At 37.1% G+C, this 61,419-nt stretch overlaps 1 protein-coding gene across 1 annotated transcript; it reads right to left on the minus strand.

The window, feature by feature from the left end:
• Window positions 1–29,098: 29,098 nt before the first annotated feature.
• Window positions 29,099–60,737, minus strand: LOC129923792 (uncharacterized). The gene is made up of 10 exons (XM_056016504.1): window positions 60,693–60,737; window positions 52,740–53,156; window positions 44,701–44,869; window positions 44,243–44,351; window positions 43,162–43,264; window positions 41,064–41,261; window positions 39,012–39,086; window positions 37,687–37,978; window positions 36,710–36,902; window positions 29,099–35,017 (listed from the first exon to the last, which is right to left on the minus strand). Exons 2-10 carry the CDS (start codon window positions 52,849–52,851, stop codon window positions 34,736–34,738), a joined length of 1,533 nt encoding a protein of 510 aa, XP_055872479.1. The 5' UTR covers window positions 52,852–53,156; window positions 60,693–60,737; the 3' UTR covers window positions 29,099–34,735.
• Window positions 60,738–61,419: the final 682 nt, after the last annotated feature.

Raw genomic sequence — 61,419 nt, forward strand, 5'->3', positions numbered from 1 at the left:
GAAGCCCCAAATATGATAGAGAAAATATTTGGATTTGTTGGGATTTTAAATCAAAGCTACCTGCGCACAATAAAGATAGCTCGGGGGAATCGATCGTGAATTGGCAAGAAGATTTCAAGACTGCAGTGCTATTGTACAAGATTGAGATATTTTCAATATGTTTTTTACTGTGGATTGAGAGGTAGAGAAACCAGACTAGCAGCTTGAAATAATTGAATTGCTATCTAATAATCATCTGAAACATGTCTAAATGTGCGGAACTAGATGTCTGCAGTGGCTTGTCGAAAGTTTTCCAAATGTAATATCTCAGGCTTAATGTTATGTAAAGATAAGAAAATTTTATTGGTTTAATCAAATGGAAATTCAGTTTGACTACAACTGACCATCTCAACGTAACTACTGTAACAATAACAATATAGATGCAAATACAAACAACATTCACACACGAAACACATACACACTCACAACCAGTGCTTTATGAATTGGACTTCTATGTACTTCTCGATGACGACAAATGACCTTGTAACACTCTGACCGAAAGTGGGATAAAGGAGTTTGTAAATCTTTCTGTTTTAGTCCTAATGGAAAGGAGACGACCACTTCGTTCAGATCTGATGTAACAGTGGTTTAATGGGTGCAGGATATCTTTAAGAATCGTGAGTGTTTTGGAAAGGCATCTTTCATGAAAAAGTTCTTCAAGAGATGGTAGTTGTGTTCAAGTGATATACGACGCTTTTTTAATTAGTTTATTTAGTCTTTGTGTTCACTCCATTTCAGTTTGTTGTTGATGGCTGTACCTAGGTATTTATATTCTTGCACTTGCTCAAAGGTTTGGTTGTTTATCTGCAAGATGGTCTTTATGTTTCCTAAAATCTATTATCATTTCTTTAGTTTTCTGAACATTTAAAATTAGAAAGTTATCTAAAATGTTGACATCATAATATATTTATGAAAAGCTAAGAACAAGCGATGTCAGAAGTAGATTGAAGGATAAACTACTCAGGTAACTTTCAATAATAAATCTGTATGAATCTGAACCAAACTCAAAAGAGCTATCATCTAAACACTTGTATCTTCATACATCGCTTTAGTTACATTTGTACATCATTAAATCTGATACTTAATTTCTGTATTGTCTACATAACTAGAAAATTAACGCCCACCAAAAGTTTTACTTGAATTGCTTGTCCCGCTCCCCAAATAGTTTGCCCATTCCTGGCATAATGCCTAACAATAGAAGTCTGATTTAGACATTTGATATCATGCACTACTGATCATTATCTGACCTCCTTGACATAAACGAAAATGAAAGGGAAAGCACTTGATATTTATTATGAATACCAACTGGATGATACGAGTTACTCTCTGAACCAAATCAATTTTAGAAGAAACTTTTACTTCTTGCCTGCCCCCTCCCAGCTTTTTTTTTTTGTCCTCTTACTTTCTTTCTTTCAATCATCTTCTATTCCAAACCAAGACTTTATCTTCTTGTTAAAAAAAGAAACAGCTTTAAAGATGAAAAAGAGTTGCAAAGTTAACTGAACATATAATCATCAGAAATAAGTTCCCCATAATGTTCAGTTTTTATATTAGGGATACCCCCTTTGTAACCATCTCTATAATCAATTTTTTTTTATGCTACAAGAGCGGTATATGCAAGAAAAATTATTCAGAATCTTTCTCCAGATGTAGAATAAAATAAATTGTTATATTTCGTCATGGGCTGTAATTAGTGTGAAAATTCCAACTGCACATTTTTGTTTCTTTGTAATGTTTGTGTATAATTTCATAACTAGAGGAGATAAAGAAATAGTAAACAATGTATTCTTATATATTTCTAATTATTGGTAGAATTTAACAATGGGAAAAGCAATGTCAATGTGTGTCGACTTTTAGAACTTGTTGTCAATTAAAAATAAAGCTACATTTACTTGTAACTATATTTTCAATTAACAACGGACGTTAGCTTTTGTGTAACAGCATTCAGAGCCATTTCAACCACACATATGTTATAGTACATACTCACTGTTCACGAAATAGCCGATCCTGTAATGTTATACTCTAAAAGCCACAAATAATGACTTTATAGGACAAGATATATTTACTGTTACTTTATTCAATTTATATAGTATACAAATATATTATATTACTTTATTACTTTAACACCTGATGATAGTGATTTTTTGTGTTTTCAATTGATGTTTGCACTACTTTGATTCACAGTGTATACAAATCTTTAAATTTTATAAATCATAATATAGTTAAGTACAGTTTTACAAAATGTCAGAAAGCATGCTAAGAAATACGACATTGATCACACCTGTTCAGCCTTTAATAATAGACATGTCTAAGGCGAAATATATTTTATTTATCAACCAGACATTGCTGTGTTCATTGTTTTGTTTCTTTGAACTGGGAAGTGACTTGTTAAGTATTATAGTGTTTATCAAACAAGGTCTTCACAGCTCCACTAATATCAGCCTCGTGGCGCTGTCCTTGTTTGACTTTATTAAATGTTTCTTTTACCTCTGCATGAACCTCTCAGTGTTAAACGTCGTGTTTAGCCTCTATCACGTGTTCCCTGTTTTTGACGCCTACTATTTGGTCGCTGCCTGGCCGACAACTTTGACAGTGAGAATCACACTTTTCATCACTGCGTTCGTAACCATAGAGAGATATCTGAGTGTCTCGGCCCCGCTTATTGTGAAGAAATTGATTACGCACCAGAGAACTATAGCCATACTTATAGCCATAGTTATTTTAAATACTTGTAGTGTCATTCCGATCTATCTTTCTTCGACACTGGAATTAAAGTACTACCCAAAGTTAAACGTGTCACTGTACAGTGTCATCCTCGCAAGCAACAGACAAGAATTAGAAGACATCAGCTTCGGAATCCACGCCATCCTTCAGCTTCTCAGCTTATGCCTCATCACTCTGTTCAACTTTCTTCTCATTGTTCAGCTCAAGCGCCAATCCAACTGGAGGCTTAATAAAGCTTCAGCCATTGTACTTAAGAAGAACATCCTAGCCAACAGAGACGCCATAGCCAAGAAAATGATCATCACTTTGGCAGCCCTTTCTTCTATCTGTCACTTACCTTCCGTAACGATCGGTATAACAGTTGATTTCGTTAAAGAGTTCAGGATCTACGGGGCCTATGGGCCACTGATCAACATCTTCTTTTCGTTTTGTTTCTTACTTGGAAGTATCAACTCCGCTTCAAAGTTTTTTATTTTCTACACCATGAGTTCTAAATTTAGAGTGACATTGAAAAAACTTTTTTAAAAAACGTACCTAGTACCCTTGAGCTAAATTTTACTGTACTGTCATTTTATCAATATCAATTTATTTTATTGATGTATTTACTTTTATGAATTTGGTGAGTAGCTTATATTATTTTTATACATAAATATTATGAATTTTTAAAATGTACTACCTATTTTATTAGCACAAAATTATTTTAGTTTTTTTTAAATTTCACTGTTAATAAATGTGTAAGAAACATCGTCAGAATGCTGACGCAGATCGATTGCGTGAAAAATTACATGCACTATTTTAAAATAAATTTTTCACAAAGCTTATTTCAACTTACTCAGGCTTTCTGTCTATCTAGTAAAAAGTTTGTACACGTTATTTCTCCCACACCCAATCTCGGATCAAGCTGAAGTTTTGTTAAAATTATTTCTTTTACATCACATAACAAGAATCCATTTAAAAAATAACAATTTAGTTAATTAACATTTGGTAATTAATTGAATTTTTTGGTATATCCAACAAGGGAAATATATTGTAATTGACTGATGTGTTGGTATAATTTGAATTAGTCCCCTTCATACTTTGTAGAGAGAAAAGTTTGAAAAAAACTACTGATAACAATAAATTCTTTTATTTTGATACGCAGCCCAGGCACAGTGGTTAGTGTATTGGGGCTTGATGAGGCTTGAGGAGGCTTTAACCCCTCAGTTCGAATTCAGTTCGTTGAACTTTTTTGTTTACAATTGCATTTCAAAAAGAAGACACGGTAATATTAAATCGGACAACCCCTTCATTCTACCCCCCCCCCCAACCGATTTCCCCAACTGGTCCAGACAAGGGATAGGATGATAGCGTATTGAGTAGACTAAAATCATGAAATGGCTAAGCATATTTATAATCGCACTATTTTTTATTGTTATTCTAGATGTATTACAAATCTAATTACATAATTGATCCTAACTAATTGATAATTGAATTTTCATTTGAAAATGATTTTTTAAAACTTTGTGAAATGGTAGAATTATTGAAAAAATATGCTGCTTCGGGTAGTGAATAGTTCTTTCAATAAGTTTCTTATTAATATAAATGTCTTATTGGCATCTTTCTGTGGTCAGTGGTTTTACATAGTCAGTACACGATCTAGCAATTTAACCAACTTGATGATTTTACTTCTGGTTCCTCATCTGGGCTTATAAAGTAGAAAAAAAAAGTAAAGTTCCCCTTTCAGATCATGCGGTCTTAGGGAAGATGATGTCAAGGTCATCTGTTTCTTTGTCCAGCCGCTTTTATTTTCCCCAGCTAAAGTCAGCTACCCACTCGAGTTGGTTGGACTTAGGGATGCCCTAAAAATCACGAAATTCACCATTCTAGTCTTCCCCGAGATTTAAACCTGGTTTGGAAGCTAAGCGCTTAACCACTCAGCCACCTCATCCCAGGGTAAGGTATAGTTGTACTTAATGTTGTCTTTTTGTTGTTGTTGTCTTCATTACGTTGAACGGCCATTACTTTTGCCCTTTGTTTTCTTGTAGATATTCTATGGGCTATGCAACCGTCAGTTATTGAGCCATAATGGGCCAGACTAATGGCTGAGCAGTAATCAATGATGGACCAGTGGACAACCAGCCTAGGGATAGAGTCTGAGTGTTGGTCTTTAAGTGGTATAACCGATGTTATAAGAACACAAGGTGTGGAGTATTTATTATGGGATATTTATTACTAATATTTCATGTCTACTCGTATTTTCAAGTCTTCGATTCCGAACATTAAGGTTTGGGTGAAGTGTTTGACATGACTACGCATACCTATTTGCAAACTGAATGTTAGTTTTGTGTGGCCTGTCTGACCGTCGTTCACGTTTATATCTCAGAAACGAGAAGAGAAAATGAAAATCGGACATCATGATATTTTAAATCATTCAAAGTTCTGGTGAAATGGCCTAGTCTACTATTCATGATCATAACATTGACCAAGGTCTAGTAATTTTAAGATTAAACGTGTAAATTCATTCGAGTTCTAGTCTAGATATAGTAGATTCTATATCTAGTTCTAGATCTAGATCTAGACTTAGATCTAGATATAGACTTAGATCTAACTCTAGATCTAGACTTAGATCTACTTCTAGACATAGACTTAGATCTTGAACTTAGATTTAGATCTAAAACTAGGTCTTGATCTAGCTAGATCTATGTCTAGTTTGTATGACAAATAACAATGGAGATAATGATTTTTATTTGCGAGGGGAAAGTCTTGCTTGTCAAGTCATTTGTACACAATTGTAGCTTAAAGTAAGTCAAGAATTTTTTTTTCGTGTTGCCAATTTATCTAATTGTGTAAGAAGAATAGGCCTAAATCTTTTTTAGTTTCTCTTTATTACACGTAACATGTTATTAATTTTGAATGTATAGATAAGGTTAATAATTATTATTTTAAAAAATATAAGTATACGCTAAATGAATATATGGGGATGCTGTGGCTGAGGAGTAAAGCACTTGGAAACGGAAGTCCCGTGTTCGAATCCTGGTGAAGACTCTAGGTGGACCACTTCGGGGGCCGATTTTGAGTTTGTGTTTCCACACAAACTGTCTTTGTAACCTTGCCTTTTCTAGTTTCTGAGATCTAACGGGACGGACAGACGAACGAAAGGACGGATGGACAGACAGACCATACAAAACAAATAGCGGCTATTTTCCTTTTATGGGCTGCTAAAATTCAGACAAACTTTCAAATATTTATTGAATAAATAAAGCAAAATATTACATGAAAGTTTCGTATCTGAGTAGCCCTACACGATACACGATGAAGAAGAAAAAAGCTCCTCATCAATACCATGAATTTCCGGTCCCGTTGTCATTTTCAGGTTGAGAACCATAGTAGATCTACTTCCACTACGCACTTCCATGCCAGCATGTTGGTATCAACAACCTGACCTGCGTCCTCTTACAGGGGCTTGGCTTGGATATTTGTTACACGATGCGGCCGGTCATAGAGATGCCCTTAAAAAATAAGAGATAAATAACGTTGTTTTATATATATATATATTTTTCTAATTATCGATAGAGTTTTTGCAATGGATAACGTCAGACGGAATAATAACAGAAGACTTACAAAGTAACAAATAAATAAAATTTTAGCTTTCATTTCATATACTGTAGTTCGTGTATGTGTGTGTTTATGTATAAGCAACGTTTAATGTTGACTGAAAAGCTCTGAGAAAAAGAAACTTAAGACATACAGGGGTGACGTTTTTTGCCCCTAGCCACTTGATGCCCCGTGCGGTCCGCACCACCCGCACATTGCCAGCTACGCATCTGAACAGTTAATAAGAGGAGACCAGGCACCTTCAAAACGAAAAAAAAAAAAGTACGTTGATACTTACAAGATGATTTAGTTAGTCGTGGGAACATTCCTCTAGGTCAGTGATTCCCAAAGTGGTCTATATAGACCCCCAGGGGTCTACGAGGACTTCCAGGGGGTCTACGGAGGTGAAAAAAAAAATTGGGGGTCTATGAACTGTGAATGGGGGTCTACGATAAGGGATCTCATTTAAGCATGTCTAAACTATTTTATTTTTTAAATTTACTTTTAATTTGCTTAATTTTTTCTATATGAAAGTAATATTGTACATGGCAGAGTCTAAAAAGGACTGTAGAGGGTCCAGTGTTGGTTAATAGAAATTTGGCTTCATTTCGTCCTTGTGAAACAAGCAATTGCATTTGTGCTTTTTATGCAATAAAGTTTAAAGTTATGTCGCTATGAAACCATTATATCTGGAACATCATTTGAGACTACGCCAGCATGATAAAATATATTGAGATTTAAAATAGACTACGTTTTAACAATTTAAGTTCAGAAAAGAGCCACTGTAGAAAATTTTTTTTGCTTAAACATCATAAAAGAGAAGAGGTTTGTGAACATTTTACAGCACTTTACTTTATCAAACTCTTGAAAATTGCACACTATAGGCAAAAATATAGTTTGCCAGCCATTGAAACCTGTTTTACACAATCCTATATCTGATGTCATAAACAAAATTCCTCTAAGTAACACTACAGTTCCAAGATGTAATAGTAATTTCTAAGTAACTTCTAAAATTTAAAAAAAGCTGGACTAGTTAACCTTACCCTATAAAATAGTGTTATTACTATCATATTTTTCGTTATGTTATGAATCAAGAAATCTACAAAGAACTTTTTGATCAATAGCTCCGTCACACTGAAGTATGATAGTTGCCATAATGTTTATGTTTATGTGTGACAATATTTTGAGTTCTTGGGTGCTAATGTTCCAATTTTAAAACAAAACAAAAAAAAAAAAGCGGGAATCGGACATGTCTATGTAACAGACTTGTTTCATAAATTTCATGAGGTTAATTTGTAGCTACAATGTGATAACCTAAATTTTGTCTAAACAAAGTCATAATCTCAGTGTTTCTTGTGAGGATTAAATGAATGTAGCAATGCATTGTACTGTAGGACGTTTCTTATTTTCCAAATTTAGTCAAACATCATCTAGTCGAGAAGATATAACGTTAATCCTAAATTGAAGCTCAATAGGAACATTTTAGTATCAATCGTTTCCACCAATAGATTGTTTTTTTTATTTGTCAATTCATGTAATGCATATTAACCTTTTTTTTTGCTTCATTTTAATTTGAATAATCCTCAATGTATATAGATCTATATCCCATATCATGCCATATGGCCTTGAATCTGCAAGAAAAACACATTTGAAATTAATGAATTTAAAAAAAAATTCCGGGGGTCTACCGAAAACTGGAAAGCATGGCAAGGGGTCTATGAGACAAAAAAGTTTGGGAACCACTGCTCTAGTTGCTTATAAATGTAAACGATCCTCTATAAAGAGCTGATATTTTATATGATTATTGGTATTTAATTAGTATTTTTGTTGTGAAATAAAAATAGTATATTTTTATTTTTTACTAATTATTTTTGTTTAACACAACTTTCATGCTAATAGCTCAGTACGCTATGGTCCAATCACTTTTATGGACCAGTGGGTTAGGGGCTATTTCGGAGAAGGTTTTCATGCTTCCTTTTCAAAGCTTTTTTTTTTCAAGTTGCATGAGTTTGAATTCGACCTCAATGTCTCTAGCCTCTATTATGGAAGGCCAACATGCTAGCCACTGAACTATACAAGATGTAATAAGAATAGAAGGTTTATAGACTACTAGCGAGGCGATTTCTGTCTTTTGAGTCTCAACTTGATCAAGTTTTGTGAAATCATGCTTCGTTGTCTCTAGAGACAACACTTTTGTGGCTAAAAAGCAGAAATATAGTGCTCCGCCTTCCAGTTGATTATGTCAGCAATTCTAGTTAACAAGAGGAGGTGGTCGGTCGTTCTTAGAGACCGTTAGGCTGTAGGCAGAATGGAGCGTCTCAAAGATCACGTGTGTCCAGCGTCAGGGTATCTTTGTATCTTTTCTGAAAGCTCCAATCACCATAGACAACCGTCTGGATAAGGCCCAAAGCGCTTTTGGTTGCTTCCAAATGAGAGTAGGGCAGAATAGATCTCTTCACCTACCAATGTCTCGAACGCTTCCATCAGACGTGCCTTCGCTCCGTAATGAATATATACTTACCAGACTTCCTTACAAATAGCCATCTTGGGCTGGAGGGCTTGGTAGTGTGTCGAAGGACTATTTACCATTTGCCAGCTGGGTCAGGTTAAACACCTACCAAGGATGGGGTTTGACCGCAATCCAAATTCGATTTTATTATTTGGCGAGTTTAAAAGAAGATTTATTAAAAGAGGTGCTCCCAGGAAGCGCTATAAAGACCAACTCAGGAACGATCTTGCCCTCACTAGCAAAGGAGAAAGTAGAAAGAGAATCTGAAGAGCTGGCAGAAATATCGAGAGACACGCATTTAAGACCGAAAGAAAAGCTCTGTGTTTGTGGTGATACGTCGTCTGTTCCAGACGTTTTTAGACAGTCTGCCATAGGATGCACTGGCTTGGCGATACGCAGGTCGATTCCATTATCGATATTTCCGTTTCTGGAGAGTGTGCTACCAAGATATGTGAATCTGTCCACTGCATTTATATCATGTCCATTTATCTCGATGCTTGGATCCGAGTAGGCTTTCCCAGGAGCAGGTAAATATAAGACTTCAGTCTTTTTTGTGTTAATGGTAAGGCCAAAGTTTGAGCATGCTCTTGAGAAGTCACTGACGATGCTCTGCAGATCATTTTCAGAGCAGGCATTCAGTCGTCAGCAAATAGAAGTCCCTGATTACTGCTGATTTTATTTTTGACTTTGCTTTGGGTCGCCTCGGGTTTAATAGGCCACCATGAAATATGTATGTTATATTTATCCCAATGTTGTCCTTATTTGTGAATGCATCTGTCAGCATAGCAGAGAACATGATACTGAACAGTGTAGGTGCTAGGACACAGTCTTGTTTTACCCCGTTTGATACTTCGAAGGGCTCTGATGGTTCTCCACTTTCTTGGATACGAGCCTTCATGCCATCATGAAATAGTCTCACCATGGTTATGAATTTTTGCGGGCAACCATACTTTGACATAGTCCTTCTCTGCTAACAGTGTCGAATGCCTTAGGTCGACATATATAGAGAAGAGAAATACTGCACTCCTTCTTAATCTTCGCATTCATAGACAATACCTTTTATTACTATAATGATAAATATGTTAATAAACATAAAAACAATTTTAAAATCTACCCCATACTGTTATACAACAACTAATAACCTACAGACATTTTTAAAAATGTATTAAAAATTAGCAAAGTTAAAAGTATGAGCAAAGAAGATTTGCATAAACATGTTCCAATTGTACAGTCAAAATTTATAAATATTATAAAATACCAATCAAATATAAATGGAAAGAACTTTATGAAGAATTTAAAGCAATGAAATGGTTACCATTGAAGTTGATTGAAGTCCTGGAATATATTGGTAGAATTAATCAATCCACCTCTTGCTCAAATTCAGTTGTTGTACAGCGAGTCTGTTCTAATTGTACCAATGTCAGTGACTAGCAGCGAGCGATCATTTTTTGTTTTAAATGAAGTTGTTCAAAGTTTCACCATGTCACAAGGAAGACTAGCACAGCGAGCACTGAAAGCAATGAGGAACTGGATTCAATTTCTTGTTTTACTTCAACGCATTAAACAATAAGTTAATAGTTTTGTTTTTGTTGTTTTTTCTCTGTAGGAACTTATTGTAAAAGTGTGTTTTTATTTGAGATTTATACAGCGAAAACTTGTATTGAGAATATGTTATCAATAAATGTTCATCTGTTTACATATGCAGCTTTACATACTGTATCTAGATACAATAATAAGAAACTTAATCTAGAAACAAAACATAGGGACGCATTTTTTGTTTTCGCACACAGGGGACCACAACCCTCGCGGCGGCCCTGGACAGCACTCTAAAGTTTCACTACAGCAAACACACAGTCATGCACCATGACAACGTCCCGCTATGTCCACCGTAACGAAGCGTGGCCGAGCGATCAAAGGTGATCGCCTCATGCGTCAGTCTCTCTCTTGACGTGAGTTCAAATCCTTACGTCGACTAACCATTTTTACACACATTCTTTTTTTAAATGAACAAGACCAGAGTGTTAACAGAAGTGAAAAGGGGGGGGGGGGGCTAGTCACCCCCCAGTCTCCTCCACCCCATCCCCCATGACCTACTTTATAGTGTCAGATACGTTCCATACAGTAAATCCATACACAAAAATAAAGTGACAAAAAAAAACGTAACATGTATGCAAAGGCAACACCCACAGCCACACAAGTGGTTTATCAAGTAAACAACGCTGATTATTTCACTCAATGGTAAACATTATCTCCCTCACCCCTTTCTTCTCAACTTTGTCTATTTTATGCTCTTATTCCTCCCCCCCCCCCTCTATTTTTTTCCATTCTTGTTTTTAAAAAAATAAATATCTCGTTATTTAAAAGTTCTAGAGGTAATTTTATGTAGACCAACAAATGATTATCGGAAGTAGATTTATCCTAATGAGATGTCCCAGAGCTTTGATTCTCTCCCTGTAATATTGACTGCACTGTTGTATGTTTTTGTTGTTGTTGTTTTTAAATGTCAACCGCGCAAAATGAAAGACCTTATTCTGTTTAATAACGTACACATACTGTCAGAGTTTATCATCGCTCTACAAGTTGCAAATTAAAAGTTTTTTCTTTCTTAATGCGAGTCATATGATATTTACTGAGGCTCCGTATAATCTTCTAAACTATAAGTATACGTCTAGATTTCTGTTAGCGATCTATAGGCAACGCGCGTTTCTGTTCTGGTGTCAGCCAATGTAGACTACTTGTAATGAAAGAATATACAAGCTATGAGAACTAGCAAAGAATTAGTTCTAACATGAATCACATATCTTAATGTTACAAAAAACAAAACTTGAGAACTCTATACACAAAATAAATCTTTATTTCCTATATAGCATTATACTAATTTTTTGTACGTACTGTGTGTAAACACTTCACGATAACGGAATTTTCATGTTGTTAATGTTACAATTTTATTCAAGATTAATAATATAATACTCAGGGAATAGGTATTACATTTAAAACTAAATTTTAAAAAAAAATTCTAATCAAAGTACCGTTAAAAAATGCCAGAAAGAATAATTATAAATACTACGATAGCATCAATCAAATCTGAGTTAATAGACAGTTCAAAGGTCAAATATTTTTTATTTATTAATCACACAGTGTTATCGTCCTTACTGTGTTTCTTTGAACTTGGCGGTGACATGGTGAGCGTTCTAGTGTTTATCAAGCAAGGACTCCATAGCTCCATCAATGTCAGCTTTGTGGCGCTGTCCCTCGTTGACTTTGTCAAGTGTTTGTTTTACATCTGGATGAACATCTCAGTGCTAAACGTCGTGTTCGACCTCTTTCACGTTTTTCCTGTCCTCGACGCCTACTATTTGACCGCTGCCTGGCCGATAGCGCTGACAGAGAGAGTCTCTCTCTTCATCACAGCTTACTTAACGATAGAAAGATATCTGAGCGTAGCGGCGCCGCTTCACGTGAAGAAATTGATCACTTACAAGAAAACCACAGCCGTATTGATAGTCATAGTGATCTCCAATGTTTCGACAGTCATTCCAATCTACATTTCTTCCTCTTTAGACTGGAGATTCTGGCCACAATTTAACGCGACGCTCTATAGTGTTTACCTTAAAAGCAACAGAGAAGAATTGGAAGACATCAGCTTCGCGTTTCATGCCCTCCTAGAGCTATTCAGCTTATGTCTCATCATTCTGTTTAATTTTCTCCTCATTCTGCAGCTCAAGCGACAGTCCAGCTGGAGACTTAGCAAATCTTCATCCATTGTTCTTAAAAAAAACATCTTTGTCAACAAAGACGCCAAAGCCAAGAAAATGGTCATCACTTTAGCTGCCCTCACATCTGTCTGTCACTTACCCGCTGTGACGGCCTCCATGACGACTGACTTTGTCAGAGAGTATAGGATCTACGGGGCCTATGGGCCTCTTGTAAATGTTATATTTTCATTTACTTTTCTGTTTGGAAGCATAAGCTCTGCCGCAAAAATCGTTATCTTCTATACCACGAGCTCCACTTTTAGGGTGACATTACATAAACTTTGTTGTTTGAAAAACATTTCCCCAAAATAAAATGTATTTGTCATTTTCAAATTTATTATTTCGTGCATAACCATACTCACACTATTAAATTATTTTTTTTTTTTGCTTTTATTTGACCAATTTCTTGAACTCCAGGATTACCAGGTGGGCCCTGCAGCTACCCTTATAGACGTTTCTCGTGTGAAAGGAGATGAACATATTTTGACAAACCTGTGCTTCAGAATATTGTGGCTATTATCCAGAATTCGTTGATGTTTTAATATAATTATGATGCATGTAATTTGTATATGTATAGTCTGGCACTTATTGCTTATTGCTGGCACTTATAATTCACTTTGTCTGTCTGTTTGGTACAAATCAGAACACGTGATTTCTTCCAGTTTCCTTTCTCAGAGTTGAAACTTTGCACAATTTTTCATTGTTACTAATTATAAGGCTTGTCTTCGAGTCCGAAGATTAGTGAGGAATGCAGTATTTCCCATGGCTGCGCAGTCCCAGCTGTAACTTACATATTTTGCCACATCCAGGGCAAGCATAACCATTGTCCGCAAGCGGTTGATTTAGATTTTCTTTTCGCCGTCTACGTTTGTCCTCGGCAGAAGATTTTCTTTTGGTCTCAAATGTGTATCCCGTGGCCTTCGTGAGTGACCTCCAGCTGTCTCGTTCTTAGGCTGCATGCAACCAGGTGCCCTCTTCTATGTCAGCCAAGGAAAGTTACGCCTACGCTGGTCTTTGAAGCGTTTCCGTGGGGCGCCTCTGTTACGTCACGTCGACCACCTTTTAGCTCACCAAAAAAGACTGCCTTTGGCATACGTTCGCCTCCCATACGGGATACGTGTCCTGCGCCGCGTAACTGTCGGACCAAAAGAAGTCCCTCTATACTGTCCATACCGGCGTTCGCAGAGGACATCGCTGTTTGTAGTGCGGTCTTGCCACCGTATGTCCATGATGGAGCGCAAGCATCTTTGGTAGAAGCGCTCAAGAAGTCTTAGATGTTTCCTGTATAGTGTCCATGTCTCAGAGCCATACAGAAGGGTTAGTTGTTACTAACAAAACTCAATAAGTTGAAAGAAAAACCAAAATTAGTTAATTCATTAATTTCGTTTACTGGCGAAAAGAGAAACTGTATCTTATAAGAAAACTTACAATATTGATAGATAATGGCTGTAGATAAGTAGATAAGATTTGTTTTTATAAGTTATATATATATATATATATATATATATATATATATATATATATATATATATATATATATATATATATATATATACTGCTTGTTATGTGATATGAGAGATGGCTGAGACGGATTTTAAGAGTCAGATACACAGACCGGATCTCAAACAAGGAAATCCTTTGCCGAACTGGGAGTCGAACACTTAGTGAGGTTGTGACTGAGCGTCGCATGAGGTTTGCGGGACATGTTCTACGTCAAAATGAATTACGCACACCAAGAGTTGCGATAACATGGAAGCCAAAACGAGGAAAGCGCAAACAGGGACGTCCTCGTATTACCTGGCGACACACCTTCATGGAGGACCTCAGAACAGTGGACACCAGATGGGAAGAGGCTTCAGACATTGCCAGTGACAGATCATTATGGAGACAGCTTGCCGCCCAATGCGCCGAACGGCGCGGGAGGACCTAAGTCTAAGTCTAAGTCTAAGTTATGTGATATTATTATGAATGTACTGTGTTGAGAGATTAGTATCGCCTTTCATAACATGTCTTAGTGTGACACCAATCGTCATAGAAGGCCTAAACACTGACCTGGAACGTTGCAAACTGTGGGCAGTGGAGACCACTTGCTCGTTGCCACGTCGTACAGAGCTGTGAGGTGGCAACGAGCTAGTGGTCTCCAGCGACCACAGATTGTGACGTTACAAGTCAGTGTTGATGCCTACTAGTCTATAACGATTGGTCTTGCTAACGGACTAAACTTTATTTTTCTTTGCGCTGTTAGTTTTGAGTTGAGTTGTTCGCTTCGGCCGAGTGCCCCGATTGCATGTTCACTGATTGTTTGCACTGATTTCTTCAGTGTTATCTGTTAGTTGTTATTTGGACTACTGGGCTTGTCCTCTCAAGATCCACTAAGGGAGAGAGAGAGAGGGGGAACGTGCACAATGGAAGCATTTTTCAATGTTTGTTTTGCACACTTATTGACACATTGGGCACCTGAAGTCTTTGTTGACACGACAAATCGTTCACAGACTATTCGTTCACCGACAAATTGTTCACGACAAATCGCTCACCGACAAATCGTTCGCCAGTCACTCATTCATCCTTTATATCGTTCACCGAAAGCTGGTTTACCGCCCGACTACTTCTTCGCCAAAACCGACTTTTGGTTTACGAAAAATGGTTCACTCGACAAATGGTTCACTGACAATTGGTTCACCGACTAATCGTTCACTGGACAGTAAGATATTGTAAATATTCTTGTTTCCATCCACCAACAAAATCAGATCGCAGTCAGAACGGTCTGTTATCTTGTGTTTACTTTATAGTTTCATAAGTTCAAATGTTTTCAATAAAGTTTTTATGTTTCATTAAATCCATCTTTAGTGTATTATAACTGTTCTTTTTTTGTGTGTTTCACTTGTCATTTATTGTGTTCTGTCATGTCGACTGAACGGCAGAGTGAAAGTCGAGTGTTGGGGAGGGGGGGGTGGACCAGGGCAATGATAGAACGTGACTGTTTTCTACTATACAAGAATAATAGCATCGAAACCAGGGGTGGGCTGTCTATATTGGATTACGAGAAAATGCCTGGTGGGCCTTGGGACCGCCGTTAAATGGGCCACTTTGAATGACAGTGAGTCAGTAAATCTATTATATATTTTTAAAAGCCCTCATTCACTAATTCTCCCACTTGCCAAGCCTTAAAAAATCTGGGCTAAAAGGTAAAGTGATCTAGAATTCACAGTCCGGCAGTGTTTGGGAGGGCGTTTTCAAGTGGACCGCTCCATTTAAATGTAGTATATAACCCAAAGACCAAAAAAATATCACAGTAAATGAGACTATTAAGGCCGAGAGTTGTGGGGGAGGAGTGAGAGATTAAAATGCTAATCGAATTGAATGGCCGATCCAATTTAATCTAATAGATACTGGCCAAAGGAATGCATGATGAGCTTCTATAAGACATTGATTTGTAAACAATGTATCATCGACCAGTTTGTTGATGTACTCGGTAGTAAGACATTTTTTTATGTCGTTTCCTTTTCAAGTGTTATATTTTACTCCTTTAGTCATTTCAGAGCATTTCAAAATCATGTAATACAGTTAAATCAAATAATCATATAATAATACAAAACTATTCGGACTAATTAAGATTGCGAATGCACTGTATTTATTTATTGAGGTCCCCCAAAGCCTATTAGCCTATTTTCCCGTAGATATAAAATAGGTTACGTCCACATTGAGCTCATGTTTTTGATGCTCTATCCAACTTGACATGTTATGACGACAGCTACGAATAAATAACTATCTTATGGCACACAAGTTAAGGGCCGAGTTTGGCTCTTAGCACACACCCCCGCCCCACCACCGTCTGATACCCATGTATATATTATGATTGAAATAGGATATGTAAGGATATGAAACTGAAGTTCTCTGCTCCAAAGTGGTTTTAAAAAAGAACATAGCCGCTTGTATTTACTTTGTATAAATTGAGAATGAGGTTTGTACAAATTAGTTAATTGACCTTCCACATAAACTAGTCTGTATTTAACTTTGGATTAATATCCACTAGTAAGTGATGTGGATAAGTTTCAAAACTCATATAAAAAAGAACATTTTACAATCTCTATTGACTACATTTGATTTTTAAAATATTGCATATTGGAAACACTCAACGTTATAACATGCAAAGCAATTTCTAGACATTTGCAATTTTACATCAAGCATTTGTTTTATTTATGTTACTATTCATCTTTACCTGTCCCTTATTCTATTGGACCGTTGGGACATCCCACAAGACCGTTCTTCTCTGCCTTTGATAGAATCTCTTTCGGTAACATTCCCGTCCATTCTTTTATATTGTCTTCCATCGCTTCATCTTCTTTTTCCTTGTACTGTTCCCTGAAGGAAGGTTTTTGCGCGCCCTAAGAGCCCTTTTAATTTAACGTCCTTGACATTGCTCAAAATCGAAAACTGTATCTCCAATAGTAAAGTAAAAATTTGACACAGACATTTACATTTTTACATATAGCGACATCTACATTTAAATCACATGTGTGGACATAGAGGCAAATGGCGCCAAAAAAGTATGCTACAATCTTAGTTGACTAACCAATGAGAATGAAAACTCTGAATCCTCTGCTGCTATACTCAAATATGGGAAAGGCTTCGGAAGTCAGCCCCGAGGATATGGTGATCCTTAAAGAACCTGCAGCTTACATTGCTACATGAAAGAACCTGCTGCTGATACCAAAATGTATCGGATACTCGCAGATCCTTTGGACACATGGGCTTCGTGAAGAGGGACATTCTGTTATTTTTCCACTATGTCCATTGATCCTATGAGCGTCGTAACTTGCGTTAAATATCTCAGGTATAAAACGATAAATCGAACTAGATCTAATTCGAGTTATTCACAATCATCGCAAGAAAGGTTTCCGCAGCATAGAGCTAGCCACGAAGGTTCTTCTTAGTAGTCATGTTAACTTTTATCACATATCATTCTGCCATACTTTCACACAACACAATATGAAACACGTTCTGTATTGGCCTAGCACAGTGATGCCCAAACTACGGCCCCCGGGCGATGTCCGGTCCGCGACGTGGTACCATCCGGCCCGCCGCAACGTCGGCACTAAGTGTGGAAATCTACCTTCCAAACAGAAAAAGTTAAAAAAATGTATCTTTACCTACGTTTGGGCCCTCACATTTCTCTGATGGATTGGTATCATGATCTTTAACATTTGTGTGTTTATGAACATGATAATAGGCCAACATATTTATTTTATAAAGAAAGTGTAGCTGTTTGATAAAACAACAACATAAAAAAGGCATTATAAAATTAATATGGTGGCATTCTGGGTTCGAGACGCGAATAAAAATTGTTAAACTATGCTTAGATATTAGAGGATCCATGGAAATATTTATCAAAAAGAGACCACAACGTGAGCCTGTGTTGCTCAGATTTAAGTAGAGAGATAATGATAGTTTCAGAATAATTTCATTTCATTTTATAACTTTTCGTTCTTGTGGCCCGCGAGACGAGTGTAGGAAATTATAAAGGCCCGCGGGCCGAATTAGGTTGGGCATCACTGGCCTAGCATAATAAAGTTGTACACATCATAAACGTACTCCACACTTTGTAGAACAGGACAAAAAGTTTTAGATTACTGTCGAATAGAAATATCACTCCAAGAAACTTATACACACTTAGTTTCCCCTTTCAAACCTTGCGATCTATAGGGGTCCATGTGTTTCTTTGAGCAGGGTGTCATGTGGCTAGCACAACGACCAACCTCCTTTACTTTCCCCAACGAAAATCGTGTAGGCCTACTCATTAGAGTTGGGTGGACTCAGGAGTGCCCTAAAAATCCCAAAATTCAAAATCCCATTTCACCGAGATTGGAACACAGGACCCCAGGTTCGGAAACCAAACGATTAACCGCTCAGCCACTGTATGACTTCGCTACACGCAAGGCTCGTAAAGTTCCTGGGATAACTCTATCCGCAGAAATAAGAGAGTGATCTTTCCTTTACTTCTTCTTCTCGTCCAAACTCTTTAAAAAAAAAAAAGCAAAGCTTATCTAAGGGAAAAATATTTCGCACTCACAACTATTTCTTGAAATAATCTGTGACTACTGAAGGATTGATTTCCCTTGTTGGTATCAGACAAATTGACTAATTGTGTTTTTTTTTTTTTTAATTGATTCATGTTTTGTGTACAAACCTTTTACCAGACAGACAGAGTGAGTTGATATAAGCTTTGTAAAAAGCAAGCATTTAATGAAATGAAGTAGCAACAGCGCCAAGAGGCTGATATTAATAGAGCTATGCAGCCTTGCTTTATGACGACTGTGATACTAACAATGGTACGCCCAATCTCAAATACACACAACACTGACGCCAATACTGAGAGGTTGACGAATAAAATGTACCTTGCTTTTAACATGTGTCGAATATCAAAGCTATAACAGTTACTATTCAAGCTACATTCCTTGATATACCTTTTGTCATCTGTACAATGCTTAAATTGGAGCTGCATGGAATGGGTTTGAGTCAGCCAGTAAAAACCTGTTACTTAGTAGCAGGGGCGGACTGGCTATATGGGCTAATGCCCAGTGGGCCGGTACTCAAATGGGCAGGTAGGGCCACCGAAAGGGTCCCAATGACATTTATGAAAGTTTACATTTTTCTTTTAACATTCTCTTCTAAAAGTGACCACCTTGAGCGTCGTGTTTAAAAAAAATCCTTAACAGACTCGTCAATGTAATACTGATTTAATTTTAACAAATTTTCCAAATTAATAGTCTACATTCGCAGACAGCGGTACTTGTAGGCTTCATCCTTTTAGGGCCTACACACTTAGCGATTAAAAACCAAAATAAGGCCTATATTTCTTATAAAGATATAGAATCCACTATATGCAGTGTATAGTTATCGATAGATTATCAAACTTAACATGATTGTAAGTACAGGTAGGCCTATAATTGGATGTTCATCATATGATATACAATGTATGGGCTGGATTGTATAGAATTGACCGGGCCGATTTCGACACAGAGTCCGCCCATGCTTGGAAGAGCTCAAGTCATAGATGATTAACAAGCATGACTAGACCTAGGGATACACGTAGAACGTAATCATTTTCTTTTTTGAAGTAACGTCTGTATTTTATAAGATAAGATATATTTGATAAAATATTCAGAATCTTGCAATGTTAATAATAATAATATAGCAAACGTCTTTAAGTTTACAAATTAAAGATGAGTGCAGACCCAACTGTGACCTATATATGTTGTCACATTTAACGCTGACAAATCCGTTTCCTTCGGCAGTAGCATTCATTTGGTGTCAGTTTGAAAACCGTTAGACAACGTGATCAAACTTTTATCTTGAAAGAAAAAGGGATCGGATTTAGTTTTGTAAAATTATAGTTAAGATTCTTTCTAAAGTGACAAGATTATTTTTTGTACTTATAGTTTAATTATTTGTCACAATGACAACAAAAATTCTTTTTGAGAAAATAGTTTTTACCAACTATTTTGAATCTTGACTAAAATATCTAAATACTCTTACGATAAAGTGCTTACATAGTTTAAACCAATCTTTTATCTTTGTATGATATGCATTATAGTACTAATTGAAGATAATAATGTAGATTATTATTATTATTTTAGAAATAAATTAATTTTCACTCACTGGCACTGCCAGAGTCGAGCTTCGTTAAAGGGAAACAAAATTTATTGTAGTCTCTTAACAGTGTCCACTGAGAAATTTTCTGGTGAAGTGGCAGCTCTGCAGCAGTACTGCTTTCAGACAGGCAACAAGAATATTCTTAGGAATGTTAAGGGCCTGGAAGGTAACACTGCGAGGTCAATTTTCACTATCCCCTCAGTTGATATTACAACTTCCATAACCGCCTAATCTCCAAGCTTAGGTTCCCATATTCTTTTTTTTTTTTCATTTAGGTTTTCCTTATACTATGGGATAGTGGTACGGCGATGTCAATGATGGTAGCGTTTTGTTGTTGTGTTTTTTTTGTCAATAAACAGTAGATCAGGGCGATTATTATAACTATTACTATTTATTATTATTATATTATTGTATTCTATAAAAACTTTCCAATTCTCTGCCCCTGCCACGATCGAGAGTCATGAAAACGAAAACAGACTTCCCTGTAGCCCCCCCGCCCTCCCCCCCCCACACACACACACACAAGAGTGTCCAGTAAGAATTGTTTCTGATGATATGACAAGTCTGCCACCCTCTGAAAGATAATGAGAATCTTCCTAGGAATGTTCAGGGTCACAAAGTCGTCTGCGAGGTCAGTTATCACCTTCCAGTTGGCTGATATCACAATTGGAATTCTTGAAATTTTAGTTAGTCTTACGTCTCGTACTCTCCAAGCTAAGGTTTGTGTATATTTTCTTGTGATCATGTGTGTTTAGTATTATCATTGTTGAGTTGATGATGAAGACACTTATTAGGGCTACCTCTGCCAGTTTGTTTCCTTTAGGTGAATACAACCAGTCAAAAATAAGAGCATTAGAAAGAATGGAATTGTATTTTTTAAGTAGTGTTAAAGTAGCGTTAATTTAAAAAAAAAAAAGATGTTTTTGGACAACTCAGTGAACATAGAATACAAAATCATAGAGTTGATTACCGAGAGTAGATATCAACAGGGTAATAACCAAATTAAACAGTGGTGGGAGATTCAGTGTCGATAATTAAATCTTAGCTTACAGTATATATAGCTTTCATGTTTCGGTACTCTCAATTTTGAAATGTAATGGCCATAGTTTGTTTAAATTCTTTGTATTTGGGGAATGTGGTAAGTATTTAATGAGATGATTTAAAATAAAACAAAGGGGGTGGGGCGGGTGAAAATAAAAAGTTTAGATGGGGGGTAGGAGGGGGGGGGAGAGACCTATGTTTATTTCTACTGACAACAATCAATAATCTCCTGCTTGAGGAGAGTTACTCCTTTTGTCTTGTGTTTTTCCTCTATCAATCTTGAGTGTTCTCCCTTTCATTAGCCTTATTTATCAGGGACCTAATTGATGTTTCTGTATATATTTCTGGGGAAAGTGGGACACTTTGCCTTAACCTTTGTTGTTACTTTGATGCATGGACTCATTATTAAGTTAAAATGCTGTGCACATTGTCATCTTAAGCTACCCCTCCCACTTTCTTTGTCTTTTTTTTAAAACTATTTCTCAAAGCCCTCCATCCATTTCGACCCAAGAAAAAAAACACACAAAAGTGAGATTTACGTGTTTGGGATCAATAGATGCTGAGAGATTTCAATTAAGATTGACCCAGTGATGACCTGAAATTAGCCACTACTAAGATGTACACCAAGCCCTCACGTTTGTTAAGTGACTTTAATGTCTGCATACTACTATCGGCGTGCACCCCATCATTGAGAGAACAAAACAAAACGCAATGAATTTAATGTAAACTTAAACAAATGATCACAAGAAAACTATTGAACACAAATGTAATGTACACTAAATTACAGTCTCCTACCCACCTCACCCCCCCCCCTTTTTTTTTGGGGGGGGGGATGTTCCAGTGTCATTAAGTATGACATCCGCATAGTAAGGTAATCCAGACATTTCGGAAATCAAAGATGTTTTCAATGTTGGACATATTCTCTCAAAGACCATCATTAGTTTCAAAGCTATGCATTAAAATTGTTTGAATTTGCTTTTAATGTGTGTCACGTGCAATAATTAGTCGGATATTTTAGCTTTCATTTTCTTAGTAAATAACAGACAAGATCCAATATCCCCACAAGAGCTGAACATTTTAGTTTCACTCTTATGTTTAATAACCTAAAATAAATGTGTCTTCTGTAAGTTGACTCTAGATTGAGTTGAATCTACACTGAGTAGAATATAGATTGAGTTGACTATAGATTGAGTCCTCTAGATTGAGTCCTCTAGATTGAGTCCTCTAGATTGAGTTGGCTGGGGCCCATGTGGTAACTGATTCTATGAACTTGATATTTCAGTCCAAACAGACAGTAATGAAGTACTGAATTCTTAAAACCATTATTGACAGAATAGACATTTTTGTGCAATTTTACACGAGATCTTTAAATCCAAACTTCAAGTAACCCTTGAGTTGGCATACACTAATAAAACAAATCTTTGGTTTCTGTAGTACGAGATTAGGTGATGATAAATAGGAAAGAGAACTAGAGAAGAAGCGCTTGTATCAATAATAATAATAACAAGAAGAAGAAGAATCTATATTATCCGTGAGGAAATGTTATATAATTTTGCTTAACAAGAAAATAACAATACATGATTAGAGCAAACATTCGTACAACATTACATACGATAATTACAACAGTAAGTTCCATAGTGTTCAAAGATTTGATTGCCAAAGGAACAAACGAGTTTTTCTGTCTATTACTTTATAGCTGCGTTCATTCTGCAAGCTTCAGGAGTTTCTTCTTCACTTTGACCTAGTTCTGTGAAGATGAGCGAAAGCGTATTTCCAAATAAGACTTCAGCACCGCCAGTGCAAGCGTTATTACTGGATATCAGTCAAGCAGTCTACATTTTATTTATGAACCAAACAGTGTTATCGTCCATGTTGGGGTTTTGTGAGCTCGGTAGTAACATAGTCAGTATTACAGTGTTCATAAGACAAGGCATGCACAGCTCTATCAATATCAGCTTCGTGGTGCTCTCTCTTGTGGATTTGATCAAATGTCTGTTTATACTCTGGGTCAGCCTCTCCGTGTTGAATGTAGTGTTTGGCTTCTACTTCCCTGTCTTTGACGTCTACTCGGTCATCTCGGCCTGGCCGATTGGGATGATTGAGCGCATCGGCCTCTTCATCACCGCCTTCGTAACGATAGAGAGATACTTGAGCGTCGCTGCGCCGCTGAATGTGAAGAAGATAATCACGAGTCGAAGAGCTTTGGCCATACTGATTGCTATTATCGTCCTGCACGTTTTAACGATCATTCCGCTGTATTTATCTGTGACACTGGGCTGGAGGTTCTACCCAGGGATGAATGTCTCTCTGTACAGTGTGTTTTACAAAAGCAACAAGCAGGAAATGGAAGAGGTCGCGTTCACCATGTACGCCATCTTCCAATTCATCAGCATATGCCTCATCATTCTCTTCAACTTCCTTCTCATTCTGCAGCTCAAGCGCCAGTCCAACTGGAGGCTCAGTAAATCTTCCGCAATGGTACTCAAGAAAAACGCCTTGCTCAACAGAGAAGCCAAGACCAATAAGATGGTCATCACGGTAGCCACTATTACCTTGCTATGTCATATACCAGCTGTAACGATCTTTATGACAACCGATTTCGTCAAGGAGTTACGAGTGTACGGGGCGTACGGACCACTTATGAATGTGTTGTTTTCATTCAGTTTTTTGCTCGGGAGTATTAACTCTTCTGCCAAGATTTTTATCTTCTACACGATGAGTTCCAAATTTAGACTGACATTCAGACAAATTTTTGGAAAAAAAAAAATAAAATAAAATGTCAGTCTCTTGTTTGTTGTTGTTTTTATTTCCAAATCATATTCCTGTTTCATGTGTGCACAATTGTAGCACAGTTGTACAATTTTTTGATAACCTACTATCAACTTAAGTTTTATTATGCAAAATGCGGAACGCCTTTTAAAAAAAAAAAATTAGATAAATGTATGTTGTTTAATTTTCCTTCTTTCAACGCCAGGGCCATGTATAAGATAAGATAAGATAAGATAAGATAATTTTATTGATCCAATCAAATGGAAATTCAGTTTGTCTACCATTGACAATATCAGCTTAACTACTGTATAATAACAGTATAGATGAAAAATTCGAACAACATTCACACATGAAACACATACACATTCACAACCAGCGCTTTATGAGTTTGACTTCTATGTACTTCTCGATGACGACAGCTGATCTTTTAACACTCTGACCAAAAGTGGGATAAAGGAGTTTTTGAATCTTTCTGTTTTAGTCCTAATGGAAAGGAGACGACCACTTCGCTCAGATCTTATGTAACAGTGGTTTAATGGGTGCAGGTTGTCCCTGTCACAGTGTTGAGTGTGTGAGAGTCATTAGATTCATAGTTGTCATCAAAGCTCACCGATAGACTTGACAGAGACCAGACGAAGGTTAGGACAATGTCAGTTAGGTGTTTGTCTTGTAGAGAGACTGATATGTGGGTCGGGACAGACATTAGTAATGTTAGTTTAGGTGTAGGCTAGATACTCAGCCTATATAGAGAAGAGTTGGGACACAGCGCCATGTAGTGTTAGCAGGGGCGTGTGTCGTATGCTAGGCGTTCTCTGGTGAACGACACATACAGACATTGGGAGCAAGTCGCCGAGGTTGGCTCGCGATCTTGGCTCCAAGAGGTGTGAGTTGTTTGCCAGAGACAACATGTAGGAATTAATTCTTAAGGACCAGGAGTGACAGTCTTGGCGACTGTCTGAGGCTTAGTGACATTCTGACGGTCAGAGACGGTAGATCTATATATGGTGTATCCTTGCCTGCTACGCAAGGGGATATCACTCTAGTATTGAGCGGACTGTGACGTTGGGTTCCAGGATCCGTGCAGAGACTAGAGAGAGAGAGAGAGAGAGAGACAAGAGAAATGGAAAGTTCATCGTGACCTACAGCCAAGCATCAATGTCTATGTGATTATTAACTTTTAATTCTAGAATCACATGAGTTAAACTTTATAATAGTATTTTAATTAATAACTTCTTTGTTGTTCTTTTTACATATTAGACTGTCGTATTATATGTAACTATAGATGTTAATTAAATATTTATTTTTCGTATGCAAATTTGTGTCCAGAGATCATGATTTATATCATTATTGAATATTGTGGTCTTTAATCCATAGTCATCTGTGATGTGTTTGTTTTATCAGTTAAATTACATCAGTAAGAATCATCCTAGACGTATAGCCATCAAGAGCTGATATCAAGTTCGTGACAATTGGGGCCTCGTCTAAAGTTTTATTTTAATTTTTTACGACACTTTAATGATGTCTGGGGGCTAGTGAATAACTGGGACCTGTTATTTTTCTTTAAGTGAAAATACTTTGGTTATACTTGATATAGTATTGACATTCTTCTTTATCCAGCAAAGTATTGAGAGAATTGTATTTTGCTTGTAAAGGTTTGGATGAATATTCACTGCTTAGAATTAGCATGAAGTAGAGTTTCTGTTTACGCCTGTTGTAATACCATGATAATATTTTTCAAGATTTTTTTTTCTACAATTTGTTTTTCTGCCTAGCATTTGTTGTGGTACAGGTGAATTGGCTGTTTGGCAGTGGACGCCACACATGATCTATTTTTAGACTGTCACTCCTGAGTCCTGCGCCCATTGTCTTGGGGCCTTCGTGTATCCACGGTTTGAGGGTAACGTAGTTATCTTCAGCGCGTGTTTTTTCAATGTTTAGGTAAGCTGTATGATGTAGTGAGATAAGGTGTAAGTTTTCTTGTTTTTATTTTTGATAGGGAGCTTAGGGATTTCATAGAGGTGGGATAGAAAGAGGTGGACATTATTTTTAAAGCATAATTACTGCACTGGGCAGTGTTACATTTATACTGTGCTTATACTGTGTTTTTGCAGGCAGACAGGGGCGAGTTATTGTTTGGAGAAGGTAGAAGGGGGTTGGACCTGTATGTTCGCGTTGGGCAAACGTATAGTGTCGTTGTCCTCAGTTATTTTTTTTCTTGCTTTTTAGCTTGTTAAGCTTTGTAGATGGTTAGCCAGGTGAGCAGTACTGTTGGCCAGTTGTTTTTCTTGCCATTTTGGTGTTTTGATAGGCGGGATAGGGGGTTTGAGAGACAGACAAGGCGTTGGGTCATGTAGTGTCTACCCCACCCATGTATTTTAGTGATGCCTATCAAAGCTTGTAGTTGTTAATGGAAGTTTTGGAATTTCGTTTCCAGTGCCATGCGAGAGGGCAGGGACATTTGTTTATCTTCTCCCTCTCAGTTGAGGTCGAGCGTTGATTTTTTTACCTGGTGTGTTCTTGTTGTATGGATTCATGGTAGTTAAGTCACAGGGTGACGTAATAATTTTTTTTTGTTGCGGCAAGAGTTGTTTTTTTTTACAGTGGGTCTCGAGTTTTGTTGGCCCTGGTTTCAGTTTTTGTATGCCGTCTATTTTTTTTTTATTTATTATTTTCTTGAACGTGTTGATAATAGTTGGCTATAGCTATATATAGAATATCCGACATTAGGTATGTCGTGGATTTTTTTTATTTTAGTGAGATGTTGCTGTGTTGACAGATCATCAGTTTATCAAGGTCATTTGATTAGTTTGTTCAACACTTGATAGCACTAAGATGTTAAAGTTTAGGCCTGACGAGCTTGAATTGGTATTGATTTTTTTTTACATAGATTTTTTTTTGTTGGCAAATATTTGAGCTTTAGCTGAGTTATGGCGATTAATGTACATGCTATCTAGGTAGTTCAGAAAATTGGCGTTTAAGGACATTTGTATCCAAGGTGGAACATGAGTTGTTTGTTGAAGAGTCAAGGGAGTCCTTCTAATGGGGGAGGGTGCATAACAGACACTGAAGTAAATGACAAAGCGTTGTTGTTGTTTTTTTATACGACATGTGTGATGGACACTGGCAATGAGTACAGCCATTTTACAATTTCTATTCTATTATAGGGATGCTAATAAATTTTGTATTTTCATTTTATTATCATTATGTTTTAGTTACTTATAGATTGAATTACACTGGTCTATATTTAGGTCGATAAATAATATGCAAGTGTAGTTTACAATCAGAAAAACTTTGTCCATGATTAGATGATATCATTTTTCTTTCTTTTAGTTTTATATTAATTCGTGTTTTACTTGCACTCGAGATTTGATTGGCAGAATTGCATTTTCACTTTGATGTATATTTTGTTTTGTAAATCTACTTGCAGAGATTCATGACTATATTATTTGATGTTTAAAGTTGAAGTTTGTGACAGTTGCAGTGCAGATATATGAGTTGGCGATGTTCACATGTTTATTTTGATTTTTCTTTCTTCTTAATTACAACCACTTAGTTAATGATTTCATAATCTTATTCCAGTGTGCTACAGTTGCCTTAAGACTTTGGTTAGCAATGCTGCATGTGTTCTTTAACTTTATTTTTATGTCTCAATATAGTTCCAGAATTTGTTCTCCAAATGTGAGGTGGTAGAGGCAGTTTAGACAGTTGCATTAGTGTGACTTTGGTTGCAAATATTGCAACAAAAGTCAAAGGAGAAGGGGAAGATGTCACAGTGTTGAGTGTGTGAGAGTCATTAGATTCATAGTTGTCATCAAAGCTCACCGATAGACTTGACAGAGACCAGACGAAGGTTAGGACAATGTCAGTTAGGTGTTTGTCTTGTAGAGAGACTGATATGTGGGTCGGGACAGACATTAGTAATGTTAGTTTAGGTGTAGGCTAGATACTCAGCCTATATAGAGAAGAGTTGGGACACAGCGCCATGTAGTGTTAGCAGGGGCGTGTGTCGTATGCTAGGCGTTCTCTGGTGAACGACACATACAGACATTGGGAGCAAGTCGCCGAGGTTGGCTCGCGATCTTGGCTCCAAGAGGTGTGAGTTGTTTGCCAGAGACAACATGTAGGAATTAATTCTTAAGGACCAGGAGTGACAGTCTTGGCGACTGTCTGAGGCTTAGTGACATTCTGACGGTCAGAGACGGTAGATCTATATATGGTGTATCCTTGCCTGCTACGCAAGGGGATATCACTCTAGTATTGAGCGGACTGTGACGTTGGGTTCCAGGATCCGTGCAGAGACTAGAGAGAGAGAGAGAGAGAGAGACAAGAGAAATGGAAAGTTCATCGTGACCTACAGCCAAGCATCAATGTCTATGTGATTATTAACTTTTAATTCTAGAATCACATGAGTTAAACTTTATAATAGTATTTTAATTAATAACTTTTTTGTTGTTCTTTTTACATATTAGACTGTCGTATTATATGTAACTATAGATGTTAATTAAATATTTATTTTTCGTATGCAAATTTGTGTCCAGAGATCATGATTTATATCATTATTGAATATTGTGGTCTTTAATCCATAGTCATCTGTGATGTGTTTGTTTTATCAGTTGAATTACATCAGTAAGAATCATCCTAGACGTATAGCCATCAAGAGCTGATATCAAGTTCGTGACAGTCCCTAAGAACCGAAAGTGTTTTGGAAAGGCATCTTTCATGAAAAAGCTCTTCAAGAGATGGTAGCTGAATTCCAGTGATATACGATGCTTTTTTAATTAGTCTATAAAGTATTAGTATAAAGTGAATTGGAGATTTTCAAGATAAACTAATCAAGGTCAAGGACGATAAATTAAACTTCAATGTTGCCAACTAAATAAAAGCTACAAATGTACTTTGTAAACATTCTTTGAAATTGATATGCATGTATTTCATGACTTAAAAACAAATGTACTTATCAATTCCACCGTAAAAGAAACTCTTCAATATTTGTAGGCCTATACATGTTTATTTATTGTCTTCTTACAGACTTCAAAACAAATCACATATAATTTCCATAACTTTTATGTACATATATCAAACCCATTCCAGAACATTTTTACAGACTAAATGTAGCACAATACATTCCGATACAGAAAGAAGGAGGAATGTCAAAAAAATAATAATAATTTGACCAATCATTCAAACCAAAGACTTGGAAACAATCTGCGATGTCTAATTCTACGTCCCCTAATTAAAACTGCATTCTCCGTTAGTGGTCTGGGTACTCCAAGATCTATATGATTGTGAAAGTTGGACACCGAACGCTGAGGCTGAAAGATGAGATCAAGTCTTTGAGAGGAAATGCTACAGGAAATCGCTGGGTATCAGACCCCAGGAAAACACACGAGTTTGTACTTTTAGAAATCAACACTCAAGCTGGTAAAACATAGGAACTCCCTTAATAATAATATGAAGAGAGAAAGCTGAGCTGGTAGGTCGTATTGTAAAACATGACTCACTAGTCACAAAGACATCCTTCAAGGTACATAGGAGAACGAAGAAAGAAAAGCATGCTGTCAGAGCATTAGTAGGACAAAGTACTCCATCCGAACTGTCAGAACACTCTACGAACTGTCATGGGACCTCTAAGACGAACGGAACAGATGAGATGAGAATATGCTCGAGATTTAGCGTTTGGGTTGCCACTTTTTTCATTGTTATTGTTTTATCCCCATTAAAGTGGTGGCGTAGTGGTGAAGCGCTTTGCTTCCGATAGGTTTTGGGTTCGAACGCTGGTGAAGACTGGTATTTTTAATTTCGAGATAATAAGGGTGCCTCTGCGTCCACCCAGCTCTAATGGCGAAGCAGTACGTTTTAACGCAGCTGTTTTGGTGCGGGAGACATTTTGGCGGAGCAGTTTTGGCTCAGGGGTTATTTTGACCTTTCCTACTTTGAATGTTTTACATTTTCGTAATGTTCGTAAGAACTAAGGATTATAACATCCTAATACAAACTTCCCACAGGATGGTTGGGGATTGAGGTGGGAAAGGTTTGAACCCTGGACTTTCGAAACCACAATACCGAGACAATACCACATGACCAGGCAGCTACCCATAGTTCACAGTATCGTGTATGAAATAGTCTCAAAGTTATCTAAACTTCTTCTACGTGTTTTTTTTTTTGGGGGGGGGGCGGAGAATTATTATAATATAAATCACGTGGTTAATTAAAAATAAAACAATCTGCATCAAGAGAAGATGTGTCACCTAAATCACACTTAACCAAAATATTTTTTACCAGATAGAATCCATCTTTTAAAACATTTCTTAGCTTCTGCGGACATGAAATAAATGTCAATACTTTTTTTTTAAATGTTTTTCGAAATAAAAATAAATGGATGTCTTCCAGTGTGTTTAGCAGAACTCGCATATAATTTAGGGGGGGGGGAGGGGTAAGCATGTCATTGCCTTGGTTTCAGGTAGAAAACAGACTTATTATATATTGACGGAATAATCAAAATCTTTATCAACAGGGTTACAAAGACAGTTTGTGTCGAAACACAAACTCAAAATCGGCCCCCGAAGTGGTCCACCCAGGCAGGAAAAAAGGCTGGTTTCAATATTTTCAGAAATAATATCATAATGAAATTCTATCAAAGGCAAATGAAAGAGAAGAATGGAGAAAGAAGGTTGACAGATCCTGTGTGGTGCCCCAAATGTCCAGCAGACCAAGGGATAGGTGAAAAGTGTATGTGAAGTTAGATGTGAACCTGGCCTAACTGATGTCTTATAATGAGTTATCTAATTGATCTAATTGTTTTGTAAAGGGTCAATCTCTTATTCAAAGTTTCAAGAAAAAAACATTTCTGTAAAAAAAAAAAAATTCCTTTAGTTTTGTGTTCCGTGGCATACGATGTGCTTTGCAGCTCACGCGATAATATAAAAAACTGCTTATTAATTTTTGTTTTAAATTATGTCCAACTTATTTGCATAGTAAATAGATTATTTTCCCTTTAAAAACAAAAGTTAACATTTTTTTGTAAATGTAGTATTAAGTATGACAGAACTTACATAACTTAGCAATACAATTGTAAAAAAAATAATAATGTGTTAAAAAAATAGTAAATAGTCATCTTCCTTACTAAAAAGTTGTAAAAATGGTGTATTTTTATTAAAAACAGCTTGCATAACTGATTTAAAAAATTAGATTTTTCGCTTTCAGAAAAGAAAAGGTATCCGTTGCATCAGAACTTTGAATGATCTAAAACATCATGATGACCGATTTTCATTTTCTCTTCTAGTTTCTGAGATCTAAACGGGACGGACAGACGACAGACGGGCCACACAAAACTAATAGCGTCTTCTCTCCTTTGGGGGGCCACTAAAAAAAATTCGTCGGAAGGGGGTAGAATTCATACTATACATACAATAATATATCACGGTGAAATAATCTATACTAGAAAAGAATGTGTTTCTAGAATTATTGTCAGAATATCTCACACCAAAACGTCCCCTGCACAAACATTTCTCGCGCCAAAACGGCAGCGCCAAAACAGTCGCGATAAAACGTCACTTACCGCTCTAATGGGTACCTGACAATTGTTGGGAAATGTAATGGTGGTTGATCTTTTACATCGTCTTTCCCATAGATCGCACTTAAAGGGGTACTCACTTTTTTTTTTAGTTTTCAGTGGACCCTGATTGCCTTGTCTGATAATGAAATCGACCCTGTATATACTTAGTACACCAAATCCCAGGTGAATCAAACAATTATACCGCAGACCGACAGACAGAGTAGATCTAGTTCACCACTATTTCACCACTAGTTCACCGCGTGTTCTGTGTCCCTACGAGACACTGCGCCCACCCTTAGGCAACTATGAATCTTTGAATGCCCCATTTTAATTCTCCTATTACCACCGCAGCCCAACATAACCAACACTGTGTATGGTAGTACTGAACAGCTGAAGCGAACAGCATGCTTTGCTTTTCTTTGACACAGGCTACAAAAGAGCCTACAGCTCAGTATCAAAATGCTGGCTAGAAGAAGAATTGTCCTTACGAGTAACACACAAAATAAAAAAATAGTCTTCACCTATTAAAGCCTTAAAGAGTTTACTAGCTAGTAAGAGAACTTTTAACAAGTAACATAAAAACAATTATCCATTCGTCCTTTATGATCCTGATGGTTCTCTATAATCTTTTTTTTTATTTCTTGTAAACATCAAAATTGTATTAAATAATTCAAATTTCTAGGAAAATCGTCATTACTGTTTTCGAGATTCGTGTCCACCTAGTGTCCACCCAGTGTCCACTTAGTTTACAGCCATGAAAAGTTTGCAGGCTAATAAGAGGAATTTTTTTTTTTCAAAAGACTGTGATTGAGAACCTGAAAGATTCGCGTAGCTCTGTACATTTCCTGGGATTGAGAGTTGATGAGATCAGAATTTTCACACCCCCACCTCCATGCTCCTCCATGGAGCATCTTTAATCTCAATAAAAATTTCACCTTTCTTTTTAAGTGTCCCCCCCCCCCTTGCCAAATCATATTTACTATCCATCCCACTAAAATAGGGGGAATCATAAGGCTATGACATCATGTTGCTATTTTGAGGAAGGAACAGGAAGTATGAGAGTTAACATCACAAATTTGAAACTCTGGTTCACTGGGAGTAATGAAAGTAAAGCATATTGATAACAGCCATCGGAAACATTAATAATAAGCATAATAATAATCTTTATTATACATGAGGAAATTAGTTTTACAAGTGTGCATGACACATAACAATACATTATATCATGGGCGTAGCCAGGATTTTTTTTCGGGGGGGGTCCCCCCCCCCCGCGGAAAAAAACTATATATATATATATATGAGTGTGTGTGTGTACATAATTAATCTTTATTACATTCTGACCTTTTCGGGAGACGTTTATTGTGCCCTAGAATAGGTTCTTCCTGGAATAAGTGGAAAACTTGTAGACTCCCCGCCCTTGTTAACAAGGGGGTCTGGGGGAGCTCGCAGCGCTCCCCCAGCGCGGGGCGAAGCCCCGCCGCCGAGCACTATTTCTGGTAATGAAAGCCAACAAAATGCATATTCTGAGGTATCTACAGTGCATTATCTTGCTATTAAAAAGTTTTATTTCAAAAACCTAATGTGCTATTCTTACTGACTTAGACCCTCTCGCGCCGTTCGGCGCATTTTCCGGCAAGCTGTTTCCGCAACTCTTATTATGCGTAATTCATTTTGTCGGAGAACATGTCCCGCAAAACCTCATGCGACGCTCTGTCACAACCTTACTAAGGGTTCGACTCCCAGTTCGGCATATGATTTATTTGATTTAAACCCTATCTCTATAACTGACTCCTAAAATCTGTCTTTGTTGAGCCACATTTAGTGTTTTTCAATTTCGGCAGAAGACTATTCACACTTTATTAATGGAGCCCAAGTCACTGGTAGAAATTTGTAACCTCTCTTGGCTACGCTCTTGGAATTACATGCCTGTATTTCGCTTTAGATTTTATATCGAACAGGAAAGTTTTATCTTCAAAATCATCTGTTGAGGCGTTTTAAACTAAAAAATCTCTGGAGTTTTTTGGTTTTTTTTATAATTCAAAACCCCATTTAGCTACGATCATAGAATTTGGTGACTGTAGTTTGCTTTAAAATAATATTGAAGAAAGAGGTTTCCAACTCAAAACGCTCTGTAGGGGAATTTTAAACACCAAAACCATCTGGAGGGGTTTTAAACTTTAAAGAAAAAGCCATCTGGAGGAGGGGGGTTTTAACTCAAAACCCCCTAGTAGAGGGTTTTTAACTCAAAACCCCCTCGGCTGTGATGTGGTAAGTGATGATTTAGTATTAAAATCTCACCTAAAATAAACAAAATGAAAGCAAAAATCAGTCACTTAATTCCATTTCATTTCGGGGGGGGGGGGGGGTTGAACCCCAAACCCCCCCCCCGGCTACGCCCATGCATTATATGATTATTACAAGACCAAACGATTTATATGATATCACACAAAATATGAGTTTATACCACAATTTCACTTAATCAGTACTCGTGAGGTGTACAGGAGAAATAGAAGATTTGTTCATTGATGTATTCGATGATTTATTCAATGATTTAATCAATGATTTATTGAATGATTTAGTCAAGGATTTAATCAATTAAATGATTTAGTCAATGACTTATTCAATGATTTAGTCAAGGATTTATTTAATGATTTATTCAATGATTTAGTAAATGATTTAGTCATGGATTTTTTCAATGATTTATTCTATGATTTATTCAATAATTTATTCAATGATTTAGCCAATGATTTATTCAAGGATTTAGTCAAGGATTTGTTCAATAATTTAATCAATGATTTACTTAATGATTTAGTCAAAGATTTATCAATGATTTATTTAATAATTTATCCAATGATTTAGTTGCTACGGGAACACAAAAGTTCCTGTATCTGTTTTTTTTTATGATCGTTCTCTTGTATCTTCTTAGTGAAGATAAAATATTAAAATCGTGAACCGGAGCGTGCTGTTATGTTCTAAGTTCATGTGTACTTCTTCAGTCATTCCTTTGATTTAATCCTTAGTTTAGTTATCAGTTTACATGCAACAACATTCCCTAAATGAGCTGTAAATTTAAACAATGTCTCAGCTTTGAAAATACTACTTCAGATATTTTGAACGCTAACTGTTCATTTTTTTAATCATCTTTAGTATAGCTGGAAACAACTTGAGGGCGTCCATGACAACGACAACGCTGACAGTCAGCCCTAAGAAAGCACAGGCCGAAACACCGGACACGGTGGAAGATGTCCTTCCGTCGTAGATGCTGATTTTCAGGCGCTTCGTCTTGGAGAGGTTTTCCGTTGGCACCTTCAGCTCCTGAACGATGGAGGACGTCATTGACTCCAGCAATTCGTCGGACAGCGCTGCTGTGACGTTGATCGATAATGACGTGAGGTGCATCTTGGGAAAGTTTAAAGTCGTAATTAGTGAAGCCTCAAAAGATTTTTTTTGTTTACAGAAAACCTTAGAAGCTCAGAGTACGGAAAGTTGTTGGTGAATTGAATGCGTAAGTACTAAATTTAAAGTTCAAAAGGCTAATTTATTAAAGACTAGCATTGCACACCGGCTACTCCCGTTAATATTTTTCCTGCTATATATTGATTGATTTGTCTGGGACACCTTCGCCATTTTTTAACTTCAAATAAATAGGCCGCATTTCAACGATCCTCACGACATACGTGTGTATTCTAGTATCTGTTACATTGACTTGAAACAGCAGGCTCTCATTCACCTTTCTCTCTCTCACTCTCTCTCTCTCTCTCTCTCTCTCTCTCCCTCTCTCTGTCTCACGAGCCTTTTCTTTTTTTTTTATCCTGCACATCGTTATGTTCTCTGCCAAAACCGATTTTTTTTCGCAAGCACCTAATAGGTAAAAGGAACCTGTGTACGGAATTTCATGTGAATCCATTTAACGGTTGCTGAGATCTCTTAATACTTAAATTAATCCTTCAATTAGTCATGGGTATTTCACTCTTTTAATATAGATCAGACAAAAAAAAAACACGACAGCTTCTTATCAATTGAACTAAAGGATAAAATTCTCCTTGTTACTGCGTGTTTTTATTTTGTTGTTGTTATAATCATCCCTTGGGGAACGACTAAAGGCTGGTGTAAGCCCAAGATGATTAGATCTAGTCAATTTCTATTTAGAATCATTTTATATCGCACAGAATAAATGGTACAGTTGAAAAATATACGAAGTCTTTCAAACGCTATGTAGATTTCCTTTAAAAAATGGAGATTTAACACAAGAATTCTATATTTTTACAAATGGATCTTGGTGCAATGTGGTGAAGTGGTAAGGTGATTGGCTTTTGAACGGTGGGTATCGAGTTCGACTCCCGGTGATTTTGAAATTCGTTAATTTAATGAGGCCCCAGAGTCCATTCAGTCCGCACGACACCCTCGTTAACCGCATAAACAGATGGGCCTTATATACCCCAAGGATCGCACGCTCTAGAAAAAAGAGAGATTTATTTACGCTTATTATATTAGTGACTAGAGGCATGACGCGTAAGACGTATCAACTTCTTTCTTGAAGTAACGTCTGTAATTTTTAAGATAAGATAAGATAAGATAGTTCCGCCCCTAGTCCCTAGACAGTTCATCACATAGCCCCTAGAAAGTTCCGCTCCTGGTCCCTAGACAAATCCGCCCCTACTCCCTAAACAGTTCTGCCTATAGTCCCTAGACTATTGTGTAAGAACCGGAAAAAAAATATTAATTTCAAAGCACAATTTATGATAATTTATCGAGTACAGCCCATTGATTTCAAACGTTAGGCTCTGAGCCTTTACGTAGCTCGCTAAATACAAAGCCACTTTCTTTATCAACGTCTCGTGGCAGCTTTACGATCATTAATGAACCTACTCTAGCATCAATTATGTCAACAAACTGGATGTATGTAGCCAACTACTAAACTAATCTAAAGCCTTATGTTAACATAATTGTTTGTGGTAACTATGTGGCCAACTATGTCGATTTTCCCCTCGAGGAATAAATCGTTATTGTCTTTGAATACTTGTTCTAAGTTGATTAAATTTTTCTATACATAGATATGTACTTTAAACATAATTGTGTAGAATATAGTACCTGCTGGTCGGTCAATGATAAGCTCAATGCCGGAAGCTGAAAACTTGCTTGGTTACTAGGTGATGGCGCATTTCCAGTTAGTGCCGCTGTAGCGACCTGTAAGGAGCTCGTTGGTGAGACGCGAAATGACGTCATTAATTCGGATGCTGCTTGTGATTGTCTGGTTGCGTAAGAGCAACTTGCTTCCAGCATCCTAATTAGAGATTAGAATGGGATCAAAAACTAAAAGAAAAACATGTCATTTGGAATTTACAGTTAGTTGAAATCACCTGTCGTGAAGATTGTCGTACTCCAAGTCGTATTGCTAGTATTCAGATAACAGCCCTAAAGTGTTGGATGCATTGCTATGACTTAAAGACTTGCAATAAAGTGTGGGACCTAGTGCTAGTACTTAGAAAAAAAAGTCTGGATAGCAAGGAATATGATTCATGATAGGCGTGAAAATTGTATGATCTATCTATCTATCTATCTATCTATCTATCTATCATTCTATCTATCTATCTATCTATCTATCTATCTATCTATCTAACTATCTAACTATCTATCCATCTATCTATCTATCTAACTATCTAACTATCTATCTATCTATCATTCTATGTATCTATGTATCTATCTAACTATCTAACTATCTAACTATCTAACTATCTAACTATCTAACTATCTATCATTCTATCTATTTATCTATCTATCTATCTATCTATCTATCTATCTATCTATCTATCTATCTCTTCATCGTATCTTAATACTTCTTGAGTACACTGTTTTGCTATTGAGCGATGGCTTCATATAGCTTATTTATTCATTCGCTATATGGTAACTGGAAATAGTTTTTTTTTAACTAAAACAGGTTGAATACGGGTATACAAATAATTAGATTAGGCAAATATTTCATTTATATAGCAGTAAAGCGGGTTCTTATTTATATACTTTGACCCCTAAACAAATCCAGGAAACGAATAAATTGATGTATTACATACCTGTCCAGTGTCAATGTCTGTGAACATTCTGTCCTGTACACCGTTGTTGTCTTCAAGGGATGGACATCGGTTTCTATCGTCACAGTGGTAGTCACTGTCGTGGTGGCTGGTGCCACAGCGGTTGACAGGGTCAAGGTGGTGGGCACCAATACCTTTGTGGTGACGTCCAGAGTAACTGTTCGAGTCACAGTAGAAGCAGATTTGGTCATTGTGGTAGTGACTGTATTGTCACACTGCTGTTGACTACTAACAATCAGGGTAACAGTCGAAGTCATGCAGGTATTCTGAATTTCTGTAATAGTCACAAAACTTGAACACATAACTAAAGCATACGTCCATTACTTGGACATTGTTATACACAGTTTAAAAAGTATTTGTTTTTTACTATTCGATTGAGGGACAGAATAGCGTGCACTCTAGTACTGTGTAGGTCTAGAGCTAAGAAGGGGCGAGGTGCCCTAGTGGTGAAGCACTTGTCTTCCGAACCAAGAGCTCCTATGTTGAAATCTCGGTGAAATCTCGGTGAATTTCGGGATTTTACTGGCGACTCTGAGTCCACCCAACTCAATGGGCACCTGACATTTGTTGGGGAAAGTAAAGCGTGTGGACGTCCACATACCACCCTCGTCGTTAACACTCAGAAATAAGAACAGATGGTTTTGTGTGGTGCTGTCTCTGAATAGCAAGGTCCGCTTTACTTTATATATAGGATGACCCATATTTCAAAGTATGCCAGAGAATTGTGTTTAATTTACGAATTATCAGAAATATAAACACTTAAAATGTCCAAGTATAATTCACCAAGAGATGAAACAAACACTATTAACACACAATAAAGGTTAATTTCATAATTTATTCACACAAGTTGACTTAATACTTATTAACTGACCTCGTTTATTATTTTACCCTGTATTGATATCCTCTCTAAAATTAGCTTCTCCAACTGACAAAAAAAAATGAAGAACCATAATCCTACTTTCTAACTCCCTTGGATATTTTTAGTACATTTGAAAACTCAACGTGGTTTCTCGAAATGTACACATTTTGTTGTTTACTACAACCTTGACCTTGATACAGATAATTACATGACACATAGATCGAGATTATCTATTCTATGAAGACAAAGCAACGAGACGATTGCTGTCAGTAGAGACTGGTTGAGATAGCACTAATCAAAGTGTAAACCCTCACTGTTTAGTAGTTGGGAGCAGGAGCCACAATCTGATGCTCTTCTCGGCAGGTAATTTCTAAATATAAACCGTAAGAAGAACAAAAAAAGGGGGGGGGGGGAATCGATAAAATCTTTATTTCTGGATGAAACTCACCTGAAGTTAGAGAACAATGCATTGGCGTTTTTCTGGCGTCTTCAGGGACACTGACTGCTGCATTACTGACATTAACTGTTGACATTTTTTTTTTAAATAGACAACTTTGAATGTATATCATGAATTAAATGATTCAAATGAAATGATTCAAACGATTCAATTATTTTGATGAGTTCTTAACCACCACGTAAGACAAACGAACGCGACAGTTTAACCCACTTACTTCCCTTGATAATTTAAACTTTACATTGTATTGATGGAACACTCAAGACTGCCTGTCGGTCGAATAACAACATATTTTAGCCATATAATATAACTAGTCGAATATGACCAGTGGCCTGCGGGCCTTCGTTTGGGTATTACTGATCTACTGGATTGGATTTAGATCTAATTCAAACATGGAGAATAGTCCCTTCACGTTTTTGTTTTGGCCACGTAAAGTGTGAAAGTGGGTTTACCCGTCCAGCCGACCTATTTATATCGTCTACTATAAAGCAGAAAGTAAGGCGTATGTATGTATGTACTACTGTTACATACGTCACGGTTCCAGTTAGTACCCAAGGAACATTTATGCCAAGTTTTATGAAGATTGATCAAACGGTTTAGATTTCTATGCGGGACATACACCCATACATACATACATACATACATACATACATACATGCATACATACATACATACATACATACATACATACATACATACACTCATAATAAGGCTTGTCTTCGAGTCCGAAGATTTCTAAGGAGTGCAGTATTTCCCGTGGCTGCGCAGCCCCATCTGTAACCTACATATTTTGCCACATCCAGGGCAAGCATAACCGTCCGCAGGTGGTCGATTTAGATTTTCTTTTCGCCGTCTGCGTTTGTCCTCGGCAGCGAATTTTCTTTTGGTCTCAACTGTGTATCCCGCGGCCTTCGTGAGTGATCTCCAGCTGTCTCGTTCTGAGGCCGCATGCAACCAGGTGCTCTCTTCTATGTCAGCCAAGGAAAGTTGACGCCTGAGCTGTTCTTTGAAGTGTTTCTGTTACGTCGACCACCTTTAAGCTCACCAAAAAAGACTGAAGACATTCATACATACATACATACATACATACATACATACATACATACAAACATACATACATTACATACATACATACATTACATACATACATACGCCTTACTTTCTGCTTTATATTATAGATAACATATCTACGTCACGTCACTTTAGTCAAACTTTGAAAACGTTTTGTTAATACCTAATTTTATCTCACGACAATATATATAGAGAGAGCTCAATATGTTTTAATTTCGGGATCTTGGGGCGCCTCTGAATCCACCCAGATCTAATGGGTACCTGACTTTAGTTGGGGAAAGTAAATGCGGTTGGTCATTGTGCTGGCCACATAACACCCTCGTTAACCGTATGCCACAGAAACAGATGACCTTTACACCATCTGCCCTATAGACCACAAGGTCTGGAATGGGAACTTTGCACAAATTTTACTGTTTCCTGTTAACATATCCGGAACATTTGCAATGTTAACTGTAATTATTAATGAGGTATCGATCTTTCTGTTTAAATTTTAAAACGATATTTAAGAAAAAGGGCAAATAGTTAATGGGATGAGGATAGATGCAAATTTAATTCCAGACCAAGTAAGAGCAGTTAGAAAACATTGACCTGGGGAAGGGGGGGGGGCATGGCAAGATTGGAAGTAAGCTCGGGGAACTCCTCAATATAGGGACCCCCAAAATAGAGACATGGCTTGGTTTCAGCGAAATCATCAGCGACTTTTCGTCGGGAACAAAAAAGCTCGTAAAGTTCCAACAGCTAATGTGGTCATTTAGTTTTCAATCAATTGCATTAGACTTAAACCAGTTACTACATTCTTTGTACTACAAGGTTGTATTTGTAAGCAATAATAGTTCTCACTATAAAAAATAATTGTTTTATTCAGTTTTTAATTAGGGTCCTCCGATTCTTCGTTGCCACAAATCTAGCCATGTCTGGTGATGGTGGTGTGGGGGGAGGGGGGGGTCAATATCAGCTATCCTTCAGGTCGTTTACCCGTGTACCATGCGCTGACTCCCAACAGACAGGACTTTTTCTCCACATCCCAGAACATCCAGCACCCCTGAGTTTGGACACACTCCTCGTAGCATCTAGTGCCAGTGCCCGAGGCAGATTGGAATGTGAGATAATTGCCGGCTTGGCGACACATGTTAATGTTCGAGTCCGTGGTGCAGATGTTGTTACACGTTGAAGCTGAAATAAGAGAAGGTTAAAAAAAACAACATGAAAAATACTTTTTTTAAAGTTTTATACGAAGTGTAGTTGTATCAATTGGTTTGGAGTCATGCTATAACTAGATCTAGACCAACAACAATAGATCTGTGCGATTAGAAATATTTGTAACAATTGTTCTTGTTTAGCGCTATTTCATGCTTTTAGATTTCTCAATACGCTATGATCCTATCACTTATCTGGACCAGTTGGGAAAATGGGGGGGGGGAGAGAAAACAAGGTATATCTGTGTGACTTTTACCCAGTAGTTTTTAAAAAGCTGGGAAAGACCTGAATTCAAACTCATGACTCAAGCCTCCTCCAGCCGACATTCTAACCACTCTACTAGTAAGGTGTAAACGAAAATTGAAGATTGTATAGCTATCCATTATTTGTTTCAAACTTTCTTTACTGCGGCAACCTATAAAGGGGACTAATTCAGCTTATAGCACCACTTCAGTCAAGTACTATTTCATTTTCCTGACATCGTTCTTAACCTAACGTCTGTCGTTTAACGTCCTTCTTATACTGGTGTCGTCCTATATATCTATATAAAGCCCACACTCCCTAGTCATCATTCATTTGTATTGTAAAAAGAAAAAAAAGGAAAGTCAGTCAAATAATGTCACCTTTAAACCTACAAGACTAAGAGATGACCTAATTAGCCTCCTCTTCTTATGGGACATCGTAATATCGTATTGTTTAAACTCTGTCCTTCACAGGCGCTTATGGTGCGCAACAACGCACTGTTTAGAGCTGGGCCAAGACGTGAATGTTTAGTGACAAGGAAGGGAATTAGAGAGTCTGGTATTCTGGAAGAAGAGAAAGAGGCGTCTTGCCTAATAGCTTTAGGAGGTTTAGTTGGTGCTGGCGGAGGTGCCAGAAACGTGGATTGGCATGGACTGAACTGTGTGGCGGAAGTGAACCCAAGACTTGACAACTGCTATTGGTGTTTCTTGTTGTCAGTCATCTACAACAGTGGTTTCCAAACTTTTTTTTTGTCTCATAGACCCCTTGCCATGTTTTCCAGTTTTTGGTAGACCCCCTGCTTAACTAATTATGCATTTTTCAAAATTCATCAACTTCAACTGTGTATTTTTTCCAAGTCATGTATATTTAATAAGGAATATTACATTTAACTCTTTCTCTCCGTAATTATTTTCCACGTTCCAACAGAATTACTTATTTTGCTCATTTGTATTTCTCTATCCTGTTTGATTAAACTTCAATAAATTTTTTTGTTTGCTTTGATTAAACTTCAATAAATTTTTTTGTTTGCTTTGAGAAAATGTTTTCTTTGGTAAAGAATAAAAGAGGATTGCATGCTCTTTTTACACAACGCAAATTAATGTTCATAAAATCAAAAATTAATTTAATTTAATGGGGTCGAATCGACGTTGGTATCGTCAATTAGGAGAGAAAGAGTTAATATGAAGCTAACTACAAGACTTTAAGAACAGATATCCATTTCTAAAATGTACTTTAAGCTCTTCGTTAATAGTTATTCCAAACAGTTCTTCTAATGTTACATCCGTTTGTCCTATATCCTCATCATATAGATTGATTATCCATGGAAATATTACCATAAACAGAACATCTTCAATCCTAAGCTGAAAATCGAAATTGAGGATAATGTATTGTAATAGCTCCTGCGCCGACACTTATGGTGCGAATGACGCACTGTAGCCTACATCACTAATGTTGAACAGTATTAAAAAAAGAGTTATAAAAGTATCCAACCGTTAGATTCTACCATCTTCTTTAATACTAGATGGTGTAGGATTGGCACTATATGAGACAAAGTAGCTTATCTTACCCTTAGATTGAGGAACCTTTTGGGCCTCTATTCTAAGACCTCACTGCGTAAGACTAAAGCACTTACAATTCGGTTTCAAATACTGGCAAACATAGCGGTATTGTTGGCTACACTCTTTTTTAATAAGTTTATCTGTCTTTTCCTTTTCGACATAGTAACACATTCCATCCTAAGAAAAAAGTATTGTAAAAAAAAACATTTTAAATTATATTTAAAAATAACAAGATTACAAAGACAGTTTGTGTTGAAACATAAACTTAAAATCGGCCCACGAAGTGGTAAAAAGGGAGGTTTAAATATTTTCAGAAAGAACATCAGAATGAAATTCTATAAAATTAAAAATGACTGAGAAAAATGGAGAAAGAAGGTTGACAGATCTTGTGTGGTGCCTCAGCGGTCCAGCAGACCAAAGAATATGGGAAAGTGAATGTCAAGTTAGAACCTGGCCTAACTGATGTCTTATAATTGATCTAATTGTTTTGTAAAGGGTCAATCTCTTATTCAAATCCTCAAGAAAAAAGACTTTTCCTTGAAAATTTTTTTTTCTTAAGTTAAGTGTCCTATGAGTATTGCATGACATTGCAGTTCACGTGATAATATGAAAAACCACTTATTAATTTTTGTTTAAAATTATGTTCCACTTATATGAATACTAAGTAGTTTTTTTTCTCTTTAAAAAAAAAAAAACATTTTTTGTGCAAATGTAGTAGTTGGTATTACAGAACTTACTTAACTTAGCAATACAAATGTAAACAAAACGTTTTTTGACAAAAAATCTAAAACCATTTGCATAAATGTGTTAAAAATATGGTTTGTAGCAATCTCCCCTACTAAATAGCCTCCCATGTTTGTTACTATTAATAGTGAATAATTTTATTTGTTGGTAATAAATTTGTAAATGACTTGACGGGAAAAAAATGTTTCTTTTATTCAGAAAATATTTACGGGTCGCCGGTCCTTCGTTGCCCCGGGGCCTCCAGACCACGAATCCGGCACTGAACTTCAAACAAGAACAATAGTAAAAAAAGAAGATTTGTTTAAGACTGATTTTTACATGTCACAGCCATCTCCCGCCTCGTTCATTAAATGTAAATCATTATGGCTGACGTTAGGAAACACCCAAAACACAAAAACAATATTGATCTACCTCTGAGGAATCAAGTCGGCTTTTGTCGCCGTCATAGTGAGAGCAATCTGACCACACTTTCAAGTTACAATTATCGTCTGCGCAATGCAATCCGGTCCAAAAATTATCACTAAAGAAGATATATATATATATTCATTTATACTTATATTAATGAAGTGACTTTTCGATTTAAACATTCAAATTGTGTGGGAGATAAATGAAAAGAGATTTCGTATTAAAAGAGACAAAGAGAACTATGGGAGATAAAGAAATTTCATATCTGAAAAAAATAGTGAGACAGAGAAAATGCAGAAAGAAAAAAAAGGATTTACAGAAATAGAAAAAGGTTGTCAGTGAAACAGTCTGTTAGCGTGTCTTGTTGTACCGTGGAAACAGTCTGTTAGCGTGTCTTGTTGTACCATCGAAACAGTCTGTTAGCGTGTCTTGTTGTACCGTGGAAACAGGAAACCAGTACGTACTCAGACTCAGACATACGTTGGAAGATAGAGTAGGCAATATCAGGGCCATCCAGCGTCACAAGAGTTCCTCCATACTGTCCAAAAGTCTTTTGGCAAGCAGCTAAGGCTTGGTTCCATGGCAGTTTATCTCTCATCAGCGTGTAGACAATGTCAACTTGACGAGGTAGACCTAAATCAGGGAATACACAAACATTACTGCTTAATATTTCAATGTAGTGATGCCAAAAGGATGACCTGCGGGTCATATCCGGCCTGTAACGCGGCACGCCTGTCCGAAATTTAGATGCCCGCTCCGAGGCCGTAAAAGAATTGGTACCACAGTTTTAATGCATTTTTGACTTAATGTAAAAACGTTTTGGTATTAAACTTTTTTATTTCATAACCTTAACAAGCATCTTTAGAAAACGACAGTTTAAGATGTATCGTTTATGTAGAGTGATATAAAACCAAAAAATAATAAAGCTTGTCTTCAAGTGCGAAGATAAGTGAGGAATGCAGTATTTCCCGTAGATGCGCAGCCCTAGCTGTGACCTACATAGTGTTACGAATGAACAGTGACAGGTAGAGGTCACTATGTGTGACCCCGGCGAGATGACACAGCACCGAGTGTTATCTGGAATCTATGCATGTAAACAAAGACAGGATGGGACGTGCCTCACGTGTTGTTCCAGAGGACGAACAGATTTACGAAGGGGGGCATTGTGACAAATGAACAGTGACAGTTAGAGGTCACTGCGTGTGACCTCGGCGAGATGACACTGCAGCAGGTGTCCTCTGGAATTGACATGTATAAACAACAACAGGATGTGATGTTTCCTCCCATGTTGTTCCAGAGGGTACTAGCAGTGTTTTTGCAACAATAGACAAGCGATTAGGGACTCTTTATAAACCAGAGATGTTCATGTGAAAAGAGTCAGTACAGTCGTCGATACTGTTCTCTACTGTGCGAGACAGTAGAAGAGAGTGGACTTGAGCCGTTACAGTCGATACAGTCGATGTAAGACGTATACGCTACATGTTACAGTGACGAATTGTTATAGTTATAATTCAATAAAGTTATTTAAAGCTGAAAGTTGAGTCGTCAAGTTCTTTGCAGTGTTTCTTTTATTTGTGTGCCTAGTACATTTAGCCAGAAAATCAGAAATACGTAACAATTGGTGTCAGAAGTGGGATGTTTTCTGGCTGAAATGTCTTCGAGGAAACTACTTAACCAGCTGTTGGTCAAAGAATTAAGGCAAGAACTTCGTGAGAGAGGTCTGCAGCTCAATGGTAACAAAGAAACACTAACAGAACGCCTAAGACAGGCCCTTATTGAGGAAGATCAAGATCCAGATGAATACATATTTGAATTAAACCCAGATATGACAGAGGTCCTGAGTAACATGCAGGGCCAGATGGACTTAATGAAGGAGAGCCTCAAGAAAATAAACGCCATGAATGAAAACGTAAATGAACTGATGAGCTCTATGAACGAGAAGATTGACCAGAGAGTCAACACTGTGGAAAAAGAAATGGAAGAGATAAGGACTCATGTCCAAGAACAACTGAGTAAGGAACGGGGTACTAGAACAAAAACATTAGTGCCCGAAATTTCTGGGAAGATAAAGCCGCCTGTGTTTGATGGATCCATCTCATGGACTGTTTACAAAAGACAGTTTGAGGCAGCGGCCAAGGTTAATAACTGGAACACTGAAGAAGAGAAAGCGACTGCTCTGGTGTTAGCTTTAAGAGGGAAGGCAGCAGAACTGCTTCAGTCAATAACAAATCAACAAGATTACGCTGCCATTGTTAAGGCTATGGAGCTCCGTTACGGAGACGAACATTTACAAGAAGTTTATAGAGTTCAGTTGAAAACCCGACAACAACGCTCCGGTGAAACCTTGCAAGAGCTAGAGGCGGACATAGAACGTCTTGCTCATTTGGCATATCCAACAGCAGCACAAGACTTTCTGGACGTCATTATCACTGATGCATTCATTGATGCTATTCGAGATCCAGAACTGAAGAAGGCAATAAGAATCAGTGGTAAGCGCAAATCCAGCGAAGCTCTGGTCTACGCCCTCTCCTATGAAGCCGCCAAAGACGCCTCTAAGAATATCCATCATGGGCGTATGCTGGAAGTCCAAGAAGAAGATCTTACACAACTTCTCAGAAGAGTAACTGAAGTGCTAGAAGAACGCAGACCAAATAAGAAGCAAGAAGGACAGAATAGAACCAGTGTACGTTGTTGGAATTGTGGAGAACCTGGCCATCTACAAAGGAACTGCACGAGAAGATTTCCCCGACAAACAGAGTATCAGCACAGACCGGAGACAGATGCAAGGTCAGGTGCTCATGTCTACCAGGGAAACTAACTTTCGCCGGTTTTATGGGGCAAAAATCGGCGATCAAGAACATGACAGCCCCTGCAACTATAATTCCAGTCGCTGTGTTAGGGAAGAATAAAAGTCTGTACATCAATGGTAGAATTGGATCTCGAAATTACCGTTTTCTTCTAGATACTGGTGCCTCACGTTCAGTCATTCGTCCAGACATTGTCAAAAAGAACGAAATCAAGAGAGTGAACTCTTACTCCTTGAAGACGGCCAGTGGAGAGATGATGCCTATACATGGACTGACAAATATAAACTTTGAGCTCGGGCATCAGTCATTTATACAAGAATTTCTGATCGCTAACATTACGGATGACTGTATTATTGGGCTCGATTTTATGCAGAAATGTGAATTCTCTCTGAACATCGGAGGTGGTACTTTGAAATGTGGTGATGTTGAGATTCCCTTGCTCGGGGATGAAGATGAAGAGAATGGTCAAATAAGAAGAATCCTTTTAACAGAAGATACAAGTTTGCCAGCTCAGTCTGAAGCAATTATCTGGGGAAAGTTAGAGCATGGTCAAACTGCAACGATGACGGCGATAGTGGAAGGTATTGAAAATGACAACAGCGGAATGGCAGTAGGAAAAACATTGGTCCTTGTCGGAAAAGATCAAAAGGTGCCCGTCAGAATCATGAACCTCGGCCTACAGGAGAGACATCTAGAGAAAGACAGCCCCATCGCAATATGTAATACTCTTGACCTGATAAGAAACTGTAATAATGATATCACGATCGTTAATTCCACCAAACCTTTCAATCCACAAATTACCAAGCTCCTGACAGAAATGAAAGTGAATTTATCAGATGAGCAGTTCAGCAAAGCGGAACAGTTGATCATTGAGTTTGAAGATATTCTGCCATCTGATGAAACAGACTGCGGACGGACAAACATGGTACAACATCGAATAGACACTGGAAACACCAGACCGATTCGACAGCCACCACGTCGCTTGCCGCTAGCAAAGCAACAAGAAGCTATGGACCTGATAGAGGGCATGACGCAGCAAGGAATCATTGAGCCCTCAAATAGTCCTTGGTGTTCGCCTATTGTCTTAGTAAAGAAGAAGGATGGATCTATGCGATTTTGTGTAGATTACAGAGCTCTGAATGAAGTCACACATAAAGATAGTTATCCACTTCCTAGAATCGACGATACTTTGGACACGCTTGCAGGGTCCCAGGTATTTTCTACTCTCGACCTAAAGAGTGGGTATTGGCAAGTTGAAATGCATCCCAATGATAGAGAGAAAACCGCCTTCTCTGCTGGCAATGGCCTCTGGCAATTTACTGTGATGCCATTCGGTCTCTGCAACGCACCAGCCACCTTTGAACGATTGATGGAGAGGGTTTTACGAGGACTTCATTGGACTACATGCCTTGTTTACCTTGATGACATTATTGTCATTGGCAAAACGTTTGAAGAGCACCTTGCAAATCTGAAGGAAGTATTTCAACGGATAAGAAGTGCGGGAATGAGACTCAGCCCAAAGAAGTGTTCCTTATTCAGGAAAAACGTTAAGTACCTTGGTCACATTGTGTCAAATGACGGAGTCAGCACTGACCCTGACAAAGTTGAGGCAGTGAAACGATGGCCTACGCCAAGTAATATCCATGAGCTGAGAAGTTTCTTGGGACTCTGTACATACTACCGACGTTTCGTGCCAAATTTCTCAAACATCTGTAAGGTCCTTCATCAACTGACAGAGCAAAAGAGGCCATTTATTTGGACATCTGAATGTCAAGAAGCTTTCGAGAGGCTGAAAAACACACTATCCTCATCACCAGTATTGGCCTACCCCATTCCAGGGAAGACATTCATACTCGACACAGATGCAAGCAACACTGGAATAGGCGCAGTCTTGTCCCAAAAGGTGGATGAAACTGAACGAGTCATCGCATACTTCAGTCGAAGCCTATCGAGAGCTGAAAGGAACTACTGTGTGACGAGACGTGAATTGCTGGCTGCTGTGGATGCAATAAAACATTTCCACAAGTACCTATACTGGCATAAATTTATCTTAAGGTCAGATCACGCAGCTCTGCAATGGTTGCTTTCGTTTAAGAGCCCTGAAGGTCAGGTGGCAAGGTGGATCGAACGTCTTCAAACCTATGAATTTGAAACTAAGCACCGAAAAGGGCAAATTCACCAAAATGCTGATGCACTGTCTCGACGACCCTGCAAAGCAGAATGTAAGCACTGCAAGAGGGCTGAAGAAAAGGAGGTAGCTGTCAATTGTCTTCGGCTCGGAGTAGATGTTTCCGGACCCTGGTGTGATAAAAGGATTCGAGAGGACCAAATGCAAGATGAAGATCTGGCTCCCATTCTTCTATGGAAAGAAGATGGACAACGGCCAGATTGGAAAGACATCTCTGAGAAGGGGGTAGCCACCAAGGCGTACTGGGCTCAGTGGGACTCGCTGACGTTAGTCAATGGTGTCATCAAAAGAGTTTGGGAATCTGCTGATGGAACATCCAATCGCCTTCAGCTGATGTTACCGAAGGTGAGAGTTGCTGAAGTACTGAAAGAGATGCATAACGGCGCTAGCGGATCTCATCTTGGTGTCAATAAGACTCTGGAAAAGGTTCGTCAGCGGTTCTACTGGTTCAGATATAGAGAGGATGTAGAGGAATGGTGTCGAAGGTGCGACATATGTGCGGCAGCAAAAGGCCCTCAACGCAAAACTAGGGGTCTTTTGCAACAGTTGGTGTTCCATTCGAGAGGATCGCAATAGATGTAGCAGGCCCATTTCCTGAAACCAAGAAAGGAAACAAATACATCTTGGTAGTCATGGATTATTTCAGCAAATGGCCAGAAGCTTATGCCATACCAAATCAAGAAGCTATCACAGTGGCCGAAACACTCGTGGATAACTGGATCAGTCGCTTTGGTGTACCTAATGAGTTGCACTCTGACCAGGGCAGGAACTTCGAGTCCAAAGTTTTCCAGGAGATGTGCAAGACACTTGGCATCGAAAAGACTCACACGACAGCTCTCCATCCGCAATCTGATGGGATGGTGGAGCGATTCAACAGAACCCTAGAACAACATCTGTCTAAGGTTACTGATGACCGACAAGACGACTGGGACAGCCATATCCCCATGTTCCTCATGTCATACAGAGGATCCGTTCATAGCACCACAGGATATACCCCAGCGAAGATGTTATTTGGTCGTGAGCTTCGTCTACCATGTGACCTGTTATTTGGGATTCCGAGAGATACGCCAGTGTCTTCAACTGAATATGTCACCAATCTCCGAAGACGATTGGAGAATGCTCATGTATTGGCCCGCAGAAACATCAAGACCAACAGTGACCTGATGAAAACGAGGTATGACAAACGGGCCAATACGTCGGGGTTCCATGAGAATGATCTAGTGTGGCTCTATAACCCACAGAGACGAAAAGGCAGATCCCCGAAACTCCAAAGAGACTGGGAAGGTCCATACCGTGTCGTAAAAAGAATAAACGACGTGGTCTACCGGATACAGAAAAGTCCACGGTCCAAGCTGAAGGTTGTCCACGTTGACCGACTCCATCAGTACCGTGGTGAAATAGAATCTGTTCGGGACGAACAGATCTAAGAAGGGGGCAGTGTTACGAATGAACAGTGACAGGTAGAGGTCACTATGTGTGACCCCGGCGAGATGACACAGCACCGAGTGTTATCTGGAATCTATGCATGTAAACAAAGACAGGATGGGACGTGCCTCACGTGTTGTTCCAGAGGACGAACAGATTTACGAAGGGGGGCATTGTGACAAATGAACAGTGACAGTTAGAGGTCACTACGTGTGACCTCGGCGAGATGACACTGCAGCAGGCATACTCTGGAATCGACATGTATAAACAACAACAGGATGTGATGTTTCCTCCCATGTTGTTCCAGAGGGTACTAGCAGTGTTTTTGCAACAATAGACAAGCGATTAGGGACTCTTTATAAACCAGAGATGTTCATGTGAAAAGAGTCAGTACAGTCGTCGATACTGTTCTCTACTGTGCGAGACAGTAGAGTCGATACAGTCGATGTAAGACGTATACGCTACATGTTACAGTGACGAATTGTTATAGTTATAATTCAATAAAGTTATTTAAAGCTGAAAGTTGAGTCGTCAAGTTCTTTGCAGTGTTTCTTTTATTTGTGTGCCTAGTACATTTAGCCAGAAAATCAGAAATACGTAACAATATTTTGCCTCATCAAATATGGATGCCACAATGACAACTTTGCTTGGCTGCTCAAAACAATTGAATATAGTTATAAAATCTATTATGTTGTATGTGCCATTAAAAATGTATTTAAGCTTTTTTACAATCTGTGTTATCACTATGTCTGTTATTATTTAAAATCTATGTTATCACTATGTCTATTTTTATTTAAAATCTTTTATCACAATGTCTGTATTTATTTACAATCTATGTTATCACTATGTCTGTTTTTATTTAAAATCTTTTATCACAATGTCTGTATTTATTTACAATCTATGTTATCACTATGTCTGTTTTTATTTAAAATCTTTTATCACTATGTCTGTTTTTATTTACAATCTGTGTTATCACTATGTCTGTTTTTATTTACAATCTATGTTATCACTATGTCTGTTTTTATTTACAATCTGTGTTATCACTATGTTTTTATTTACAATCTGTGTTATCACTATGTTTTTATTTACATTCAGTGTTATCACTATGTTTTTATTTACAATCTGTGTTATCACTATGTTTTTATTTACAATCAGTGTTATCACTATGTATGTTTCTATTTTCTATCCAGCAACGTGTTTCTTCTGTTTTGTTTGGTATACATGTTTCGGAAGCTCCTTCAGATTTAAATACTATTAAATCTTATCCACCTAGAAGAATGGCAGCGGGCAGATTGGGGGATGTTATGATTATCTAATGGATTGTTTTCTTAAGGGCCATTCTCCCATTCAAGGCCTCATAGAAGAAACTGCTCCCTTTGGTTAACACATTTTATGTGGTGTAAATGGCAATCCACGTGTATAATATTGAACATTGCTTATTAAATGATGTTTCAAATTATATTCAACTTATGTACATTCTAAATGCATTTGTTTTCTTTTAAAACAAAAGTAACACTTTAGACTTTAGACTTTAGTAGCTTGTGTGACATAAAAGATTTCATTTAATTATGATAATTTTTTTCTAACATTTTTTTTTCGAACCATAAAGATTTACACACAAAACTTTTTTTTAAATATAGGGACAATATATAATTATATATATATATATATCCAATATTGATATTGTAATACCTTTTTCTTAATATTAATAGTGAATAGTTGTTAAAATGCTGTATTTTTATGAAAAAAACTGCTTGCATATTTAATTTCAGAAATGTAATGGTTCGCGTTCAGAAAAGATAGAAGTAGCCATTGCAAAATTTAAAATATGATTCTGTAGGATTTTCAATATCTTTTTTTTTTTCAGTTTTTGCGATCTAAACGAACGGACGGACGGACAGACCACACAAAACTAAAAGCGGCTATTCCCCTTTCGGGGACCGCTAAAAACGTATCCGGTTGTGATGGCTAAAAAGAAAAATAATCTTATATACTATTTTTTTATACTACAAAAAAATTCCTTTATACGCTCCATAAATACTTACTTGTTATAAATTAGTGGCCATGCATATGTCATACTTACTGCGCTGTGAAACATAAAATGTGATATCCTCTGTATTGTCTACTTTACATGACGTCCTGTTCGTGATAACCAACACATACGTCCACACCAAGAGCAGCTGACAAAGACTCATTCTTCGAGCTCAAGTCTGGGTTGCAGGGAGAACACAATGCTGGGTTTTTTCTACGTCATCCCACGTCCATGACAATGCTTTTTTCAGGCTGGACAGTTTTCTCGGGGTACGTTGAAATAAAGACGACGTCCTATCAAAACTTGAGGATCACTGTATCTGGTGGTGAGACGTACACTGGGCTCCAATGTGGACGTTTTAACTTAACTGACACAGTGATATGACGTACACAATGTCAGACTGTCTTCACGCTCCTGTGTAGCTGATGTCAGGTAGCCACTCGAGATGGGTAGACACAAAAATCAAATCTGGGTGAAAACATCGAGTTCTAAATGGAATCTATTCAAGAAAATGTGTATCTGAGTACATAAGTAGATAGATAGTTAGATAGATAGATAGATAGATAGATAGATAGATAGATAGATAGATAGATAGATAGATAGATAGATAGATAGATAGATAGATAGATAGATAGATAGATAGATAGATAGATAGATAGATAGATAGATAGATAGATAGATAGATAGATAGATAGACAGACAGACCAACAGACAGACAGACCAACAGACAGACAGACCAACAGACAGACAGACAGATAGATAGATAGATAGATAGATAGATAGATAGATAGATAGATAGATAGATAGATAGATAGATAGATAGATAGATAGATAGATAGATATTCTTTACATGCCATTTCAAAGAAATGGAACAGTTTTAGTATAGGATTTGAATGCCATTATGTTCCAAGAATCTCATCTACTAACCCTGACCCTAAACCTGCATTTATAAACTTATTTTCACTTCCTGAACAAAATATTCTGAAGATGCCAAGTAACCAACAGATCGAACTTGATCTGAGAACAACTTTAATGCTGAAATTTAAATTTAATTAGCTTTCTTTCCTCACTTCCAAAATGCATCTGAAATGCTAAATTTTCGGCTATCATTACCAATAGAACATTTTCCAGAACTACACAAATGTGTCCAAAGGTATGCCTGTCACTTCGTATCAACATGCACATGTCAGCAAACATTTTCATCCATGAAAATTTGAAAAAGAAAGTGAGATCGTAACTGTCCGAGCTTGAAGAACTGTCGCTTGCTTTCTGTTACGAATATAACTCTCACTATTTCTGATTTTGTGAATGGAAAAACAATAGTCTCATAACAGCGAGTTCTGTTTATCTTGCTGTAAATTAATGTTTTTATTTATTTTGAACTACTTACAGAGTTCAGATATTATTATAAGTACATTTAGAAATAATCAATTTAAAAAATCAAAGAAAATTAAGAAATATCAATAAAATAAGTTAAAGGTATCTGGTTTTTCTCTGCAACTGCTACATGAAATGATTTTGCCAAATATGTCCGAATTACCATATTTTAAAGTCTGAGAGGCGCATCTGAATTAGAAGTGATCAAAATTGGACCATGGAAGCAAATGGTTGGCCACCCCTGACTTATACTATGCAATCGAACGGAGAAAAGACAGTGATAGACATAATTATAACACATTTTTCGATTTTAGTTTGAGTAAATATTTGCAATATGTTTAGATGGTTTAGTATTCAAATGCATGCATTATATGTTTCTTAAAAGTCTATTTAGTTGTTTCTTATCTTTGTAAATTGTGTTTCGTAGATAATTTTTAAATGTTTTTAATTACGAGAAAAAGTTCTTTCTGGGGATAGCATTGGAGAGGCAGAAGGTTCCCCCTCCATCCAGCAAAGGGTTCCGAGAGGATCGCTGTAAGTTTTCCTAGTGGGATTTTAGAAAATTCTTTCTCCTAGCGTCTACAACTTTTTCTCTTAGTAAGAAAAGCGTATGTCAAAAAGGTTTAAGTAAAATGGGGTGGGGCCAGCCGCGGGTTTTCTTGCACTATTCATCCTAGTTTTTTAAAAAAAGTAGCAGATCAAATTAAGTCAAATAACGTAGGAGGCAACACTGGCCAATTTTATTATGTGGGAACATTTGTGTTACATATAACGCACGTGCGTCTGTAATGGGCTTAATTGTACTTGGCGTGTTAATTAAGACGTCTTGCCGCGGACCTTTTTATCATGTGTCACATGAAAGTTGTCAACGCTGTGCAACAGTCTGGAGAATTTCGACCAATCTAAGGAAAGAAAATCGAGAAGAATTACGTGAGCGGAGACCTTTTGAAACTGCCTTCTTTGAAACGTTTTGAGTTGGTATTGTTGCAGACACCTCTCAGGTAAACTGTAAAGCCTATACATTTTAAAAGGTCCTTCGTGGAATATGAAACGATGTTTAAAATATTTTAATCTGTTGGTAATAATGTCATTTTACTTGGTCAATAATAAAACTACATTGACAATATACATTTTTTTTCGCTCTGAAAAAATAAATTGACCAGCTGTAACCCCCTTTTTTTTCAAGACGAGGAGAGAATCTCGAACCCACAACAGTTTGAGAATCACTGCATCGATAAGCAATTTTTCATTGGGTAAGAAATGTGACTTTTTGTAAAAGCCAAGAGAGAGAGATGTAACCCAGTTAACTCCAGACTGACAGAATATGTTGACGTTGCCCAAAGTTAATATGCCATAGCTCTGTTACACTGATTTCCCGTGAGTCTAAGATCTAATATCTATACATAAAACTATTATAAAGTGTTGATAGTACTTGATTGTATGCTTTATTTATTCACTTTGCTTTACGGAAGTGAAACATGGTCAACCTACTCATAGCAGGAAAAACAAGGTTACAAAGACAGTTTGTGTGGAAACACAAACTCAAAATCGGCCAACGAAGTGGTCCACCCAGGCAGGTAAAAAGGCAGGTATCAATATTTTCATAAAAGAACATCAGAATTAAATTCAATAAAAGACAAATGACAGAGAAGAATGGAGAAAAAAGGTTGACAGATCTTGTGTGGTGCCCCAGCGGTCCAGCAGACCAAAGGATAGGCGAAAGTGAATGTGAAAATGTTAAATGCGAACCTGGCCTAAATGATGTCTTATAATGAATATCTAATTGATCTAATTGTTTTGTAAATGGTCAATCTCTTATTCAAATTCTCAAAAAAAAAGAAAAAAAAAACATTTCAGTCAAAAAAAAATGTCCTTTAGTTAAGTGCTTTATGGCTGTAGTGTGGCAATGCAGTTCACGCGATAATATGAAAACCTACTTATTAATTGTTGTTTAAATTATGTCCAACTTATAAACATACTAAATAGATTTTTTTTTTCTCTTTAAAAAGTAATCATTATTTTGGGTAAATATAGTAGTTAGTAGGACAGAAATAACATAACGTAGCAATGCAAATGTAAAAAAAAAAAAAATTAACAAAAATCTAAAACCATTTGCATAATTTTGTTAAAATATGGTAAACGGTCATCTCCCCTATTAAAGAGCCTCCCGTGTTTGTTACTATTAATAGTGAATAGTTGAAAAAGTGGTGTATTTTTATGAAAAAACTGCTTGCATAAGTGATTTAAAAAATTAGATTTTTCGCTTTCAGAAAAGAAAAAGTAGCTGTTGCATCAGAAATTTGAATGGACTAAAATATAATGATGTCAGATTTTCACTATCTTTTCTAGCTTACGATATCTAAACAGGATGGATGGACGGACAGACGAACAGACGGACATACATTTCACACAAAACTAATAGCGTCTTTTCCCCTTTCGGGGGTCGCTAAAAAAAACTAAATATCTTTCACCTCCGATGCCTATGGCGGATCTTTAGAATAATGTGGAAAGATAAAATAACCAATGAGGAAGTGCTACGAAGAGCACGGTGCCAGGACATCCGCTCTGTTATCAGCAGAAGACGCCTTGGCTGGCTTGGCCACGTTCATAGAATGCCAGACCGTCGACTTCCACAAGACATTCCTATGGCGATCTAACAGAAGGCAGGAGAACTGCTGGTCATCACTTTTATGGTATACAATCGTATGCAGACGCGACATGAAGCTCTTCAAAATCGACACTAGCAGCTGGGGAAAAGTGGCACTGGATAGATCCACATGGAGAGCGAGGGTAAAGGAAGGTTCCTTGATTGCAGGTGCCATAAACAACAATAGTAGAAAGAAGAGAGTTAATGCAACGGCGCCTGGTGATTACATATGCCCAACGCCCAACCTGTGACTGCAGCTGTGTATCAAGGATTGGCCTCTTTAGTCACACAAGAAGCTGCAAATGGAAAAGAAAGTCTCTTGAGACATAACATGCCACAGAGAATTGTTCACGTTCGTATAAATATTTGTAATCACTGGAAGCTTAACCTGCAAATCAATACTTCTTGAGTATGTAAGTCTTCAATTCATTAAACAATCACCAATAACAGTGAACAGTGGGAAGATTGCACTGGAATTTTCCGTTGTTGAAATCGATGAACATTCAGAAATATTCATAAACACAATGATGCACGACTATATAATTGTGACGTTGGGAAAGGTTGACTAGGAAGAAATTAAATATTTAGCATCTGAACTATAGCTTTGTTCTAGTTCAACATCTCTCATAACGCGAAACGAATGTGTACATGCCAAACACACAGTCATGAACATTTGGCAGAAAAAAAAAATAGTTATCTATTGTTTCTATAGTCTCGTCCTATTTTTCAGGTATATGTTCACTAGACTCAGACGATGGTCTGTAAAGGGGACTAATTCAGCTTATACCACCACATCAGACAATTACAATTTCTTTCCCTTTCTCGAGACACCAAACAAAATAATTTATTACCAACAGATAATTAACAAATTGTTGTTTTTTTTATTATTGATTCTTATGGTGTATTAAAGATATAATTGTGAAAATTTTTAGCTTGATCCGAGATTGGGTGTGAGAAAAAATCACATGTACAAACTTTTTACCAGACAGACAGAGTCAATGTAAGCTTTTTAAAAATCCAAATGTAAATAAACTCCAAATAGCCAAAAGTATTTCTTTCTTAGCCATCAAAGAAATAAAAATAACTAAATCTCACAATCAAAGTTATTGGAAATAAACATAGACCCTAATGTTGTGCTATTAAACCTTGATGTGTCACTGTTTGCTCTTTCAGTACAAGCCCATTAGCGGCCTACACAGATCAGAACGATTCAGCACACAGTGTGTGCATAGCTCTTCGTTGTCCCATAATAAATGTATTTGTATTGGTCCAAAGTTTCCATATCGTATTATCAGTTTAAAAACAAGCAAAAATTTTTTTAAAAAAAATTTTTAAAAGCTTGTATACGGGAAAGAACTAAATATTTACAGCCATAAACCTTATTTATATCACCCAAAACTAATTAATTACCACTAATAAATTAATTATTTGGTTAATTAATTATTTTTTTTTGAGTCTCGTTTTTTTTAGGGACAATGAATATTTATGCAAAGCTTCAACTTAATCCAAGAATGGGAAGTGGGATATATAATGTGCTAAGAATAAGTACCAGACAGACCGACAAACAAACAAGAGTGAGTTGCTTTAAGATTTGTGAAATACACTTACCTTATTCACAGATGTAAGATATCCTTTTACTCCTTATATATATTAAACAATAACATTTGTAAATCATAAAAATAGTAGCCCTACATTTAAGCTATAGTTAATATTTAAGATAAACTATTGGTTTATTCAATTTAGTATAATAATATTTTAATACATTTTATACAATTAACTGGAATCTTTCGTGCAACCAAATTGAGCATCACTAATGTAGATATAAATATACTATCATAATTGCCCATATGCAATGAAGCTCACATGCTGAAACAAGCCTTAAGAGAAGGGGGCGTCTAGTGGCCTCTTGCGCTCGGCGAGTCTGAAAACATGCAGCACCGCTATTTTTATCACTCCTGATAAACAGACTTTATTTATCGAGCTTTAATAAAAGCTTGCTCATTGATCCGTAGATAATAGTAAATTAAGCGACATGGAATGTATTTAAACATTTTCACTCTACGTTAGTCGTCTTTAAACTATGATACGCAAGTACGTATAGAAAATATTTAAAATATGTAATTTAATTGTATGTTTTGAATATAAATTTAGATTTTCTATAAATAAAAGTGATACAAAACATATATAAGTTCATGAAGGTTTGTAAGACTTTCCTGCCCATAGCATCAGAAGCCCTAAATCCGGCCTTGATAGGTCAATTATTTTTGTGCTTTGTTGATTCCAGGAGTGTGGACGTTTTTGTTTTGTTTTTTGTTGTTATTTTTTTGTGTATCCAGAGAACAGACTACTTGCCTTTCTAGATGCTGATGGCTGTCTGACTTCGAGAGATTACTCTGGAGATGTCTGGGTTCTGTGTAAGGGTGTATTTGATGTACTGAACTAACAAGTAACAAGACCTACACCTGTAACAAGTAGAAATAGACTAAGTCCAAACCGTTAGACAAACTTAGATGACGTTTAATACTGAAACGGCCACGGTCGAGTCTCTGTCCGTAATACGAAGTTAATCCTCTGAAATCCTGACACCAACTGACTATATTAACATAAATAATCTGTAACTCAACTAAGTCGTGACGTCACTAACCCTTACCCTAACCCTCAACTATGGTGCGTCTCTATACAGACTAATAATACTAACTAAGTGTTTAACAATACGGACGAATAGCTAAGCGAAGCATTTTAATAAATTATAAAGTATATATACTGCACTTTTTAGCATTGTGGAATCAAATTTTTTATTTCTTTTGCTTGTAGCCCAAAAGTAATTTTTAGCGGCCCCCGAAAGGGGAAAAAATCTATTTAGTACGCATATAAGTTGGACAGAATTTAAACAACAAATAGTAAGTAGTTTTTCATATTACCAAGTGAACAACAACTGACGCACTACACCAATAACCTTTTTTTTTTTACGGAAATGAGAAAAAGAGATTACCCTTTACAAAACAATTAGATCAATTACATACCGGTATTCATTATAAGACATCAGGTAGGCCAGGTTCATATCTAACGTCACATTCACTTACACCTATCCTTTATTCTGCTGGACCGCTGGGGCACCACACAAGATCTGTCAACCTTCTTTCTCCCTCTTTGATAGAATTTAATTCTGATGTCCTTTTATGAAAATATTGAAACCTGCCTTTTTACCTGCCTGGGTGGACCACTTCGGGGGCCGATTTTTTAGTTTTTGTTTCCACACAAACTGTCTTTATAACCTTGTTGTTTTTTTTGTTTTTTTTTTTGTTGTGTTCTTTTTTTATATTGACTTTATTATAATTTTTTGTTAAATCTCATGTAGATGTAGAATTATCTTATGTAGGCCTTTCTTGTAAAAAAAGAACATTATTCTTTGTTTAGTTTGAATAACAACTAGATTGGCGATTTTCACGATTAAAACAAAAATAGACGAAAGGAAATTTGATCTGCAGTGCTAAAAAGTACATTAAAGTTTTGATAGACCTAAACAACAACAACCACCACCACAAAGCTTATCCACACTTTTTGTTTCATTCTGTACACCGGATACACCAAACACTTAGCTGTTTATATTTTTCCACCGTGGATGAAAATCTACAATAAATAAATGTTAATTTGTGGTACAGTTCTTGCAGTAGTAAAAGATAAGCTTGACCAATCTAGAAATACTATATAGTTATATATGTCTGTTGTTATGATTAATACTGTCTAATACATTGATACACTTTAGGGCTTAGGACATGTCCTGCCATTTTAGTTTTCAAGGTTTCGTTTCCTCTATTCAGTACACACAAACGGAACATTAAAAGCTAGCCTATATAAATTACAATTCAGTCATTAAAATCGGCTCATTTATAGTTAAAACATATAAGTTCTAGTTTTAAAGTATTAATAAAATCTGTTGTAAATATGTCTATATTCTAATTTTTCCTTAATTAACTCACTCAGACACTAGAAGTCAGTCCCACGTCCTTGATAAATCCAGCATTTAAGAAAAAAATGAAGAGCGATACCCAGATATAGTCGGCTACTAAAGATCTAGATCGATTTAGATTTTTAAAAAGTGCTTTAAAAAAAATATCCTGACAAAAGTTTTTTATTGATGCTTCCAAAAGCCAGTTCAGTATCGATACCACTCTGCTTATGCTCATTATCTATGTTTCAATCGATGTTACAACAGCAGTAAATTTTAGGGAGAAGACGTGTCCAACCTGGAAATAATGAAGACGAATCACCAAGTATCGATACTCAAGTCCTCTGAATTATTTTTTTTCAGCCAAAAATAGTTAGTTCAAACTGACCTTATCGATTGGCTTGGATACATTGAAGAGTGCACTAAAGACATCTAAAAAAAATACTTTTTAACAAAACGAAGCTTAAATTGAGTGAAATTGCATCAATTATTTTAATTCAATTATGTAATTAATTTTTAACAGATCTAATAAATCTGTGCAACGAAAAATATTTGTATTAACCTTTTTTGCTTAGCGCCAACTTTCCTGCTGATAGCATGCTCAGTGTGCTACGGTCCAATCACTCTTGTGGACCAGTGAGGGGGAGAGAAAGGCGGTTGGTCGTTGTGCTGTCCACGTGACAGCCTGCTCGTTAACCGTTGGACAAAAAAAAAAGATGACCTTAACATCTTCTGCTCATAGACCGCGTGGTCTGCAA

The sequence above is a fragment of the Biomphalaria glabrata genome, chromosome 17 (assembly GCF_947242115.1).
Source record: "Biomphalaria glabrata chromosome 17, xgBioGlab47.1, whole genome shotgun sequence".
Classification (NCBI taxonomy): domain Eukaryota; kingdom Metazoa; phylum Mollusca; class Gastropoda; family Planorbidae; genus Biomphalaria; species Biomphalaria glabrata.

Bases quoted from the DNA above. Each gene is read 5' to 3' on its own strand.
- LOC129923792 (XM_056016504.1), bottom strand. From the start codon at position 52,851: ATGAGTCTTTGTCAGCTGCTCTTGGTGTGGACGTATGTGTTGGTTATC. The intron at 44,352-44,700 runs GTACGTACTGGT...TATCTTCTTTAG, and splicing joins CAACGTATGTCTGAGTCTGA to TGATAATTTTTGGACCGGAT. The intron at 36,903-37,686 runs GTATGTAATACA...ATCTCTAATTAG, and splicing joins CAGACATTGACACTGGACAG to GATGCTGGAAGCAAGTTGCT.